This window comes from Perna viridis, chromosome 10, assembly GCF_037379345.1.
Source record: "Perna viridis isolate PV_CMFRI_1.1 ecotype Kerala chromosome 10, ASM3737934v1, whole genome shotgun sequence".
Taxonomy (NCBI): domain Eukaryota; kingdom Metazoa; phylum Mollusca; class Bivalvia; order Mytilida; family Mytilidae; genus Perna; species Perna viridis.
The window spans coordinates 13,043,689-13,115,777 of NC_142454.1; the positions used below are offsets into that span (position 1 = coordinate 13,043,689).

General features: G+C 33.7%; 6 protein-coding genes across 8 annotated transcripts; 3 read left to right on the forward strand and 3 right to left on the reverse strand.

The window, feature by feature from the left end:
- The first annotated feature begins 778 nt into the window (after positions 1-778).
- Positions 779-11,142, forward strand: LOC148604582 (histone PARylation factor 1-like). Its single transcript, XM_088547934.1, has 7 exons — positions 779-907; positions 3,042-3,198; positions 3,537-3,749; positions 5,738-5,936; positions 7,458-7,556; positions 7,936-8,177; positions 10,721-11,142. The coding sequence occupies exons 1-7, from the start codon at positions 806-808 to the stop codon at positions 11,023-11,025; spliced, it is 1,317 nt and encodes a 438-aa protein (XP_088404060.1). The 5' UTR covers positions 779-805; the 3' UTR covers positions 11,026-11,142.
- A 507-nt stretch (positions 11,143-11,649) lies between these two features.
- LOC148604583 (alpha-N-acetylgalactosaminidase-like) lies at positions 11,650-17,086 on the reverse strand. 3 transcript variants are annotated; one of them, XM_088547932.1, is made up of 8 exons: positions 16,907-17,086; positions 15,829-15,981; positions 15,367-15,541; positions 14,685-14,859; positions 14,084-14,178; positions 13,637-13,798; positions 12,858-13,055; positions 11,650-12,599 (listed from the first exon to the last, which is right to left on the reverse strand). In XM_088547932.1, exons 1-8 carry the CDS (start codon positions 16,999-17,001, stop codon positions 12,333-12,335), a joined length of 1,320 nt encoding a protein of 439 aa, XP_088404058.1. In that variant the 5' UTR covers positions 17,002-17,086; the 3' UTR covers positions 11,650-12,332. The 3 variants fall into 3 exon arrangements, with proteins under 3 accessions (XP_088404058.1, XP_088404057.1, XP_088404059.1); XM_088547931.1 differs by having other exon boundaries at positions 15,829-15,984; XM_088547933.1 differs by having other exon boundaries at positions 15,829-15,997; positions 16,907-17,082.
- A 3,203-nt stretch (positions 17,087-20,289) lies between these two features.
- Positions 20,290-25,220, reverse strand: LOC148604584 (uncharacterized). Its single transcript, XM_088547935.1, has 5 exons — positions 25,005-25,220; positions 24,435-24,615; positions 23,800-23,897; positions 22,059-22,236; positions 20,290-20,423 (listed from the first exon to the last, which is right to left on the reverse strand). Exons 1-5 carry the CDS (start codon positions 25,069-25,071, stop codon positions 20,378-20,380), a joined length of 570 nt encoding a protein of 189 aa, XP_088404061.1. The 5' UTR covers positions 25,072-25,220; the 3' UTR covers positions 20,290-20,377.
- A 181-nt stretch (positions 25,221-25,401) lies between these two features.
- LOC148604585 (uncharacterized) lies at positions 25,402-32,485 on the reverse strand. Its single transcript, XM_088550204.1, has 9 exons — positions 32,413-32,485; positions 32,101-32,269; positions 31,153-31,256; positions 30,817-30,942; positions 30,295-30,480; positions 29,261-29,376; positions 28,517-28,649; positions 27,018-27,147; positions 25,402-26,570 (listed from the first exon to the last, which is right to left on the reverse strand). Exons 1-9 carry the CDS (start codon positions 32,483-32,485, stop codon positions 26,450-26,452), a joined length of 1,158 nt encoding a protein of 385 aa, XP_088406330.1. The 3' UTR covers positions 25,402-26,449.
- Positions 32,486-33,666: 1,181 nt separating this feature from the next.
- Positions 33,667-49,427, forward strand: LOC148604586 (phosphatidylinositol-3,5-bisphosphate 3-phosphatase MTMR2-like). Its single transcript, XM_088549305.1, has 17 exons — positions 33,667-33,967; positions 34,842-34,920; positions 35,497-35,591; positions 36,012-36,122; positions 36,556-36,657; positions 37,094-37,177; positions 39,183-39,257; positions 40,480-40,554; positions 41,680-41,868; positions 42,239-42,330; positions 43,056-43,149; positions 43,889-43,987; positions 44,501-44,608; positions 45,351-45,443; positions 46,041-46,154; positions 46,738-46,917; positions 48,000-49,427. The coding sequence occupies exons 1-17, from the start codon at positions 33,752-33,754 to the stop codon at positions 48,162-48,164; spliced, it is 1,971 nt and encodes a 656-aa protein (XP_088405431.1). The 5' UTR covers positions 33,667-33,751; the 3' UTR covers positions 48,165-49,427.
- A 7,249-nt stretch (positions 49,428-56,676) lies between these two features.
- Positions 56,677-59,131, forward strand: LOC148604587 (uncharacterized). Its single transcript, XM_088549676.1, has one exon. The coding sequence runs from the start codon at positions 56,834-56,836 to the stop codon at positions 57,749-57,751; it is 918 nt and encodes a 305-aa protein (XP_088405802.1). The 5' UTR covers positions 56,677-56,833; the 3' UTR covers positions 57,752-59,131.
- The last annotated feature ends 12,958 nt before the right edge of the window (positions 59,132-72,089 follow it).

The following is a 72,089-nucleotide window of genomic DNA, read 5'->3' on the forward strand; positions in this document are numbered from 1 at the left end:
CACAAGAGATCATGGCGAGGTAAAAAAATTGGTCCCGGTAACACCTTCCCCTTTGAAAAAGATGTTTCACTTTCTTAAGTTTTAAATGTGATAATTCCATATACAAATATAGTGTCATTATTATTTTTTTTTCAATTCGATCTGATCCAGGTTCAATGTTTAAATTCGATTTTAATATAGAATATGCTACATATGTCGTACTTTTGTAATATAGAATTGATCTTTGTTTTATGTCTCGAAGACGTTTTTTTAAGTTTCGTGTAATTTTGTCTCAATGACTTTCATTCATTAATGACATATTTACAAATTATATTTCTATGAGTTAATTTACTTGTTTTTGGTTTTGTTTTGTTAATACTTTTTTAATTATAGAAATCATAAATCATAAATCATGAATCTTTTTAATTCAATGTTGGTATTGTAATATAAATAAATATTTTCTGTCATAGCAAATATCATATCTCCGCAACCTTTACTTTTTTGTCATTCAAACACAAAAATACAACCTGGGTACTTTTTATGTCTCCCCGGACGCATTTCATTTTGCCTGGCGCTCTCGGATGCGTCTGGGCGCTTTTTAGTAAGACCCCAACAAATAGGGATAGTTTATTGTTTGTCTTTTTAAAAAATAAAAAGTAATATAACTTTACAGCTTGATTTGAAGTAAAAACATCATCCCAAAAGAGTAAATATGATGTAGAAAATTGACTGATGGAAGACATTCAATTTCTTTGAAAGACTAATTATCTACCTGTATAAAAGAAATTGCTTGCTCCCTTGAACTCTTCCATTCAGAAGATAAAAAATGGCTGATGACAAACCACTTTGCAAATTCGGAGGAAATTGTTATCGAAAGAATCCACAGCATTTACAGAATTACAGACACCCTAAACGAAAGCATGAATCAGTTAGCAGTTTTATTATTTTTAACACTAATCTTCTTATCGACTTAAATAGTACTAGCTAAAAATTTAAGATTGGCCATTCCCGCCAAAAAATTGCTTTTCTGTCGAAAATCATATTTTGGTCCATAAAAATCCTTCATTTACTTACAGAATAACGAAAGGTGTGTAACAGAAGGAACTGTTCACCATTAATCCGGATACCGAAACCAAATGGCAATCCCATACAATCACTGAAAGGAACAACCCTGTTTTATTGAAAATGAAATACCATTTTCCAAATTTGAATGATATAAATCCAGGTGGGAAGGCAAGATGCCAATTGCCCTTTCGGGCTGTAGATGGCCCTTTAATTTAAAGCCAAATAAATATAAGTGTGGTTCTAGTTGCACAACCGATCATACACTTTTTTTACTGCCAAATGGGAAAATTTAAATAAAAAATCAACCAACCTTACATGTACCTACTCCTGGTAATCCAGATTTTGTTCATGACTTCTCCAGACCAGACTTGTATTTACGATAGTAAACAACAATGACTGAGCGCTTGCTTGTAGCTGCAACTAAATCCTTGGGGAACACCTTTGTGTATATCTAGGAAAGTACTACATTTAGAACCCTTTTCTACCAGTGAGATAGCTTTGTAACAATTTTTCAGTTTGTTTTGACTCAACAAAATTTTCTAGCTTCAACTGTAAAAGGTAAAGGGGAAGACCGTCAAAAGCTTTTGATTGATCCACCAAAATTACAGCTACATACTGGTTTTTGTCCAGCAGATTTCTCGAATCCTCAACAATTTTGACAAGAGTGCATACCTGTCAACTTACACAATTTAATTGTGTTTTCAAGATTTTGACCATTTGTCCCGCTAATTCGATTTTTCAGGTCAAATTTGTCCTAAAACCTGATTTTGTCAAAATTACCTGAAATAAACTTCGAATTTAAACCCCTAAATTCGTGTTTCAATCTTATTTCTTTGAATTGAAGAGTCATAAATCTGACAAAAGGTGTTAATTGCTGTCTAAACAGGTAAGGGTACATTTTATGACCGGTAAATAATCTCTGTGGAGCAATCAGCTGATTGGAGTTTGACAATCAGAAATTGAATACCGATGGATCGACAATGTACCACTATTTTATGAACAGCCAATCATTTTCTAAAGATTACTTTCTACTCCACAAGTGACTTAACAAATACTGCCAATTTGGCAGGTCTAAAATTTGTAGAACAATGTAAACAAAATATTAAAATTATCATTGTTTCTACAAAAAGAGTTACCTCCCCTGCTGTTTTCACATTTCCTGTAATTTAAAAAAAATAGCAGATATACATTTAATATTTGGTACATTGCTTAACCATGACAAGTTACAGATCAATGTTGAATTGTGATCTGGTCCATTGTTTTTTTTACTTACTTATGACCCTTGCACTTTGGAAATTTGTGCAGACTCAAACAGCTTACCACACTTTCAGTCTTTATGAAATAGATTTCTGACTTGTCTGACCAACATCCAAATTTGACCTTTTCTCCTAAACTTCCAAAATTTATGTCTGACCGACTGAATTTTTGTCTGACATGTCTTTTGGTCAGTCAGTATGTCATAATGACTGTACTTTTTTTCGTAAACAAATTATGCATGAACTTTGCATTCTGGTCTCTACAACATAATTTTTTCATTCTGGATCATTGGATGCAATACTCTCAGAATGTTTGTTAGATCTGGAACTGGATTAAAATGGACTGTGATCATGTACAGTGTATTTCTTAAAAGAATGAAAATATAATTAATTTATCCTTTAGCTTAAATCGGCTTTTATACATTTTAAAAACAAACTTTTCCAGTTTCTTTGTTGCATTGCTAATTGTGTGACAGGTCAACAATGTGACTATCATATTTGATTGAAGAATTGTAGGTTAAGGGCAGAAAAATAAAATTATTGATTCCTGCTACCAGCAAGAATAAAATTTAGTAAGTACATGTAGGTAGAGAAATTATTATTTTTCAGACACATTTTAAATCGAATTAATGTGGAAACCAGCTATATTTTAAAGGTGTTTAAACCTATATGACCAAACTGCTCAGAAAAGGGTAGCAGGAAACACATTATTTTTTTGCCTTTCATTGTTTTAATTTTTAGGGAGATGATAAGCCTGGAAACAAGGCTGCTAAAGGAAGTCCTCCTGAAAAGAAACATAAAACTATAACTGATTTTTTTGGTGGTAAAAAAAATTTTAAATCTGAAAATGGTGAAAATGAGAAAGCTGATAAAGAACCGAAAGCATCTAGCTCAAAAGGTACTATATTGTATATGTTATGCTTGCTTTGAAATAACTGGTACATACCATATTGCAGAAAAGTTGTGCAATGTTTTTTCTGTTGCTTTTCAATCTTAAACTTACACATTCTTATTAATCTGATGGGTTTAAAAATTATGAAAAATACATTCATTTTATTTCAATGCACCATGAACAAAACTGTACTTTTAAATCAAAATAGGAAATAATCATTTTATCAGCTTAATTTTCTCAGTGTCCAATACAATAGGTCATAGTCATGTCAAAGTCTCGTAACTTTTTCAGTAATTCTTAAACCATGGATATAAACCCTAATGTTAGACTTGCTGTTATTTCAGAGACTGTTCATCAAGATGCTACTACAGAACCACCACCAGACCAAACCAGATCTGACGAGGAGGTAGATGATGTAGAAGACAGTGATGAGGAACCTGTATTATCTCCTAATAATATTGGGGATAATATCAAACAGAAATTCCTTGTAGAGATGCCTGAGGATTTTTTCCATTTTTGGGAATTCTGTTGTCATTTAGATAAAAAGAAACCACAAGGTTAATCCTTCTTATCTTCTGTATAATTATGTCTCCCACCCCCCCCCCCCACTTTGGGCAGCGTAACTGTTCTCAGACTACTGAACCGAATTTTACAAAACATGGTATGTAGCAAGAACATCATATGATGTTTTGCATATTACCAGGAAATTATGATTCCCTGATTTTTGAAGGAGTTATTCACCTTTGAACATAGAAATTTGCCAAAAATCCTCATAAATAACCTTTTCAGTGCAACTCCTGAAACTATTGAACCTAATTTTAGCAAGAACATAATATGTAATTGTGCATACTATCAGGAAATTTTTATCCCCTAATTTTTGTAGGAGTTCTGCCGTTTGAACTTAAAAAATTGCCAAAAATCCGTAAATTACCTTGTCAGCACAATTCCTCTGAAACTGTTGAACCAAAAATGCTCAGAATAGTTTGCAGGATGGGGAAGACAAATGTTTCTGCAGACAAAAACAAACTTTAATATCATATTGTGATCCTGTTGAGATTTTGTCTTGTACATGTGATATTAAAAAGAATCACAGTGTGGGAAACCATTTTTTCCCCAACTTCCCCAGCTAGTGGAATATTGATCTTGCTAGCCAAACAGAAATTCAACTAGCCAATTTTTTTATTTTTTTTCTGTACTATTGTCTGTTTTCTCTTGGATTTGACTATTTTCTGCCTTTCTTTTTCTGTCTTCTACTATCTTTTCATTTGTTTTTAAATTTATCAAAAACTTTTCCATTTTCGAATATTCTCTCCTATTGAAGTCTTTCATGTACTTTACAGTAACAAAATAAGTACTCCATTCCTGAACTCATATTTTAAAAATAAAATAATATTTCAACAGATTCATCATGAAACAAGAAAATGTTTATCATTTGCTTCTTGTTCATTTTTATTTTGACAATAAACAACTAATTTGCAAGGTAACGAATCTTAAATTAACAAGATAATTTCGTTTTAATATTAATACTAGATCGGGACCATCGCGTAGGTTTTGGCACATCTTGTTTTCCGGAAATTAAAATGGCAAATCGTAAACAATGCTATACAAGTCAATAAAATTGTGCATATCATGCCAAAATTCACTTGACATATTCAAGCTAAATTTCTTAAAATGTAGGGAACATTTTTTTAATGTATGATGTTAAGGGATGTTTTACTAAATAACCTGTTGGCTGGTTAACTTTCCACGGAACTTGCCAATCAAATGACGGTCGCCAAACTGACAAGTGTAGGCTAATGAGAACTTGCCAAAATACACATCTACTCGTATTTGGCGAGCTGTGGTTTCCCACACTGAATCAGCTCTTTTCTCTTCTGTCTGGAAAAAAAGAACCAAACTTCAGTGAAGTTGTAATTAAATTTTAAAGAATAAAGTAATTTTGTATCTGTTTAGGAGACAATTAAACATGATCATGGTAAGAAATAATTACCAATGGTTGAATAATTATTTTCTGTAATTGATTGAAATTGACAAAAGCCTCATGAAAAATGAAAATGATTGGGTGACTATTACGAATAGGATTAATTTTTTTTTAATGATGATTTGTTAGTGTTGCCTCTTTTACATGTCTTTTGTTGAACATTATAATGTATACCACTGCCTAATCATCCGTGTGTCTCTTATAAACTCCAATACTCTGAAGAAATCTATGATATGTTTGCCATGATGTCAGAATGCTTCCTTTGTCTTGTCATTGCTTTCCAAATTTTTGTTAACCAGTATATTTTGTAAAACTGAATATGCCTTCCATTAAGGAGACATGGCCTATTATGTGGTATAGTGAAGCTAGCTGTTTATTTACTGGTAATGAGTTTCATTTCTCTATTGTATAAATGCCTTATCAGACTCACTAGGCTACAGATAGGTTGGACCATTTTTTAATTGAGTTCTCCTTTCTCTATTGTATAAATGCCTTATCCGACTCAATAGGCTACAGATTGATTGGACTATTTTTTAAATGAGTTCTCCTTTCTCTATTGTATAGATGCCTTATCAGACTCACTAGGCTACAGCTTGGTTGGACCATTTGATATCATGTCAGGGAAACATAAAGGTGTAAAGAAAAACAAACATGGCAGAAGACCTAACTACCTCTTACATTGGAGATATTATTATGATCCTCCTGAATTTATGACAGTCATCAGGGGAGATAATAAGTCTCAGTTCCATCTTGGATATTTCAGGTATGTTGTCCTATAATTGTTGAATGCTAAGAAAATACAGATATGTACACATGTTAGTCAAGTAACTGCATTATGTTTTATAAAATCAAATCTGTGTTATAGCTGGTTTACCTATGTCTATTTGATCCTCGTGTCCAAAAAATAATTTTAGTGAAGTCAACTAGAAGTCCAACTTTTGAATACAGTTAATACCAATAATTTTTTTTTTCATCAAACTTTATGGCTATAGACACTCCAATTTTAATATATTATAACTTTGTTGATCTTTTGAAATCAAAGTATGGAGCCAATATCTGAGAGTATCTGGTGCTCATAAGTATTACATGTGTACCGCATGAACTATCATATACATAACGGAAGACATTACCCAAGGGAATTAAAAAACTAAAATTGGTTTCTTTTTTCTGCAGGCTTTTTAAGTATCAGTCTCTTTAAGAATCAGGCCATCAGGGAAATATGGTGTGAAAAAAACCCATCATTTTGATAGTGTAATTTGACTGTTTGCACCATCAGAATCAAGAAAAATGGACAAGATTTTCACTGTCATGCTGGACCATTGAGTTACAATTTCATTGAAATGCACTGAATATCAACAACACTGTCAAAAACCTCATTTTTCTAAGATTCTGTTGAAAAATTTCTGTACAGAGCCAGTGAGATCAAATAATTGTCTTTTCAAATAGAGAAAGTATCCTTGAGTGATATTACATTTTCAGATCAGTGGGGTTTTGACATGCATGTTTCTGATTTTTCCAATGTTGCCTGATTCTTACAAACACATACACTTAATAAACCAGTAGTCAAGGGCTGGTGACAATGCTGATAGGCCTGTAATATCTATATAAAAAAATCCATTCAATAAGATTAGGGTATGCGGATCTGAAAGTTTATGGTGAGGATTGTTCACCCTTCATCTATTTGAATGTTGGATCATTACCAGTAATTATTACCATATCAACATGATCATTAAAGTACCTTACTTGGGGGTTAAACACTAACACTAGTTTGGTCTGCTGATCGGAGACTGGTGTAAATATTAGCACAAGACCAAGTTTGTTTGTTTAAATACTCTTACTTAATCATAAACGCCAATGAAGTGATTTTGGTGCAGGGTAGGATTTTTTCTTCAGATACTATAGAAAGTGCACAAAGACAGTTAGTGTCAAACTCTGGCTTTTTTGTTTTTTTGTTTTTTGTTTTTTTTATCAATTAATATACATTTGGGACTGAAAATAGAAAAAAATTCTCCCAACCTCAAAATGGGCCTGAGAGGCTAGAAAATACTTATAATGTACAAATTACTGTGAAAGAATTATTGTTCTTGGGGATTGATTTTCATAATCTTCTCAACTCTGGGTTCACTCAAAGCACAGATTCAAATACCCAATGAAATGTAAATGTAAAATCCAAGTCTAATGCAGTCCACATATTTTTAAATTACTTCCCCTGTAATAATTAAGTTCAACCTAAAATATGATTATTTGTCAGATAGTTGTTCACCATATGACATTATTTTGTCAGAGATGACCCCTCATCGATGCCTTGTATGGTAGCAGCAAATTCGGCAGCAGATTCCTGTGTGTTCTGTTCAAAGGGAGATAATCTTTTTGCAGCAATTAAGTACGTACATGAATGTTTTGTGCTGTGGTTTTCTTAATAGTGTTCTTTATAGAATAAGATTTAAGAAATGTTATTTTGTAATTGATGAAATGTTTATGTGTAACTCCAATATTTAGATGGACGACAGATATGCAGTGGTTTCTTATTACCTATATATCACTTTCATGATAAATAATGTTCTTGATTGGTTAAAGGAGCATTAAACTTGTACTGAACAAACATGTGAGAACAATCAGACACACAAATCCTGTTTTATGCATTAATATTCAGTGTATTCCAATTCTTAAAATTTTAGCTCTGCATGAATTTAACTTGACGATACATTTATATACTGTACTGTTTAAATTTCACTTTATGAATTTCTTTTTTTTTATTTCAGAATCTGTATAGATGAACAGCTAAAGGACAAAAGCACAAGCAATTCTGTGAAGGAAGAGTTGAAAAAAGTACAAGATGAGGTTGTAACTTGGGCCAAAAAGAAAAATTACTCATTAGATCTAAAATCTAAAAAGATGAAGGACAGAGATAAGTTGGTAAACTGTAAAACATTCCATGGTGCTGGTATTGTGGTCCCTGTTGATGATAACGGCGTAGGTTATAGACCAGTCCCAGAGACACCTGGTAGGTTTTGGGGGATGAAAGGAGAGAACAATGTAATGTTCAGGTCTCACTAACAACTTCTAACATTTCCATTACTTTACATGCTGAAAAAATATTTTACAAAGTTTCACTGAATTCCCTGGCCAATGACATCTTAAAGGTGCATACCATTGCAAAGCTTAAAAATAAGCTTTTCAAAATCATCATGCTTCTAGAGCAATGATTGTAGAAGTTTTTTGCAAAAAATTATTTGAATGGCTAATGCTGAAAATCCATATTTTAACCTTTTCTCACAGGCGCTTGTTTCTGTTTAAGTTGGGGAAACACTATCACACAGACTATCAATGCCCAAGTAGAAAAGGTGGCTATCTGCAAATAATGACGCTCTCAGAAAAATACACTGTGCAACCTATTAATTTTCTTTACTCATGACAAATGATATATCGTTGCAAAGCAAAATGGCTAGTCTTCACTATAAACTAGGTTTTGATTACCTTGATACTCTCCCTCCTACTATATAGATTCTTTTTATCAATGAATTTATGCTCTAGTTCACATACTCTTTTCTAAATATAACAACTTCCTGTTAGAACCACACTATATTTTAAGCTTCTCTCTGATTGGCTAGAATAAGTCTAATTGCCTAATTTGGACCAAAATCGACAAAAAAACATAGATAAGTAGAATTTGCAAAATAAGTTGAGGGTCAGACTTGTGCATTTATATCGTAGGTGTCAGCGGAGATCTGGGTTGAGTGGTTTGTTTTTCATGGCATATTATTCCTACAATATTTCTTTGTATAGTATTTCTGAATTAAATTAATATTTGTATTTTTGTTAAAGTGTACTTTGTCCGTGAGTTCAATTATTTTTATTGAATGGCGTGTCAATTGCTCTGAAGCCTTAGATCATCAAGTGTTTGAAGTCGTAAACATGTCAAGCAAGGGCACCCAGGTGTGAAACTAACTGGAATCAGTTTGATGAATAGGTCATAATTATAAGCAGTAATTAATAAATAATATTACCTGGTATTTCGAAATACAATAAAAAAAAATAAAATTGTTACCTTTAAATTTGGTGTCAATTAGCCATTTAAATAACACTTTAATTGATTACAATTTGAGCCACGTGTGAATGTGTAAAGACATACCGTAAATGGGTATAAATTTGCATATGGGAGGACCGACAACTCGGAACACTCCATAATGTCTTGCCAGTAAAAAAGAGTTTTGTTAAAGTATCTTCTGGAATTTGTATATATGTTTTAACGTTTTTATTAAATCTTCATATTCATTCATAAAGGATAGCGGGACTTAACAGTAATCTTCCAGTTTGATCACCAATTTGGCTGTTTGAGTGACGGCTTTCATTGATTGCAGTTTACCCAAAATTTTGAATGAAAGCAAACAAAAATTAACTAAATAAATCTAATGAAATGCATTGTTGATGAACATTTTTTCATGAAAAATCCTTATATAAGTCAAAGTGGAAGATAAGTCGAGGCTGGCCATTTCTTGAAAAAAATATTGACCATAGTCTGGAAAATAAGGAACATAAGTCAATAATATTCATACATTTGGTAGTAAATTACAAATTTGATTTAAAAAAAAAAATCTGTTTTATTTTGATTACTTTTTATCAATATAAACTAGAATTATGTACTGACAATACATAGTTATAGGTTCACTGTGTTTTTGTGTACTTCATAGAAGGGTAGCCATTAGACCTGGAAGTGATGAGACCTAATGAAAATTTCAAATTATTTTTAAATTCATAATAGTATTTGTTTGTTTTTAAATTATTAGGCATGTTGTAGCAAAGCATATAGGTATAATCAACACATTATTATGATAACAAAAATTTTCTTTCTGAAATAGAGATTCAGATATATTTGTAACTTTTTGTCTTCGAGAAGTGAGTGTGCCATTCTCAGTTAATCTAAAACCTTCAGTAATTACCCGAACAAAAGTTCAGTTAATTATCACAAGCCTATTTTTTTACTAGCTACTTTAATATGGAATCATCAGTGTACATTACAAGACTGAAATTTATAGCTTTTTTACTGTAAAGGGAGGTAATTCATATAATTTGAGAAACTTGTTTTGGAGATTTTGATGTCTTTTTATATCATTTACATCTGCTCATTAAAGATTTGTTATGAAAATTTTTACCTTGTAATCATTTTTGAATCCCACTGCTAATAAAGTTTGAGGAGTATATAGGAGTCACTCAGTCTATCTGTCCATCTGCTAATGTAATGTGAAGTCCAAACTCTCCAAAATTGTAAAAATGCAGTAAATGTGACATGATTTTTTATCATAACGAGATGGAGAAACATATATTTTCAGTTTTAGAACATTTTTTTTTCCACTTAAAGCAGAATTCTACTGTTTCCAAAAAAAAATGTTTTTGATTTTACCATTAATTTCTGAGTACAAGTATAATAAGATTTGTTTATTCTTTTCATTTGTGAACCTAAGTCAAGTATGCAACCATCTATAAGTTATGTCATGGTTCATTTAGCCAGCCTTGAGCCAATTTTATAATTGTATTTTTCAAACTCAGGTGATTTGAAGAAGATGATGAAAGCAGTGGTTAACAGCAAAACTGACAAAGAAAAGGATGAAGCAATGGATGCAATTCAAGAACTAATCACTTTGGTTCAGTTTGCTAATGATGAATGTGACTATGGCGAAGGTCTAGAACTTGGTTTAGATCTGTTTTGTTATGGTAGTGAGGTTTTCCATCCTATGATTGAGTGTTTACTGCCTCTAGCATACCAGCTTCTCGGGAGGATAGAATATGAACAGATTAGCAAAGCACATTTAAAATGTCGACAGAAAGGGAGTGATTTGAGTCAGCTAGAGTAGTGTCAATGTGTGCCACATTCATTTGTATATTTATTGTCATTGCATCATTTTATAGTGCCAGTGTCAGATTTTGATCATTTCTAATGATGTCATTCAATATAGTAGATTTTTTAACAACTAGTTCATTTTTTTTTCTTACATTTTTGGGCACTATACAAAGATGCCAACTCCTACAATTTGTTCATAACCTTTACAAATTTCTGGTAGAATATATGGTCTTACGGTCAAGTCTTATATTTATGAATTTCCAATAGTTTCGTGGTCGAGTCATTCCTGGTTTAGAAAACATATTCTGATCGTCTACACACTTTGCAGATACCATTGAAATAAGCATTATGGGAATTTGGATCATGTAGTGTGTTTGGGTTTCATTGTCATTAAAGTAAATCTGATTGTTTCCAAGTAGTAAGACAAATTCGAGACGTCTATTTTAATGAAGATTACTGACAAAAGTGCAAAATTGAAAAACTCTTTTTTGTTTTGTTTTACTGATTGTAACAAATAGGGGTTGGCATCTATGGAGCATATGTAACATGGCAAACCATTTTAAAAAAAGCAAATGGTGAAACATAATGATATTACTTCCTTACAGAAACTTAATACTATACATACAGAAAACATAACAACAGTATAGATATTTTATATCCAACATATAAATGACAAATATATAAACAGATGGTTGGATAAGCATGTACAACAAAATGTTAAGAGTATCCAAAAGTACATTTTTAGTATAGTTTTTTTATAAGAACCAGGCAGGAAGTGATTTATGGTAGAAAAAGTAATTTCATGGTAGATTTGGATCAAGATAAGTACAATAATAGTAAACCTGATGCTGTATTAGGAATTGATATACAAGGCATAAATGATTATAACATCGAATGCAATATGAAGGGGACATAAATCTAAAAATTGCAATAAAATTAACATAATATTTGACCTTAGATATCGCTTACCAATTCATTTTCAAGAATAGAATGGACATTTTCTGTAGCAGAATTGTAAGAGGAACAAATTAAAAGCTTAAAAAGTTTGGGATATATTTCTTCTCAGTGAACTACTTTTTATGGGACCTACTTGATTTTTAGAAATAGTCAATGATATATACGACTTCTCTAAGTTTCACATTTTTGCTACACTTACACATTCAATCCAATTTTCAAAATATCTTCGTTATATCTGTCTGCTATTCGTCAAACATGCAATGATTGGTAGAAATGCCATTACATGACAAACTAATTACAATATCTGAGCACAGGAAATTAACCATTAAATAGTATATAAAGTAAGTTCAGATTATACTAAATCTACACTGGTTTTGCTGTAAACATGAATATTCCACTAGGGTTTATTTTGTATGTTAAAATTGATATTGGCTTAAAGAGTCCCAAATTTTGCCCATCAAAAACTTCAGTCAGTTGGTATGTAGCTTGGTCCAGTCCATACATTTTCAGTGGGTAGGACAGTTCAATATAATTACCACCAGCATTTGGGTAATTAGTGGGATGATAAACAACAGCTACAGCCATACACCCCTTAGGTAGAATTGGTTTGGTCCATACCTGTACTGGTCCCTAAGAAACATTAAAATGTTTTTGTTATTCCTTCAGACTCCGTGCAAATGAATGGATTTTATTTTTTTTAAAAACGAGGCTCTACAAAATTAATAAATTACCTGTTAATGAAAGTAAAATGTGTTCCTGAAGTAATATTAAAATATGGTTGTAATTTGTTTAAGGAAATGATTTTTTGTCTGATGAAAACAACTTTAAATTACACTGATATAAATTTTTTTCTATTTCATCAATGTCAATGAATAAATCTAAGCTCACCAGCTTAAAAGCTAATGCCTGTATTCCTAAAGGATCCTGGTTGATAGCTAGAAGTCGCTTGTTTAGTATAAGATCCCTGGAACTTTTCCTGATGTTTCTCAGATCATTTGACAGTAGGAGGGGAGCTGCTACCATACACCACACCCCCATTTGTACCCTTTCTTGGTCATGACTTAATCCAAAATTACCAATAATTATCTGCAATGTACCAGAACAGGTGTTTTTTTTATTACTAAAAATAGTAAGGAATAAGGCACATGCATCAATGTCTTTCTATTGATATATTACACCACAGTATAAAGAACAGCAGTTTGGGAGCAGAGTAAATCCAGAATTTTTGAAAAGGAGGGGTGCCAGCCAGCGTTTCTCAGAAAGATGGGGCTGTTAGGACATAATTTTGCACATGAAAATAAAAAGTTTTCCAATAAAAAGGAGGGGTGCCAACCACCTGCACCCCCTGGATCTGCCACTAGGGAGTCTATGGCTATTATTTGTTGTTTTTTGTCCCCAGTTTGCACATAATTGACAATTTTCCTATCAAGTGGCTGGGTCTGACATAAAAAAAATCCTCCTGCTGGATATGAAATTGAAATAATAGTATAATTATTTTTACTCCATTAAGTTCAAATATTGCATCTACTGGCTATAATAAGAATTACTTTGTTCATCAGCAAGGAATGTTTTATTGAATATATTACAGTATAACTTCTTGTTGATTACCTTAGTGGGTATTAATTCACTACACTATACAGTCAATGGATACATCTGTCCAAACTAACCTCATCAGGATCATTCCAGCCTCCAGGTCCAGCAAAGGTAGACATGTTGTATGGGTCCTTGGCCCAGTAATCAATAATACCCAAGACACTGTCAAAAGAATCCTGTATATCATCATAATTCCTCCACATATTGCAGGTCTTACGAATAGCATTGAAGTCAGGCTGAGAATAGTCAAAATAAAATACATGTCATTCACTTTTTTCCTTATTTAAATTTATTTTTTAAAAAAAAAAAACCGAAAGAAATTCTGCCACACATTTTTTGTGTATTAATTAATGAAAAAAAAGTATATAAAATTTGACGTTAACATCATGTCCGTTTTCATGTATATTATAGACCAAAGATTGTGTTTCACTTCGAATTAACTAGAGAAAGGTCACAAGTACACCTGCGCATCATAAAAGTAGAAAAAATCCTTAATGAGAAAATATTCAGCGTTATTTTACCTTAATCTTTGAAACTAGGTTGTCCAGAGGCCAGGCACAAGCAAATACCATAGGTCTCTTTGTCATATTTAAATAGAACTGCATCGCTGGATAGCCTATTAAACATGGTAAGTTTTCATTTCCATTCAAGAAAAAATAGAACTAGAAATAGAATAGTTCAAATCTCGAAAACTTAAATGAAGCAATATTTTGTTCACCCACTAGTTACACTACTATCATTCTACGCTTTTAATAAGTCTTCTAATACTATTGTGTACATAAAAAAAGCCTCATCACAAAACAGAACATAAGCTAATTATAGGATCAAACTGATTTATAAGAATCTCCTTCAAAGCAGATTTTTTTTCCGACGCAGTCGGTATAGTTTCGCTTTTTACTCTTTGACCTTAAAGACGCGCTTCCATGGAAACGCAAGTCACCTGATCACGATTCTGTTTCCCGGTTGGCCAAATACTGAAAACTATCGAAAATTGACATCACGTGCCATGTGTTATTTCCTGAATAAAATGTAGAAAACTATAAGTAAAAAAGAGCAAATTTTACTGCGTCGCTTTCCTTTTTTTTTAAGATAGTACTTGTTAGATTAGTATACTACGCTCACCATACTGCATGTCGTGATGGTCTGCGTGGCAATGGTCAAACTTGACAAAATCCACACCCCATTCTGCAAATGTCTGTGCATCTGTTTCCATGTAAAATTCGCTGCCAGGATAACCTGCACAAGTTTTTGATCCAAAGTCTTCGTAAATGCCAAACTTCAGCCCTTTAGAATGTACCTATTTGAAAAATCTTAATTTGAGTCGTTTTAATGTGTGGATACATGTATTACATTTATTACTAACAATACATTTGAATTAATAATTATATATTGCTTAAATTTTTCTTGCCTTTCAACCCTCCTATTTTTCACAAAGAAACTGGTGATACCAGATATAAATCCCAATAAGAAGAAGAGTGTTCGCTGTTGCAGGTTCTACAGAAATCGACAATCTGTACATAACATGAAGCATATATACGACAAAAAAAGCTCCTCCCACTATATAACTACATGTATATACAATTTGCTCAAGAATCTTTGGTTGTGTTACCACATGCTTAGTCTTTCGCAGTGGCAGGCCCAAAGATTCAACAATAGGTTCCATTTTTTTTTCATGAAAAAAGTGAAAGAGAAAAAAACAAGGCATTGCATTCACTTGTTCTCAATTTCCGCCAATCAGCCAATGTTTTAAATTGAATTCCGTATGTTCGAACACCGATCCGTCTCAGTTTTATAGATAACTTACATAGTCAGCCAGAGCTTTCATTCCACTGGGGAATCTTTTCTGATCTCCCTGAAGCTTGCCGTCAGAAGTCCGGGTTAAAGCTGGCCAACAATCGTCAATGATGATATACTCATAGCCAGCATCTCTATAACCTCCTGACACCATCTCATTAGCCATCTCTCTTATTAGTACCTCACTGTAAAATTTAAATAACGTCATTAGTCATAAGCTTTTTCTTCGGTGTAATATTGATCTCCAAAATTAAGTGAAGAATTTTTATCAATTAAAATGTTATCTTTATTTCACAAAACAATCCGACCAGCTATGACATGACTACTACTAGGGGAAAACAAGTTTATGAACAATTACTCCGTCCATATATAAAATGGATTTTATATGATGACCCACTCAGAATTTTGAACGCTTTTGTCCATACACTGATGATTTGGATTGATCAAACAGAAAAACAAATTGGACACTAACCTGATGCAGTCTTTAGGGTACATTTCACAGTCCACATTGCAGCGAAATCTTTCCCATGTTAGCCAGCCTAACGGTGGTGTCCGGGCCAAGCCATTGTCTAACGCCCGTACAGCACTTACTAGAACTAACAGTGATACGGAAAGCATACTGTGTCTACTTAAAGAAAACCCTAGACGATTATAAAGGTTATTGTCAATCACCTATATAATAAATACTATTATACAACATATGTCAATGAAGAGTGTTCTGCCGTTGCACGTGGGAACATTTCTTGTAATCCAAGAGTTCTGCTCCTAAACTGCTCATTTGATTTTGATGGAAATTAGAGAGTATTGTGAGACCACGACGGAAGAAAATACATGTTAGAAGTCCACAAGCAGAGCTAGATGATTTCAATTTTGACATGATTATGTTTCATGAGCAATTCTTCCCAAAAAAAAACTGCAGGATTATTAAAAAGCAAGACAGCATAACTATGAAGATGCGTAAATTTTTTTAATTATTTTTATTTTGTTTTGTTTTTTTGTTTTGTTTTTGTTTTTGGTTTTTTTTTTTTGTTTAATTTTTTTTTTTTTTTTTTTTTTTTTTGGGGGGGGGGGGTACCTGCAAGAGGAGGTAGTCCAGCATAAAGGTTTTGTGTATCTCCAGTCCTAAGTAAATTGGTAAATTTCTAGATTAAAGGATATCACAGCCCTTTTTTCAACTATTTTGTGGTTCAAAGGCGGATCCAAGGAAGGGAGCCTTAGATCGGAAATATTTAGTTTATACAGGAAATCACAGAGCCGGTCCCCTCTTTTGAGAATCTCTGGATCCGCCTCCTTTTTATTTCAATTCCATGTGATAATGACCACAACAAGGTAATACCCACTTGATACTTCAGTGATAACACAATTGCTTATGAAGAAGGCATAAACGATAAATTGACCGCCCTTTAAAAATGATTCCCTACAACATTGATATTGCTCAGGCTTGCGGTTCGAGTCATTATTAACGTTTGTCTGTTGGACAGTCCGCTTATCACAATAATGCCCTCTACGCCGTGCCTATACGTAAGCATCTTTTGTATACTTTAACTTACCTATAGAAAGCTGCCTCTAGTTGAAGTTGTGCTAATGGTATACATCTATGCTCTCTGAGGAATGTGAACGGTGTGGTGAAGGGATGGTTGTACATGCAATGGAGAGGACCACTGTATGTTTACAAAAATATACACATACAGGAAGCTACCCTTAAATAGATCTATCGATCCATGTTTTAATGCTTCAGTAATCCATGTCACTGCAGGCAACGTGCCACTCGATAAAAAATATATTTCCTTGTAGGATGGCATAGTTTTAGGATACGATTATATTTATTTTCTTCACTTCGAAACTCGCTTTTTCATATTTGGTGTTCTAAGAACTGTTGGTAGTAGTGATCTATGTATACGTGCAACAATCGTCGAATAGTCTTGATATATATGGATTTATGGCAAGCCAAAGTGGACAAAAATGAGCATTTTCTAATATTAAAAAAAGAATTTTTAATATTACAAATTCATTTTCTAATATTACAAATTAGATTTCTAATATCATAAAACACTTTTTAATATAAAAATTCGATTGAATTTTAATATTAAAAAAACGATTTTTTAATATAAGAAATTGATTTTCTAACATTAGAAAATGGTTTGCCGTATCCAGTTGCGATTTTTTAATATTAGAAAATCATTTTGTAATATTAAAAATGTGACTGATTTTCTAATATTACAAATTCATTTTCCAATATTACAAATTCAATTTCTAATATTGCAAATTCAATTTGTATTATTACAAAATATGTGATATTTTATAATATTACTAAATCAGGAATTTGTAATATTAGAAAATGAATTTCTAATATTAAAAAATCTTTTCTAATATTAAAAAATGATTTTGTAATATTAGAAATTCATTTTCTGATATTACAAAATATTGATTTTTGTCCACTTCGGCTTGCCATATGGATTTTTAAACAAAATGTCTGAAGAGACAAACGATGAAACTATTAAATACTACATAAAGGAACAGATAATTGAGGTCAAACTAATTTATCCATGGACCATGTGCATCAGAAACAAAGTGGCCTCTCTTGTACAGTTTTCGAGGCCTCATTTGTTTTACTTTCGTACTATCGTTAAAGAGATATACCACAAGGCATAAAAATCACTAGTTTAAACATATTTATTTGCACAATATCAGCAACGGGATTGGACATAAGTTATATAACCTTATCGAGGTCCTCCCGGTATAAACGATGGTTATAGTGGTATACATAATGACGACAATTACATATACATAAACTACAACAAAAATCAGATCAGTCCTTGACCATGATAGACGTACAATATTTACAAGGTGACTGGAGAGTGAGAAGTGTTGTTGTTTTTATCACGAAAACCGGTTCGTATTTTTTATATATGAATGAATAAATGAGAAAATATAAACATTTTGACTTACAGTTAAATTTTCATCACCAGCTAATATCAATTCAATCGAAATGTTCGTCTATGAATTGTGTGATTTTCGCATTCCATAAAAAAATAAATGGAATCTTCAACAGGGTGGCCACAGCTACAGGACGGATCGTTAATTATATTGACGCGATGAAGATAATGAACTACATATATTTCTCAGTCTGGTATGAATTATATTTATCTTTCTCATCCCATAATTATAATAAATGGGAGGTTTTGAAATAGGTTATTTGATTCGCTCTTTGAAAATGCCTAAACTTCTGGAATGTATTACGTCAGAATTGAGTAAGTTCCAATCTCTGATTGTGTTAAAAAAAGAATGATTTACTAGTGCTAGCCACAGCGTAGTCATCATTGTTTGGCAGGTTATATTGTGTTACTTCTATTATTAATGTGGGTAATATATCAATATCAATAAGATATTCTAGGGCAGTATTATTATGAATAGAATAGAAAAGTTTGAGACGTCGATGTTTTCGCCTATAAACTAACCGTTCCCAACCGGTTTCAAAGTAAAGAGATTCCCTGCTAGCAAACATGGGCAAACCTGTTACTATACCACCAGCTTCTAGTTGTAATTTTTCTAAAATATCATATTCTAATTCTGTACAACAATCCCAAACCTCACACGCATACTCCATTACAGGTCGAATAAACGTCAAATATATACTAGCCAAACTATTTTTACTCAACACATGTTTAAGCTTCTTAAGCACGCATGATTTTCTTCTAACAGACTGAGCAATATTAAGAATATGCGCGTGAAATTGCTGTCATTGCTGTCAAAAGTAACGCCTAGCTGCTTATGCGATGAAACAAATTGCACTCATTCATATTTAAATAATAAACTAATATCATCTACATCATTATTAATAGTAAACAATGTTGTTGTCTTCTGAGAATTGAATTTCACCAAACATTTACGAGACCACAAATTTAACGTTTCTAAATCGAAATTCAAAATATCTTCGATAGTATAAGGATGTTGGGAGGAATATGAGAGGGATGTGTCGTCTATAAACAGCCTTGCAAGACTTAAAAGTTCGTCTGCTATATCATTGACATAAATTAGGAACAACAAGTGCCCTAAAACTGATCCCTGAGGAACTCCTGCCCTGCATTGACGTGTAAAGTTGATGTTCCAGAGTTTCCTATGAAAACACATTGCTTTCTATTAATTAAATAACTCTCAAACCATCTGTGTAAAAATCACTGAATCGATCTGTCGTTATTTTATATTTTTCGAAATCATTGGACTAAATATACTAAATTACCCTTTGGTGTTTCGGGTTTTAAGATAAGACTAAAGTCGTAAGGAGGAAGACCCAAGGAAAGGGACACAACGCTTACAAATCATTGGAATGTTTGCATTCAGCATTTTACATCAATTTCATGTAAGCATCAAAGTAACTTGGATTGATTTTATTCTGTTTCAAATGAAAAGCTTGATAGGCTTTGGTGAAATTGAATATGATACAAACATCACTGATTTCAAGAGTTACCCTAGGTCAGCTGACATACAAAATCTGCCGTTCCAAAAATAAAACGATAATGGTACTTATACAAGAAAAAAACACATAAAAAAACTTGGTACCCTTTAACGGCCCAATTAAGTCGTGAAATGATTGCAACCCTAGGATGAATTTCAATTTGATCATTTCATAAGACCCTCCTGTGCTGATCAAAACAATGTGTAGCTTCTCTAGATGCTACACTGGTCTCACTGCCTGACAAAGTGCACTGTCATACGAATTTGTTGTTTCAATGATAAAATAAAAAAAATATTATATAAAAGACTTCTTATTGTGTGCCTGAAATTGCCTATGTACATGTATCTGTGCATAAGTTGATAGGCATCCGATCCTTGTACAGAATGCTCATGTATTTTTGCTGGTTTCGTTCCGGTTGATGTTTTGTTCGCACTAGAGTGTTTTGATGCCTTTTTTTTTCAAAAACTGTTAGTACAATTCAAATTTTAAATTTTAGTTTTTATTAACAGTTGCATATTGTCTATGTAGTGAATAAAAGACTTTAAATGTCTAAATAAGTCTACATCTAAAAGTTCCTTCTTTCCATCTCATGTCGCAGAAGGTCCAGTAACCTGAAAATATAAACTTATGTATAAAATCAATGTTTCTGTATACTTTTGATAAGTGAGGTGAACATTGAGAATCGACAACATATTTTATTACACTGTACTTTTATCCAACTAAATCCACACAAAGAACTAAAAGGAAATGAGACATACGTTTGGAGCAACAAGCCACTGCTTTTTATGTCCATTGAATGCGGGTAATCTGTGGATGTATTACAATTGAAATGTGACTTATGTTATCAGTACCATTCTGTGAAAGAATTAGGAAATTGGCTGCACATCATTATTTCAATTTGATCTTTTGTACTAAAATACATTCAATATACCTAGAAAACAACAGAAAAGCATTTTTTTTTAAATTTCATCCTGAAGCATCTGTGACATAGATATTTTTGACTACTCATGTAGGAAAAAAGTGTGAGAAATTTTCCCCACCATTTTTCCATAGTGCATTTCAACTGAATTTGACCTATCAATATCTGAAAAAGGCATGCAAACTTTACTAACACTTTGATGGTAATTTCTGAAGATTCTGAGGTATAAAAACTTGGTTTATGCAATAAAATCTCTGCGGTTTGTTCTTCATGTGCCATACCTTACACACATATTGCCTGCATTCTTAGACACATATATACTCAAAATGCAACATTAACACTGCTTCAAAAGCTTTTTCACTTAAGGATTGTATTAAATTTTTGACCAGATTATGCAAATCCGTATGATTTAATTTCAAATCGACTTGAAAATTAAGATTTAGTTTGGAATTATTTGAATTGCGGATTGCGGACCGATCGATGTTAATGACGTCAACGTACCAAGTTACACTGTGTTAGTCTTTGGAAAATAACCTTTCATGCCCAGAATAGAGATAAATTATACAGGTATAGAAGTAAACCGTCTGCTTCATTTCGACCAGCTCCAAAACGACCTACCAAACACGTTTTTTGATCTATAAATTCGCAGTTCAGAGACAAATTAAATAGGAAATTTGCTTCAAAAGAGAACGATTACTTTTCATTTGGGTGGTAATTTCCCTTTCTTTATGACAATATTTCATTTGATCTTTCCCCAGGTGGTGGAATGGGGTACCCCTGGCGTGTTACATGCTGGGGTTGTCAGGCCATAATACGGAAAACCTGACCGCGAACCATAGTGGTGCACCGTGTTGGGAAAGATGCCACGTTCCTCGCACGTTAAAGAACCCTGCTGTGGTATTCGATAGGAGTAGGAACCTTTGCGCTCCGCCACAGGAGGCTAAATTGCCCGACCTTACCCATCCCCCTTTTTCCAGTGGCAATCAAAATTTGTCGACCCTATTATCCTTGTGACCCATCCTTTCTTTTTTTCATTTCATGTTCATTTTATCATCCATTTCATGTTCATTGTCTGAATATAGCTGAAATATTGCTGCTCGGACGTTAAACTCCAACAAACAGCAACAGCATTTGCTCTTTCATATAATGGCTATTTAAAAAAGTGTAGCAAGCAAAACCACATCAACATCTTTCGAAAACTTCACTATCTAATAGTCAACATAACGTTGATCAGCCTTGTGGTTCCTAAATAGTCATCATGAATAAAATCAAATTATATTTACTGATCTTTTCTTTACATTAATAAACAACGTATCTCTAGTTATACCTATTGATTCGCTGTTCCTTTGCAGTTTCTCTCAATGGCATTTTACTCTTTGGAACAACCTCAGAGATTGGTTGAAGATTATATTTCTGTTCATCTGGAGCATCACATACAAATTGTTCGTTAGGAACACCCGTTAGAGCTGTTCCGTACAAATAGTCCTGAAGTAGTGGATCCTTTTCTGTAATCAGATTGGAAATCAAACGTAAAGCTAACATCTACATTAAAACTAGTCTTGTGCTTGCATTGTACCAGCTTTTTTCTTGTTGCTAATTATTTTGGTTTTGTTGTTTTGTTTTATTTTTGTACTATAGGAAAATGTTTTACTTCTGATTTCTGATCTGTTAACAAAATGCACACCTATTGAAATTAACTGATTAGTCAGAGTTTGTGTGTGTGTGTGTGTGTGTGTGTGTTTCACAGGTAACTAGACTTCAGCAAGGTTCGACTTTCAAAATTATCTTTATCATATTCTGACTGTCATCATTTTGTTAATACTTACAACGATAGTTTTTACTTGTCATGACTGTTATTGTATTAAACCTAACAACGACAGTTCCTACTTATCCTAGCTGTAATGTGCTAAAACTACCAACGATATTTCTTACTTGTCATGGCTGTCATTGTGTTATTACTTACAACGATAGTTCTCACTTGTTACGACTGTCATTGTGTTATCACTTACAACGATAGTTCTCACATGTTCCGATAGTCACTGTGTTATTACTTAAAACGACAGTTCTTACTTGTCACGATTGTCCTTGTGTTATTACTTACGATAGTTCTTACTTTTCATGGTTGTCATTGTGTTAAAATTAACAACGACAGTTTCTAGTTGTTCTGACCAGTCATTATGTAATTACTTACAACGACAGTTTTTACTTGTCATGACTGTCATTGTGTTGAAACTTTCAACGATAAATCTTACTTGTCATCACAATCATTGTGTGAATACTTACAAAGATAGTTACTACTTGTCCTGACTGTTATTTTGTAAATAGGTATTACTTGTCATGACTCTCACTGTGTTAATATGTATATATCTAATTATAACGATAGTTCTTACTTATCGTTAATAGTTAAATAGTTATTACTTGTCATGACTGTTATTTTGTTAATAGGTATTACTTGTCACGACTCTCACTGTGTTAATATGTATATACCTACCTATAACGATAGTTCTTACTTGTCGTTAATAGTTAAATAGTTATTACTTGTCACGACTGTTATTTTGTTAATAGGTATTACTTGTCATGACTCTCACTGTGTTAATATGTATATACCTACTTATAACGATAGTTCTTACTTGTCGTTAATAGTTAAATAGTTATTACTTGTCTTGACTGTCGTTTTGTTAATAGTTAAATACTTATTACTTGTCATGACTGTCATTATGTTAATATATATATATGCATACTTACAACGATAGTTCTTACTTGTCCTGACAGTTATTTTGTTCTTACTTGTCATGATTGTCATTGTGTTAAAACTTACAACGATAGTTCTAAATTTCCTACTTTTTCCAGTCATTGTGTTCTTATCTTACTTTTCATGACTGTCATTGTATTATTTCTTACAACTATGGGTATTACTTGTCATGGTTGTTATTGTGTTATTACTTTCTACGATAGTTCTTACTTGTCCTGACTGTCATTGAGTTAACACTTACAACGGTAGATCTTACTTTTAATGTCTGTTAACAATGGGTTTTACTTGTCCTGACAGTCATTGTAATATTACTTACTGGTATCGATGGCGTAGTGTTTAAAGAATCCGTTTTCCTCCTCCAGACACATGTAGAGAACTGGGCGCACGTTAAAGATCCTAACAGACTCGACAGCCCTAGAGATTATAATAATGAAACTGAAGACAGGGAGACTTGAGTAAATGGTAATCAGTGGCGTAACCAGGATCAAATCGATGTTGAAACCTTTCGTAGCAAATAAAAGGGGGATTTGTTTTAAGTTGGTATCTATTTCAAGCATGTTGAAGCCTAGGCCTCTTGAAATACAATGTAGCTACGCCACTGGAATATCGGTAACCTAGATTATTAAGATTCACAAGTCTTATTTTAGAAACGAGGAAGACAATCTTCTGTGCAGAGGATATATTCGCTATTTCAAATCTTTACACCTCTACTTTACAGGATGTAAAAAAAATCACAGGACATGCCGGTTATTCTTCTTTAACACACTTGTATGCCGCGATGGTACTTTAAAACATAGTTTGCCAAAATTTCGTTATTTAGTGAACTCAATAGTTTTCAACATTGACATCCGATCGGGCATTTGAATTCGTGGTTTGATCGAACCACAACAACCACGGAAATCGATAACCAATGAAATATTATTGGGAAAAAATGGATCGATAATAGCTTACCTTAACAAATACTTTGTTATTGAATTCTGCGTTGATGAACTGACACATACAAAATCAGAACTACTAAGATTTGGAACTGTTAGGTTGAAGCCCGTCATTCTGTCCTCTGTAAAAGTCAGCTCTCTTCCATCAGTTCCTTTCCATCTCCCTTGTAATGTACTGTCAAATTGACAATTACCCTCTAGAAAAAATATGGTTTTAATTTTTGTTTTTTTTTTTGTTTTTGTTTTTTTTGTTTTTTAAAGAAAAATCAAATTTTAAATAGCATTAACATCTAAGTTTCCAAGTGAAAAAATATATTCTTCCTTGATCTTAAGCGATTAATCGCTAGCTGCAAAAAGAACTTTCGAATGAAAAATCATTGAAGAATTAATTAGACGACTCTCGAATGCATTTACCATGTGTGATGTTTTAATGGACTTTATCTTTGCAACAGTCTCTGAGGTCATATATTTGTATTGACGTACGTTCCATCTTGTAAAGAATGATTTTGAATTAAAGAATATTTGTTTGGTTTAATTTTAATTTTCACTGTATAATACAAAACAACATTTAATAAATAATACTAACCTACAGTTGAAAAAAAGTTCTGCGCCACAAAAATAGAAATAACAGAGACCCAAAGTTGACGTGCCATCTTGCTCCTTGTTTCTCGTCTGTGCTCGGTTTTTACTTATACCTTCAACTCCAAGTATATATACCGATTGAGCACCTACCAGAATCCCGAAAAACGTGCAAAAAACACCCCCGTATCCGAGGCTTTTATATGTTTGAAATTAATTTGATAATTATCTAGATTTATTTTCATATCGACATTTACACCCCACAAATCAAATTTTGCCATCATACTAACCTAACTTTAAATAAATTGTAAGAACAGAGTAATCTTTGTTTTAACTTAACAGTACAGATGCTAACTTTGTATAACCGAACCCGAAAACATATTTATAAAGTGCGTAAAAAACTTAGTGATATAAATCGACCCTTTCTTTCACTTTAATATTTGTTTTTGTGTATCTGGGGACCGGATTTCGTTGAACAATTAATGACGGTACATTTCGATGGTATTAAGTTAATATCTTATTTAATGGTCAGATTACATGCATGTTTTACGTTTGTTGTTGAAACTCACTATACTATTTACGAACATTATCGTTTGATAAATAGTTAATCATAAACTACTAGGTAGTCCATATACAATCCAAACACTAGCAATATATATATGGTATAGGTACGTGATCCTAATGTAGAAAAGGCCATTAAACTAACTATATTTTCTTGTTCTACTTTTGTTATATTTTTCGCTACGATCGTCCGTTATGTATTCAGAAATTTCTGCTGAGGTAAATGTATACGGAAAACCTTCATATTAAGGTAACAAAATGCGGTTAATTTCAAATAAAGAATTATTACGTCGTGAATTCCAATACAGAACGATATCAAGTCAACAAATTTTGCTGGACACTTCATACGCTCAATTCAGCAGATATGAGCCTGCTCAAGCAGTGCTAGAGGTTGTCTGACAACAAAATCCCGACCACTTACATTGTAGGAGTAATATAAGCCATATCAAACCAAGCTGATATGTTCAACAAAGATATGGTTCGATTTCATACAATCAGCGGTCTATTGGAGTTTTAAATCGTAAAATTACAAAATTTTTATAGAATACTTTACGAAAGAAGAAGAAAATACATTACACTAAACTTGCCTTTTTAATTATCACATTACCAGCAACCATACACGACTTTCATGAATAGACCACACCGGAAAGCTTATTTAAATATCACAGTAGAATAGAATGTTTTAATGTAATGTACAGAATTACAAAGAAAATGTCACAACTGATTTGCAATTCCTTTTAAAAGTTTGGATTAAATTTCAACTTTAACTCATGTTTGTGGCGTGTTTATGGCTGCGATCTGGAAGCTTAGATCTGAAGCGCCTTAGCTCCACAGTAAAGAATGTACACTTTTGTTACGAAGACCGTGTTTCCATGACATGACAGGCACTTATTATATCACTTTTCTTAGCTTAGCAGTTTGAATCCTTGGGAAGTCACGTCCAGACACATGCAGTTCAACGTCATCTTTACTCATGACCTGATGCTTTTGTCGACAGAATATCACCTCTTTTCTGTAAATGAAAATTGATTTATACTACACATTCACTTCCGTAACATTCTCCTGAACTTTCACTATAGTTGGTGAATAATTATTTTGATTTTCAAAATCTTTTAAAAAAGGAACACTGTGTCTCTCAAAGTACGTGCAAGATATATTTCGAACACGATCTCAATGAAATGCTCTATTCTGATACCAAATTTATCTTTCTTTAAAGATGAAAAAACCTTAAAAAAGGAAAACAAAACCGAAATATAGCTAAGTAAAAAAACATAATGCTTTCTACTGATTTGATGAATTCATAACGTTTTTATTGAAATACGGCAATGTTAGATGAGTAATTATTTGTGCCGCTTTGGATTAAACATTTCTCGGACGTTCGATAATAAACTTCTAAAATTATACTAAAAAGTACTTGTCGTATCTGTACCTCAGGGAGCACAAAAAGAAGGATACTTACAAAGTCCTGTCACTCTTCTTCAAATAGAAGTACACGACGATACCACAGATAACAGCAGCTATGACAAGCAGTATCAACACTACTATCAGGAATATATAGCGGGCATAGTTATAGTCCGTTACTGACTTGACTGAAATCAGAGAATATATAGCGGGCATAGTTATAGTTTGTTATCGACTTGACTGAAATCAGAGAATATATAGCGGGCATAGTAATAGTTTGTTATCGACTTGACTGAAATCAGAGAATATATAGCGGGCATAGTTATAGTCCGTTACTGACTTGACTGAAATCAGAGTGTATATAGCGGGCATAGTTATAGTCCGTTACTGACTTGACTGAAATCATAGAATATATAGAGCACACATATATAGTCCATTACTGACATTCCTGAAATTTGAGAAAGTATAGCGGGCATAGTTATAGGCCGTCACTGACTTGACTGAAATCGGAGAAAGTTACAGTCTGTTACAGACTTCAAAATCACGAAAAGCCATAAAGGGCATCAATTCACAATCACAACAGTTACGTTCTGATATAAAGTGAACGATTCTAAAGAAAGAAATCAATACCAACCAAGGATGGTTCCATTAGATATTAAGGACGGGATCAAAGACTAACTTTAAAGAATTTGGATGCGCGACCAGTCAACGCTTATACACGCCGATGTAACATAAAAATGAAACATTTAATTCTAATTATAATTATTTCATTTGAAACGTTTCTCTTATTTTTACTTCACCAAGGAGTTCGTTATGGCGAAAACAGTTCCGTTATTTTTATTACAGAGATAATATGCAATATACAGGGGTAAACAGTAGTCCGCTAAATATGGGCATGACCAGTATAAACAGTTAGAAGTGTGTTTCATCGACTCGTGAAACATCATTTTCAAAGCCAGTTACCAAATGACATTAGCGTATTTTAATGATACAAACAGTAAACATAATTAATGTTGACGTATACTCCTAAACAGTTAGAGTGTGGAAACGCTCTCGGAACCACGTGGGGTCTGGGAGTAGGCAAGAGCGTCAACAGAGCAGCCCAGCCGCTAGTAGGACATACTCTGAGTTCTTAGGTCAGGTATCCCAAAGGCTGGGCTTCGCTACATCCAACTTTTAACAGACATCTACTAACACAATCCCCGAAAGGGGCGGTGGTGTGAGGTCCGTAAGGATAGTCAAGACCGTAAAAACCACCAATCGGATATGAGATAAAACAAAGTAAGAAAACAGAAAAACTATCAAAAAAGTATGATGCCAATGAGAACAAAACAAACACACAGAAAATTAACATTGAAATAATTCGAACTACATTCGAAAGTTGTTCGGATTCCACATTAGGAGCAGAGATAAGATAATCAGCTAGAAATCTATAGTCACGACAAGCTGGAGAGGAACAAACTATATTTAGAGACAAGTAATTCTGTGACTGTCAGTTAATGATTTCTGTAATAAATTGAGACAAAAAAAACAAAGTGAAACTAGAAACATACATACCACATGTGTCACTTTGTGATGAATACACCAGTTTGATACCTGGTGTCTGCACATACGTGTCGTTCTGGTCAGTATCACTACAAAACTTAGGAGTAACTGTAGCATACACAGCACTGCCGGACAACTTTAGTGCCTTTATTAAGGTATGATACAGCATTGTTATACATTCTAAGTTGATGTGATTTTTTAATTCAGGCAATTCTAAGTCAGATTTGATCAACAGAATTCACAAAATGCTTATTGCAAAATAATATAACCACTTTAATCCATTGAGAAGAGGGTTCTTAATGTAACAACTACATATGTAATTTTCATCAAATGCACTTGAAGATCGTATAATCACTCCGTAATGCACGTGGCCAATATTCAGAAATTGTTGAAACCATTTCAAAAAGAAAATCATAATCGACATACTTAAGTTTTAAGATAGAATTTTGAAATTTCTTTAATAGATATATGGCACAAAAAGATGTAACATATGTAAGAACATTTTCCAGTTCTTCTCCATAGTATGATTTAACTGAAATATCTATACACATCTGCATAAGCTAAATACAATGTATTGGAAATATTTGTGTTTAAAAGACACACACCGTTTATTGTTTGCATGTGCATGCTTCTTAAGATGGACAATACTTATCTTTTTTACTAAGAAAGTTCTCAATAGGAAACTCAGATAGTCTCGTTATACATATACAAACTTATTTGATTAAGAAATACAATATAGGTGTATTAAGTACTTACATAACAGACAATTCTAAAGGTACTGGTACCGTCCACTGTATTGTCATGGTTCCAGGTGTGTAGGTAAGTTAGACTTCCGCTTGTTGTATGGTATAAGCATGTTAAAGAACCTCCAGCTGAAAAAAATATTAAACTTGTGTCTTACAATTAATCAACAGACCAAAATACATTATGGATACGTTGCAGTTTTTTTTATCATTAAGCACCAGACTAGAGGCACATGATGGACCTGTGTATACGTTTTTTACCATTAAATACCAGACCAGAGGCACATGGAAACGTGTAAGTTTTTCACCATCAAACACCGGACCAGAAGCACATGATGGAAACGTGTTAGTTTCTTACCATTAAACACCAGACCAGTAGAGTGTGCTTTATCATAGAAACTCTGGAATCACTCCTTCACTGCTGCGAGTATATAAAGACCAAACAATAATTTATTGTCTTTTGTACACACTCATTATATTGTTAGTAGCTTTGTCTGCTTGTACTATAGAAAAAAAATGTCATGAAGGTCTAACAAAGTCTTCTTAACATGGCTATCGCTCGGAGAAAAACAATGCGACATAAATGGCCAGGCCGTGGTAAAACACTAATAAAATGGAGTTTCCATGATCTATTTCTTAATCAACCACCAGTGTAAGTTAAAGCTATTTTGCTACATGAAAGTAATAGATGTTCCGTGTCTTCCCATGAAATACCATACTAGAAGCACATGTGTTTGATGCGTAAGTAAGACATTTTGCGTTTTAAATTACCAAACTAAGTGCACATGGTTGATACGCAAGTGAATGATTTTTTGTCTAACCATTAAACACCAGACTAGAGGCACATGACTGGTACGTATTAGAAATGATTTGTGTCTAACCAGGAAACACCAGACTACAGGCATATGACTGGTATTTGTAAGTTTCTTGTTATCAAAACCCAGAATAGATGCACATGATGGATACGCATAAGTTTCTAACCATTTAACACCATACTAGTGGCGCATGGTGGATACATATATATATATATATATATATATTTCTTACCATTAAACACCAGACTAGAGGCACATGACTGATACGTGTAAGTTAAAGCTGTTTTGTTGTAACATCCATTAACATTGTTACCATCACATGGTGTTGCCCCAGTATAGTCTGTTATGAGGAGGTTGTTGTACGTGGCAAGGAACTCTGTTGGACAGGTTGCTCGCAACAGGTCCGTCGAGGTAGCAGCTATGATTATGATAATGAACACTAGTTGCATTAGTGTCATGGTGTTGTGTTTAAGACATTTTTAAAAATATTTACTCGAAACAGAAGACGGTCAAACCGAAGAATTCTCTAGCGTTTTGTCAAAATACTTATTTTTTTTGCCACAAAACATATAGTTTAATATATTTCAGGATTGAACTTTGCAACAACAATATCCAGAAACAAACGAACTTTGAACAGAAAAATACATATAAATGTCACTCAGTCATAAGACGGACTATACAAGATCTGTACTTTTTTGGTACAATCCAGGCATGACTGGAATTATTTTTTAAGTTAATTGGTATATAAACTTACCAGCTTCCTTTACTAGAGTAACAAATGTGCCTGCCTCGTATGGTTTGGTTCTATCACAAGCGTCGGACATAGAAATAACTGTTCCCTCCAGTACACCATATACATAGTCGTTTATATTGCTCAACTCTGTCATTATTAAAGAAATATGACAATATCGTTATTAAAACTAGAAAATTTTGATTTATTTTGAATTACGGGTGTTGCTTTAAGAATTGGTAATTTAACTCTACCGAATACACTAATTTAAAGGCAGCCAAAAGAAGACGAGAAAAAGTTAAAAACGTAGCTGTTAAATCTGATTTCTAAGACTATTTAATTCCTACTAAATATACTTACTTGACCCTATATAATATAGGTACTTGTATTGGGAAACCCTTAAAATCTGTAGGCAAATATAGGCTCTGATGTTACTATTCAGTGTAAAGACATATTTGTCAGCCCTGTAAAGAACAAGTTTAATGAGAACCTATTAGAATAAAGGAATGGGTTATGCAATTCACTTCTTCTTTTGTTCTATTTCGTTCTTTCTAGTTTCTATAAAAGGTGTCTGTCAAATATATGATGGTTTTATATATTTCATGCCCATACACAGGATTTTCCAAAAGGTGGGGGGTGGTTGTAGTGCAAACTTCATAGTTCATACAAAATGGCGACTTTAGTAGTATCAGTTGAACGACGAATTCAATAGTGCTTGTCGGTTTTCAAAGGGAGTGCAACCGAATTCCCGAATCCCCTGTGTACAGACCTGAATTTAAAACTGTTCTTTCTTTAATCTTTGATCGATAAGACCTTGTTGTTTACTTATAATGTTATCCCTACTCCCTGTGGTCATTGGTGTTTTTCCTCATGTATACGTCTTTTCCCAACATCTTTGTTTATTTAATAACTATGACAAAACCAATATTTATTGTTTCTAGTCACAAGTTTGGAAACCACATCTTAACCCATCATGTACATCTCTATCTATGTATTGTGTTCTACACTCTACATCATTTACATGTCTATCTATCTATCTATCTATCTATCTATCTATCTATCTATCTATCTATCTATCTATCTATCTATCTATCTATCTATCTATCTATCTATCTATCGTGTTCTACACTCTACATTGTATAACTCTTATTGCTCCCTGTGGGCTCCTAATTTGGAATGTTATGTTATAGAGACAGTATCCCGTTGATCCGGAGCTGATCCGGAGTTACGACACAGAATATGGAAATTTATTTAAATTTTTAATTTACCATTTAGAACTTTGTTCAAATGAACCTGCCATCGACTTACTTCAATAAATAGAAGTCTCCTTCTTTTTCTGTACAGTTGAAATTTAGTTCACTGACTGTTGCAGACATTTGTATTGGGTATCCGGTGATTTCTGAACCGGTAAAGTTCAAGTAACCCTTGTGTGAACTGTACCACATCCCCCGAAGCTCGTCTGGAAACGTGCATGTCCCTAGTGATGAATAGTGTCGACAGTGTTAAAAAATTGTTATTAATTTTTACGCATTTGCATTTATCCTATTCACCGAATAAATGAAAGACATACAAACAGTGCTTTGGAAGTTGCATAATTTGATTTCAATTTCGTGAGTGTACATGTATACGTGTAAGTCCCCACTTTTGGACTTCCTATTTCAAATGAAAACTGCGTTGGATTAAGTACCGTCATACTGGCCATACACACTAGAACCGTTTGACGAAAAAAGATGGAACTATTGGATTTTTTTGTTGTCCACTCGGTGTTTCTTGGAGATTTATAGAGCGAGTTAAGTGCCGAATGGGTCTTCCTCTCCGGTAGAAATGTCATTTATGCATTTGTTTACAATCATTCATTAAAATAGATAATTCAATGAATGAAAATATGAAAAGAATGACATAAAGGAGTTAAATGTCAATTTTAGTTCGCTTTACCTGAACATTGAATATTGTGGACGGTTAGAATTAAAATAAAAATCCATATTGCTTTTCCCACAGAAGGTGACATTATATGAATAACTCATGTTCAAATGAAATATATGCATAGATTTAAGTGTTGGGATTAATCTACTAAGGATTAACCGTAAGTAATGGTCGTTGTTCTAACAAACATTCATAATCCTTATTAGGACCTTGGCATGGCACGAAGGCTGTCTGGTTTGTCGAGGAGCGAGAGCTTTGCACCCATTGACTACGCTGTATAATAAATACTAGGATAATAGCCAATGTACTAGTTGAATTGTGTCAAATTCTCATATATGGTTGCAGAGGCGGATCCAGAGAATCTCAAAAGAGGAGGTCCGGCTCATTTCCTTTATAGTCAACTAAATTTTCCGACCTAAATGGGGTGGCGCCCCCTGCCCCCTGGGTTTCGCCTATGGGTTGTTTATATTAAATCTTTAAATCTTTTTTTTTATTAAGATGCATTAATTCAAATAAATACTGCTGTGTAATAATAATAATAATAATAATAATAATAATAATAATAATAATAATAAAGCTCTGTCTCCTTGTCATGAAAAAAAAAGAAGAGAAAATGATCTATTGCATTATTGAATATCTTCATTTCCGATTATAAAGTGTTTTTTTTTATAAGAAATAATAGTAATCAAATAGCAATCGCACGAAGACACAACAACAAGCAAAAATTTCTTTTGAGATGACTCATTATTTCGTAGCGCTTTTATTATGTTTGTCTTGAAGTGTAAATGGTCAACAATTTTCAGAAATATCAGTATTTCCATGAAGCTCTTTTTAGTGCACGAATTCTTATTCCCTTATACGTTCTCCCAAATAATTTGATAAATAATGGTATGTCAAAGCAGGGATTACGTTCCCAGTCAAAGTGTACTTTGAGACTGTTCTGAACTCTTCAATCTAAAGGTGTGTAGACAGCAGCGCCACCTGTATGAAACTTCCTGTTTTAGAAAATGAAAATTCTTCACTTTACTAACATTGAATGATTCCCCAAATGGAAGGCACAAAAGCTAAAGAAAGTGCGGACACCGGAACTGTTCGGTCGAATGAAGCAAGTCACGAATCAGTTTCAGAGAGATCTACATCTTACCCTCAAGAAACGTCAAGCAACAGTTCAAAGGAATCTGACTCGCCCTCAAAATCTCTGTGTTCTTCATCTTCCACTTCATCAGAAAATATGCACGGCATAGAAATGAAAGTATGGGATATGTACTGTATACAGTTGTGCTGTAAAACAATTTTATATGTCTTCTGTATTGGTCATTCAATCTATATTCTGTAAGTGTCTTGCTTGATACTGGTTTGTCTTGCCTGTTGTTTTTACTCAATACCTCAAAGAAGTGAAAACCAGACGGAAAAACCAAAGACCAGGTGTTATATCTGAAAACCTCAATAATATTTTTTTGTGTGGTGTAATTGCTTCTAGTTTATTTAATTACAAAAAATACCAGTTAATTATACTTTATTGCAAATGTTGATATGCCGTACACGTTTCAAGGAGTAACCTCTTATCAGCAGCATTAAAATCAAATATGTAGGAAGATCATAATCAAAGTATTAAATGTATACAAGAAGCACTCATAATAAAAACTATTGAAAGAGCAAGCCAAACCATCATGGAGAGGTTCTACCATATACAATGCAAGGAATGAAGCCTCAGTGTTTTACATACTTTAAAATTTGGAATACTGCAAGATTTCATAAATAGGGTAGATGAAATATGATATTATTCGGGTCAGACAAGTCTGAAATTGCATGTACACTAGTGTACATTAAGTAAGATTTTCCATGAAAATAACTGTATGCATATTCCAATGAAAATCTATAAAAATCAATATGGTATCCAAAAGACATGCGCCTAATTTAAAAGTACTGTTGCCAGAGGAGTCTCTCTTCTTTGTTTAAATTTGTTTGCAAAATCGTATAAAGTGTTTTTGGTGGAAATTACATTTAGGTATATCATTTTTTAGATTTTTAGATCAATGATTATATTGTAGCCAATGTCAAGTCAACTTTGCTTTTTCGTGAATTTGATCTCTTGTGATTTTTAAATATTCACATTTATGTTATAGATTCTTCGTGACAGTGCTAAGGTATCACAGTCAGATGAACCTCCTCTACTTCCCGGGGAACAAATTCAAGGTCCTCCAGGTATATTATATTATGAGGAAGGCAATGGCCTTGAGTTCAAGTGAATTCCATAGAAAAACTTTCAGGTCCTCTTCTCAACAAATTAAACTTCATGCCATTTATCATTTTGCCAAATTTTTTAGGTATTTGTCATCAGTAATAAGTTGGAGACATCAAAAGGCATTCCAAATATTAGTAAAATTATCAATAAAACTGGTTCCGGTTTGGCATAGATTTCAGGGTTTTCTCAAGATCCTACCAACCAGAAGTATGCTTTTTTTAACCCAGACATCTTTTAAATGTTTTGTCTGACCTGCATCTTTACTATTTCTGAAGCTTTAATGTATCCCAATGTACCAGTAGTGTTTTTCTTGGACTAAAGTTTCTCAAGTGTCAGTATGATGAATTTTTAGACGAATTTCTATACAATGAAAAGACCAAGCTTTGCTGGCTTATCAATAAAAATTTCTTTGGATGTAATCAGTGTTACTTAAGATACAGATTAAATCAAGGTTTTTCAAGAGGAAATTTGGAAATTAAGAATGCACTTACAAATTTATTCGGTCATTGAGTTTACTAGTGATGTTTGTATTGTAGGTCGGGATGTTACATACCTTTGCCCCTACAATGGTCCTATTAAAGGCACCCTCACTGTGACCAATTACAAGCTGTATTTTAAAAGTAGTGAAAGAGTAAGTTTTTCTTTATTTTTGATAAACTAAATATGATAAATATACATTTAGTTTTATATTGCAAAAGCACTAAATTTCCAATTCTTTCATTGTAATAAAAGTGACTTCAAATAAGGGTGATGTTCTTATAAAAAACTTTTAAAAGAGGATGGTTCATTTTCCATTCTCTTCTTACACTTTCTTTTTGTCTTACATGTAAATATTGCATACAGTTTGATATTCATACGTGACTTTGTTAGACATTTACAAGAATATAAGCCATGAAATGAGAAGAAAATTCTCTTGTGGGTATCATGTGAAACAACTTTCTCAAAACAGTTGGGAGATGTTGAATTAAGCAGAAATTTGAGAAATTGAATTTTAAGCTTGTTCCAGCTAACACAGTCTCATTTTATGATGGTTTCATCCCTTCTTTTTTAGGACTCCTTATTTATCTTAGATGTTCCATTAGGTGTAATTAGCAAGATAGAAAAAATAGGTGGTGCTACAAGCAGGGGAGAAAACTCTTATGGTATTGATTTAATTTGTAAGGTAAGTGATGTTGTGAATAGTATTTTAAATAAAGTATGGTAATTTCATGCAACACCATTGCTTTTTTTTGCTGCACTATTCAACCATTTTTGCAGACATTATCGTTATGTCAGTTTCTGTTCATTCATAAACATTTGATATGACTCAAAGAAGTTTTTAGGAACTTTTTGTTTGACTAAGTGAAAGCAAGGACTCCAATTTTTTCCATTTGTTTCTTTTTTGTTTTGTTTTAAAGATACAGGACTATAAATAAGAATGGGGTAAGGGTATATCATATAATTAAGCACAACTGATTATGATACTTACATTTATAGCAAGAGTCCTGAAGATATTAATTTAATTATACATGTTTTTGATAACACATTCTTGCTTAAATATGCTTCCTAATGTTTGCCTTCCTATTGAATTTTATAATTTACCTTTATTTCTGCAGGATGTAAGAAACCTAAGATTTGCCCACAAGCAAGAGAACCATTCAAGAAGACAGGTTTTTGAGAAAATTCAACAGTTTGCTTTTCCGATTACAAATAAACAGGTATGTATGTCAGTAAACAGGGTAAAAAACCTGTTTTATAACATCAAAGGCCATTTGACTTGTAAATATAGAAATGTCCTCACATATACAGGACAAGGTCATTTTATCCTCTTTTATGTTAAAGGTGCCTTAAGTAAATGGATATCAATATTTGTATTTAGTCAAAATTTTATTATTTTTGAATTGACACTGTTGTAAATGTGGTAATTTTCCTTATATTCATGGTCACTAATCAACAACAAAAATAACCCCCAGGAAAAATTTCTTTGTTTTATTTTTTAATACGATAAGACATCTGACCCCAAATTTTACACCCACATGAGCAGACCAATTGCTAAAATAACACCCTATGATATTTTCATGTTTACAGTATTTTCTGATAGAGTTCCAAATTATAATCTAGTAATTCCTTATTAATTTTGGAGTTATTTTGCAGCAAATATTTGCATTTGAATTTAAAGAAGACTACGGAGAGAATGGTTGGGATGTTTATGATCCTGTAGCTGAATATAAAAGACAGGTAGGCATATTGCATGGGCTGCTCTGGCTTCCAAAATTCGCCAGCTGCCATATTTTGTCACCAGTTTTCAGAAATTAGAGCCAAAGGGTGCCAAAAAAAAAATTACACTTTTTTTAAAAAAGACAGTATTAAGTTCACTGATAAATTATCTTCGTCAATTGGTCATAATAACCTCCCCATTCATGACATACATGTACCCAAGATTCACTCTTGATGCATGTATAAAGCACGTTTTCAGCTGTAGTCTGTCACTTTCATATCCATAAAATAATAAAGGACTACTCCAGAAACAGGTATTTTACTTCTATCAAAGACTTTATATTACTATTCTCATACAGTCACTGTTTTTAAAACATGTTCACCTTTGTCCTTTATGGTCTAATTTATCTAATACAATATAATTTATTTTTTTTACTATTATTATTTTTAACAAACCTGATTCTTTTTTTTTTCAAGTGATAAAATTTCTATCAAACTACATTTTGTACCATGGACCATTAATTTTGTCCCTATTTAATTATCTTGATATCTGAATAGCATTTCCTTAATTAGATTTCGGAAATCCCCATTCTATTTGTTTACTGATTTTCCAGCCAAAAAAGTCACATGGCAAAAGTGTAAACAAATTTCATCCATTTTCTTTAAACAATTCTTTCATTTGGAAGTATTTTGACACTTCCTGGTGAGATAATTATTGTTAATTGGATTTAATTTCTGTTTCTGAATGTATTACATGGTTAAATAGGGCTGTGAAACTAGTGTGTAGCCATGTGCACATGGCCTTAATTGTGTTTACCTTTGACCAGATGATGAGAGCTTTGATTGGCACAATAATATATTTACATTTGATAGACACCTCCCATGAGGATATTGTCAGTCACGGTCGCCTGGTCTAATTACCTTTAATTGCCTTAAGCTGTAAATTGGTCAAAGTCAGTTAACTCTGACCAGGTGTCAACACAAATGTTGAATTAAAGAATATCCGTTGTTGATAAACTTCCCGTCAATTTTAATATACAAAACCTAGGCGCCAAGAAAATCACCAACTGGCTATTTTTGTCGCCAGGTAAAATAAAAAATCGCTGTGACATTGACGAAGCCCAGCGCGACCCCTGATATTGGGGAAATACATGTATAATACAGGATCTTAAAACAATGATATGAGGCAATTGTAACCTGTAATATGTCAAAGTCCTTATCCAGAGAAAATGTATTAAGAGCTATAGCATTGTTAAACAAAATCTTAGTTGAAATTCTTTAATGTCTGATCTTGTATTGCATTTTTTTCCAACTGTCAAAATGCAAACAATTCATGAACTAAAGTAGCAATCCAGCTAAGAATCATGTAAAATGTGATTCATGGGTGAAAAGCCTACATATTTTTCTTTTTGTTATTTTGTTTCAATTGCCATAGCAAACAGAAATGAACTTGTGGTTTTTCATATAACCCATGTTCTTAGGAGATAAAAGTTATATAGAATGCACTGTAGATGTCAAAATTAAGGGAGATAACTCTGTAAATGACACTCAAATACAATAGAATCTGTTGGATTTTCAATTTTGATTATCTTCTAAGAGCAGACATTAGAATGAGTAATTACACATGTCATAATATAGACCCATAAATCAACTGAATTACAAATATAAAAATATGTAGCCTTTTTTGGGGGTGTATCACATTTTACAGATATTGTATGATTCTTACAAAGACTACTACTGAAATGCAGGTTTCTATATTTGGGCAGGAGATTGGTTTTCTTCATTTCCTGTTAGGCTGTAATCAGAGTCTCCATGATTCTAAGGTTGTTGGTCAAATTCTTATAGGTAATAATTGTAAGGACTCAGTCTTTTATAAGTATTGCTTGCTGTATGATCTATAGTAAAGTTATTATGTGCTGCTTTTAATGTCCACATTTAGTTACAGCTCAGTTAAATGATATGTAAAATAACAAAACTGGAAAAAAAGTTGAAATGAATTTTTGACCTACGGTAATCTCATTTACAGGGTTTACCGAATGATAGTTGGACCATAAACAGAATAAATGAGAAGTATGAATTATGTGAAACCTATCCAGCTATAGTAAGTAATTATTTGATTTCCTTGTAGTTTATTCAGATAAATGACATTGGTTGAATAAAATCTGTTTTATATAATTAAAAGAATCTAATCTACCATGCTAAAGGCATAAGGCGAAACTTAGTGTAAACAATATTTTGCACTCAACAGGAGTTCAAGTTAGTTGTAATTTTTTAAGTTTATGGGATCCCTAATTTCAAACATAGAACTTAAAAATTTCATTTATATAACTCCTGTTCCTTTAACCTTTCTCATTGACATTTTATTGAGGGCTTTGGATTTTGCTCAGGTGGCCCATTGATTTTAAACTTGAAATCCAGGATCTTTCACTTCCAGTTTGTACCACTTCTCAAGCATCATCTAACAACATTTTTTACTGTATAGAGATGGATAGTATTAACTTTTGGTTCATACTTTGGTATTATATCCTTATTTGAGTTGTTTTTGTCTGAATTATAATTATACCCCCAAAAACAAATTCTCATAAGTGCATATCCTCTTAACCACTGAAGGGATTTTAATGAAAATTAATAGGAAAGTTGGGCATCATATGTAGATGTACCTGTAGGAATATAGTTACGGTGGGGGATTCCAAAGGGAGATAATCCAACTTAAGGGTTTAATATGGTAAAACATTGGAAGCCGACCTTCTCCTAAACCACTCCAGGGATTTTGGTGAAGGTTTGGCATCTTATGTAGCTGTGCATGAAGGAATATAAATACTATTATGAGATTCCAAAGGGAGATAATCCAACTTAAGGATTTTACATGTTAAAATCTCGTAAGTGCAACTCCTTAAAACCACTCTAGGGATTTTGATGAAACTTTATAGGAGGGTTGGGCATCATATGCAGGTATGCACAAAGGGATATTGCTACCGTCTGAGGACAGCAAAGGGAGAAAGTTGAAATTACCAGTTATGCATTCAACTGTATTTGAAGGAGTGTTTTCTTTTCATGAGCTTGCTTACAGTATTTCTAGTTTTGTAACTAACTTACACAGGCAAAACTGCAAGATATGTTTTCACATGTTAAAAAATATTTGGAAAAATATGTTTAGGACAAGTATAGTAAATATATGTTTTTCCAAGAATTAGTTAATACAAAAAGTTCACTAACAGCTTAAATGATTCATTGTAGGTTTTGAGGGCAGTCCTAAACATATAGAAAACATGAAAAACTTCAGTTGCCATTTTTTCTGTGTTATTGATATGATATCTTTACAGATAGCAACACCAATACAAGCAACAGATGATGACATTAGACAGGTTGCCAGTTTTAGAAGCAGGGGAAGGTTACCAGTAAGTAGTTAATCCTTTTTTCTCCCTCAAAATGGTAAATGAACAAGAAATTTAAACAATAGCTATAGACAACATATATTTACTTCAATACCTTTATGGGGAAAAATGGGTATATAGGAGTTTTGGTTGTTCTGTTTTGTTTAACAATGTACTTGTATCTTTACATTTAAAATTTTTTTCTGTGCATCTGTTAACATGTAATTTTACATAAAATTGTACAGTGTATAGAGAAATTAAAGGGAAAGACCACCTTTGTATTAAGTTCGGCTCTTTTAATAAATCATACCCACGTGAACAAAAATAAATAACCTTTAATGCAAAATGCGGTTTTATAAAATGCTCAAGGCTATGCAAAGTTCTAAATCCTTGAAATATAAGTGGATAGCCATCAAGCAGAACTCTCCTATCTGAAGGAAGATCATAGTCAGACTTTATTGATTTTTATCGATAGCTTCTGATTGGCTCGTGACTCACTAAGTCGGTTTGGTACTGATACAAGTACTGCAAATAATATGTATACAAAGAATATGTCGTAAATATTTCTATGACCCTGTTCATCTAATCACCAAAACATGTTGTCTTGTCCAGCTTACGATTGCGGGAATAATAAAAGAAAATATTCTTGAAGTTTTTTGGCCGGCAACGCGAGCATTCTTTGGTCCATTTGGAAGTAGATTTTCCTCTGATACTAGTATTCTGGCTGCAAACCATTGTTCGTCAATGATGTCTGACATTAATTTACATGTTGTGCCTCAATCTCTTCTTCTGTTTATTTTGGGTTGAAACTATAGAGGAAAAGTCCCAAATTTACAATTTATTTGGACATCGTAATCAATTACCTATTTACTTTCACAATTGACTTCGTGACGTCACAACTCAATCGATCATGGTGGCGCCCATAGATGCAGGAAATTCAAATTCCCTAATTATAAATTGCAATTAACTAGTTCAGAAAAGGAATTAATTTTGTTTCAATTTAGTTTTCATGAACATATAAAAGATTAGTTTCGATTTTTATGACTTGCACAATAACATAATCTTCTCCTTCAAGAGCATATATTAAACATTTAAAGTATAATTAACTGAATGATCTCTAATTCAACATAAATGTAATTTTTTGTATAGATTTTATCTTGGATACATCCTGAAAGTCAAGCAACCATTACCAGGTCTAGTCAACCACTAGTGGGTGTGGCTAACAGACGGAATAAAGAAGATGAGGCTTACATCAAACTGATAATGGAAGTCAACGCCCAGTCACATAAATTATACATTATGGATGCCAGACCTAGTGTTAATGCTTTAGCTAACATGGTAATGTCTAAAATGTAGATGAGCTGTTAAGTCAGGGTTTTAAGCCATGTCAAGAATTAACTTTTTTTTTATGTCTCAAAAAATTTAGAAGAATTCGTAGATAAGAAAAATGAAAATATGTCAATAAAAGCAAGTTAAATTAACCTTTTTCATTTTTATTTGAATTTTACTTGTTAGCTTTACTTTGAACAATAAATTGTGCTTTGAACTACATTTATGCCTATTAATGTCAAATTTTTAAGAGATATAAGTAGTGAGGTTAAGTACTCATTGTCTTAATATACATAGTCTTAAATGTAGTTTGATAGAAACTATTTGTGTGAATTAATTCAAAGAAAGAAATATTCTAATGCCCAGATTGTTTTTACAGGCCAAAGGAGGGGGTTATGAGAGGGAGGAATCTTACCAGAATGCTGAAATCCTTTTCTTAGATATACACAACATACATGTTATGAAAGATAGGTAATACACGTAGTAGTACAATGAATAATACACATTCATGTAGTGATATAGTGAATAACTAAAATATGTTTACAGATATGATCTTACTAACATTCAAAGAAAGTGTAATCATATTTTGTTCTTCTTCTGTACAAGTTGTGCATTTTTGTAACACTCATTTTCTCAATTTTTTTGAAGTTCATGCATTGTCAATTATTTACTGTTTGCTGGCCTGTTTAAGTAGCACTCCAGAATCGTGCAAAATGTGATACATGGTTTGAAAGCCTACATATTTTTATTTTTGATATTTTGTTTAAAATGCTTTAGTAAACAGAAAATAACGAGGATTTTCTTAGAACCCATATTCATAAGAGATATGAATAATATAGAATATACTTTAGAATTCAAAATTAAAAGAGATAACTCTGTAAATGACACTTAAATACAGTAGACACCATTTTCAATGTGGATTATCTCCTAAGAGCAGAAAGATTGGAGTGAATGAGTATACATTTCATCATATAGACCCACAAAACAACTCCATTACAAAAATAAAAATGTGTAGCCTTTTTTTTGGTGTATCACACATCACAAACTTTGCACGATTCTTATAGAGACTGCTACTAAATTACTTTCTTCCTTTAGAGTTTGTCTATGATTTAGATTTAGTAAGATGCCTTAGTAGTTTTACATTTGCTAATAAAACAATTGTTTATTTTTATTCTATGTACTGTTGTATTTTATAGTTTAAGGAAGTTACGGGATGTGGTATTTCCCACAATAGATGATGCTCACTGGCTGTCCAATATAGAGAACACACACTGGCTTGATCATATCAAGGTACATTCACAATTAATTAATGATAAATATGTGGTTGTGCATCATTCTTTCCTGCAGAGCCTTAAATGTGAATAATACACTCTCAAGTCAAAGTTTGTTTTCATCCTGCTTTCTGCTAGATCTGACAGTATGCTGCTCAATAGGTAGGAACATATTAAAAGAATCTTTCTCCCAATGATGTCTCAAGGTTATTCACTTTAAAACTTGGTAAAGAAAAGAAAATGAACAGTTCATTGACAAAAAAATTAATGAATGAACTACATGTGACCATTTATCATGTCACCTTTTAAGAAATTAAGAATAACTATACTGGGGGTCGCACTGTATCATGGTAGTTAGTGGTTTTCAAGCCTGAGGAAAAACAGCCCTCTGGAAAGTGAAACTCTGTTTTATCTGAAGTGAGTACACAATATATTCTTTCATTGCAGTAAACTTATTGCAGCATCTCTAAAATCTCGGTAATTGCTTGCAAAAATGTAAAGTGAATTTATCTGCTTAAAAAGATGTTCCCATTGTATCACTGTATTGAAAAGAAAAACAATTTTCCAAAATCACTTCTATAAAAAATCTTAATAAATATGTGGTACCAGGGTTTACACTTGGATCCTAGTTCAAACACAGCAAATACTGAATATATTCATTGTTCGATGTTCTTGTTCTAGCAATAGTGTGATACAGTGGGAACAGTATACTGCAACGAGAACCCAACATTAACATATTATTATATTTTGCTTTACAGCAAATTCTTGCAGGTGCCTTGAGGGTGGCTGATAAAGTAGAATGTCAGAAAACTTCAGTATTAGTCCACTGTAGTGATGGATGGGACAGAACTGCACAGGTAGATTTATTTCACTTTTACATATTGACTTTAAATGTAGTATTTTAAATTCAAACCTGACTTTTTTGTCCCTGAAAACGTTTATGTAGTAGTAAAGGACTGACAATCCTGTCCACTTACAGATCAGAGGAGTCTGGTTATAACTTGTACTGAGCAGAATTAGATTAGTATGCACAGGAAAACATTTAAATTATTATCTCCAGTGCAGAGGACACTTACCCTACCAGTGCACCTGCTCCATATCCCAGTTTTTAGTGGAGTCTGAGTTGCTCATTTGCTTTTGTTACTTTGTATGTATGATTATAGTTACTTAATGTTCTTTGTAGTGTATGTCTGTTTTCCATGTCTGGTCTTTGTCCCTGAATTACATTCTTTTGATTACAACTATAACCTTGGTTCCCTTGATTATTCTTTGTTGACATCTGATTATGTCTTCCTTCATGCATTGATGACCTATTTAAAATATTGTGATATATAGAAAAAGGACCAAGTGATTTTTTACAATTATTTCAGCTAACCTGTTTGGCCATGTTGATGTTAGATCCTTACTACAGAACAATAAAGGGGTTTGAAGTACTTATTGAAAAAGAATGGCTAAGTCTTGGTCATAAGTTTGCTCAGGTAAGTTGACAGGTTGTATTCTAAGCAGAGAAGTAGTATAATCTAGTATAGAGCCTAACTATTTTTTTGTGTTGGTTTTTGTTTTCTACAAATGTTTTATATGAGCACTCAGAAATATAATTATCTCATATATTTACTAGTGATATTCTTTCATTGATTTTATAGAACTTTTTTGTCCAGGTTATTGCCCACTTTAAATGCATGAAGCTGATAAAAGCATCTACTGTGAAAGTACTTTAAGTCATTGATACCAATTTTCGTAGGTAATAGAAGAAGCACAAGTTTGTAGATTCTTGAATTTGTGGTTTTGAGGTTTTCAGTAAACACGTCAATGGGAATCTTAATTCTGTTGGGAACCAAATGACATGTTTGGTCTACCCACGAACACCATGAAGATTGGTGCCCCACAAATAATAGTAGTTTCACAGTAATAGTTTTTATATGTCAGGACTTAAATATGTTTCCTGTTGTATTGATGGAAGTGAAAGGCTTAATGACAAAAAAAAAAAAATCTTCTCAACAGAAGATATGGCCCTCACGAAGTTATATTAAATACAGTTAAGTTTTTCTACACAACATACCAGTAACAATCAGTGATCTGTGACATAGCTTGTATGTATGCTCAGATGCTCAAGCATCCACATCATTTTAACAAAAAAAACCCCCAAAAAATAGATTATTGATTTAAGCATCCACTTATAAGTACCTAGCTATGCCACTGACTATTTCATCTTTCCCTCAGAGATATGGCCATGGTGAAGACAAACATTCAGATGCAGACAGATCTCCAGTATTTCTACAGTTTATAGACTGTGTTTGGCAGATGACAAGACAGGTAAATAGCTACTGATCATTCAGGATAAAGAATTTAAATCGTATTTTACCTTCAAGAAATAGACTTCTTCAGTGGTTTCCAGGTAGCATACTTGCCAAAAATTTGCGTCTAGGCTAAGTCGTACCAATAACTTTAAGATTGGTACTTAATGCCCTGCAAAGCATGAGGCATAAAAGAGATAGAGTGATGACTGGTTGACTCAGAGTCAAAATAATATCTGACTTACCATTGATTTTTTTTTAAACCAATTGCATCATGTCTGAGAAAATATCTCACAAAATACAATCTTGGATTAATTGTACATTTTTTCTGAAATATGATATATTGAGAACACTTTGTATCATAATTTTGGCACTTAAATGTAAAATGGGGAAAATAATAAGGCTTCATTCCAAGAAAAAAACTTCTTGTACTTGAAGAATAAAAAAAATAGTGTTCTTGAGTTATCATCTGTTGTGTGAACTGATGGATAGACAGCAGTGTACCATGGGTCACAACATCATAAGTTTGCTTATTAATGATAAAATCACCATTGAGTACATAGATGCTCAGGGTTGCCTTGAATGAAAATGTAAAATGTCATTTTTTTTTTCATAGTTCCCCAATGCTTTTGAGTTTAACGAGCACATGTTGATAACAATCTTAGACCATCTGTACAGCTGTTTGTTTGGTACTTTCCTGTTTAACTGTGAGCAAGCTAGAGCCACTGAGGTAGAATTAACGTTTGTCTTCACATCTTTAAGATACTCACATATAATTTGTGCATTTACTACAATGATTGGGATTAGAATTTTGAGAATGAACCATTTTAAATGTTCAGAATTTCACTTGGCCATTCTTTATTATTCTAAAATCATTTGATTTTAAAGGGACGTTTTCAGCAGGAATGTCATAAACAGTCCCCCCTCTAATTCCAGTCACTGTTACTATTGTCATTTTGTACACAGAGTTAAATACTATTTCAATTTTTTTGTGACAATGTCTTTAAATTAATTGAATTTATTGATGTTAAGTTGACTATTTGGGCTTGCATTACACACAGATTATTTCTTAAAAATTTGAATACACGTCGAGTTGCCCTTTGGATAGCAGACTATAATACCATTAGCCTAGGATATAATACCATTAGCCTAGGAATGCATTCTCTATGATATTGGTCGTATATTTAAGATTTATTCACTTTTTTCATTAGAACATTGATTTTTGTGTCTAAAAAAATCAAAACCATAATTTTATGAAGTTATTAAGTATTTTCATAACATGTAGTAATATTTGCCCAAAATATTTATTGCAGAAATTAAAAGAGAAAACTGTCTCCCTGTGGTCCTATGTGAACTGTCAGTTGGAGGAGTTCACTAACCCTTTGTATGCCTCATACATCCATAAGCATGTCCTGTTTCCAGTGGCTAGTACAAGGAGATTGGAGTTATGGACAGCATACTATTGTCGCTGGAACCCTAGAATGAGACCACAGGTAAAGCTTGTAGTCTGTTATTAATAGTCCAAGGTCTTAAATATCTTACCTTGGAAACATTTGTATGGATAACTGATCTATTAGGTTGAATAAAACTTTTCAGTAAGAGGAAAAATTAACTTACTTCATGTTTCATTTAAATGGAACACGAAATAAGACGCTATTGAAAGGTAATTTATTGTTTCTCAGACCATTTTTAATGAAAATCAACGAGGGAGGAAGGCAATTCTTTTTGTTCAAAGATGAGGTTGTTATAAAGGGTGCACTATACAGTTACATTAAGGTGCACTGTTTTGCACACCAAGTTTCCCCTGTCAAATTTTGTAAAACTTAAAATTAAAAGTTGAAATTTGGTAGATATATTGTTTAAATGTAGTAAAGCATTTATACATAGATGTAATATATGTAATGGTTAACATGTGTAATTTAAATGAAGAATGGTATCTAGAACGTTTCAGTCCCCTTCCGTATTAGGTTCCTTCCTCAGCATCAGATGGCTGATTTTCAAAATACCTTATTTCGCACGAACTTTTGGAACTAAAATTGTGAGAGAATGAATCCAAAATGGTCGTATTATTTTTATCCTTTTTCCACCTACTCCATGCATGCTTTCATCCTGTGGTAGTGTCTAAGTGCCGAATATTTTATAAAACATAGTATTTGGCTGTTAGTTTTGGAAAGGCAGCCCTGATTCGTACTAAAACTTAGTAATATTTTTTTCAGTATGTTACCATGGCTACTGGATTTTATAACAATCACTAAATTATAAATGACTTGAACCTCCACACACCAAGGATTTCAAAAATATGCACTCTTTTATGACAAAACACTAGAAATTTCTGTGTGAACTGCCTTAAAACAGCTTTATTTAAACAAAAATGAGACAAAATTTTCAGAAATGACCTAACTGTATTGTGCTACCAAAGCCAGAAAAATTATGGGAGAGGTGCTTTTTGTTCTTGCTCTATTGACATGTTGATTTGTTCCTATTCTGTATAACTAGTAATGAGTAAATTGCTGTTCTGACTGAATACATTTATTTGTTTGTTTCTTTAGTTTTACAATTTTTCTTTTCCTTTCAGGAACCTATTCATCACAGAAATAGAGAACTATTAATATTAAAACAGCAGCTCACCAAAAAGGTAGAAGAGTTACAGAAAGAACTAGAACAAAAGAATCTCAGAGGCAGGGGGCCATCTGATGAGGCGAGACCTATACCAAGGATATCAGCTCCTGTCAATGTATAGTCATGCATTTCAGGGTCCCATTTCTTCTGTGGTGCTATTCACATATGAGTCAGTAAAAACTCATACCTTTAGGCCAACTAGAAATAATTTTTATATTATCAGGCCCCCTGCCTCTTCTCTTTTAAAAGGAAGCATATGACTAAGAGAAAAACAAAGGATATCCCATGTCATTTTTGTTGTCTTTATAAACAAAGTAAAAATTACCCGCATATTTTTTTCAGGCCATAAAAGATAGAGACAAATGACTCCCTATTTATTATCATGTAAAACAAAACTTAAAAAAAACCTCACAAGTTGACTTTAAATGACCTTGAAACAATAGAAGTAAGAACAGCAGGATTTCAAGTTAAAGGTGGTCAGAGTTCCATGACCCTTTATTTCTGGCCTTGAACCTTTAAAATTTCTTTACCTAGGTCCTGGTCCTTCAACTCTTTTGATTAACACTTTTAATTTGCACTTTTGCTTTTCCTCAAGTGGACTTTACAAAAGTCCAGGGCCTTCCACTATTGAAAATGAACCCCTGAACAGTCAGTTATCTTCAATTAGCTTGTGCTAAGATTTCGTGAGCCTGTTTGTTATGTAAGGGCTCATTTAGACTTCCAGTGTAGTTTTATGGCAAAGTTTATATTTGAAGAATTTCAGAAACAAATATGCATTAGTAGTGACATTCGTATTTAGCAGTAATCTTAACTACATGGCACTTCGATTCACTTAATTAAAGGGTTTGTGCAATATAGCCCAGAACTATGTGAAATGTATTTTATTGTTCATGTACATGTATATAGGTTTTGTATTTATCTTTTGATAATGTTCATGTATGTTTTTACATTACCTGTGAGACAGTGAGTTATTTTATAACTGCAATTGTTAGATTATGGACCATGTTTGTTACATTTTAAGTTACACATTCTTAACAAGTCTATTATCTGACTATGTTATATCACATAATGACATTTATTAGGAACAAACCAATCATTCTTTTGGAATTGAGCTGTTTAGACAGTCTTGCAGCATTTATTTTATGTATTAGCATAGAAACAAGTTCATATTTGAAACTATGACCTACCAAAAAATCTGGTTTCAAATGTAAATTTTGGATGCATTATGCTATTTACATTGAAGTATTTTAACTTTAATTAATCAATTTAGATATAAAAGTATGAAGCCAATTCACCTGAAATATTCACCTTAAGAGAAGTAGGAGTGCAATTGTTGATGAGGGTTAATGATTTATTTAAAGAAATAATAAATATGATTGACATACTCATATTTTATCATTATGCCACAGCGTAGACCTATGTTCATTTAAGTAGCAGTCCTTACAAGAAAGAAGACAGGAAGTGATTCATGCATGTCAAATAACCCATAAAATCCAATTTTATTTGTAATTTAGAAACAGAACACATAACCAGCCTTATGTTGTCATTTGGTTATTGCACTTTCAAGATAAAAGTTACATAGATTGTGTATGGAATTGGAACGTTGCAAGAGTTATCGTTCTTGATTTGGTTTAGTTAGGTTGATTTTAGTGGGAGATGAATGTATAGTTTTCTCAAACATAGGAATCTGAATATGAGAAAGACTATTTGTAAGTGAAAATACTGCATATGTAAACTGAAAAAGCATTGTATAAATGGTGGCTTTTCTACACCAAGAACCACCGCCACCACCGGCTGTGTCTTCATTTCATATGGACTAGTAAAGATCAATATACAAACAAGCAGGACCATTATTTATGATGGCCAAACAACATTTGTTTTGCTGAAATGCATTCCACACATACAATTTATGTACATTTTATATTGCAGATCTTGACTAGGGGAACAGAACCCCTAAGGTTCCCCACAAATTCCCCTCTGACTACAGACAAGCTTGTACATCTTAAAGAAGTTGAGGTCCTGGATTTAAAAATGATACATCAATTGTATTTAAAGTTTAATCAAAAACTGACCTAACTTTTGCTACATGTATTTTTTTCTAATCTGCAGAAGCTGCTAAAATAAATAACCACCTGACTCGTGAGGTCCACTTGATATTGTCCACTCCGATACACATTTTAAATCCCCCGTTCCTCTTATTGACAAGTTGTGGAACCGCAACCCTTTTAGTCTTTTTTATGTTTTCTTTTTGCAAACCATGTATAGGGTCCATAACCGCTAGGTTCTGCATCTATCTATTGACCAACTAAATGAACCTTAAATTGATTCCAATTCTCAGTTAAAAAAATCATGGTATTTTCATAAACTAAATACAAATGTACTAGTCAAAATTATTACTGCTCACGCCCCAATCTCATTCAATGTTAAGAGATAGAAGTATTTCTACAAGTTCCAGGTTCAATGAAATTAATTCGACAATAAAAGAATCTGTCCAAAAAAAAAATTGGTGTATAACCACCTGCCTGGTTCTTACACGGACATCTACAAATGTATTAATAATGCCTTTTGTAGTTCCTCCCAGCACATTCGTAGGCAGGGGGAATACGACCAACTCCGCCTTTCCCCGAATCAAAAACAAAAGAAAAAGGTGAAAAGGATCTTACAATTGGTGAAGCACTAGGAAAATTGGGGATAATTTGTTAATTTACTCCCCTCCAAACCACAGGGGCTTGCTCCCACTATCAAATATGCAGTTCGACTAGTATATAAACACGTAGGTAACAAACCCGAGTGCTACTAACCTCCGAAATATACCCTTAGTGTTGTATCTAGTATCTTGTCATAGAAATTTTGTTGTTCAGATAACCTTAAATTGAGAAAAACTGTACGTAATATCTTGTGTGTACTATCAGAAAGAAGGGCATTTGAATACATGAAAATGTGGAAGGAATATCGAAGTCATGGTTACAAGGTTAGTTAGGAAGGGCTCTTACGTATGAAATAATATCTTATTAGTTCCATGCAAATTGATATATGCCAGCACATGCTGACGGAAACGAGAGACTTGGTTAAAATTCGAATTTAAAATTGCAATGGCGAATTACAGAATATTAAAATGCCAGAGGATGTTCTTCTACAATTAAGTGTTTACTGCTTGTTCACTTTTGACAAACCAAAAAAACAAAACAAAACAAAACAATTTAGTTTCATTCATGCTATTTACAATAATAATAATAAAAAAACCAAAAAAATAGTTTCATTGATTCATGATATTTACGATCGAAGGTATAACAACATCTTCATCTATTTGAAGTAGAAGCGGCGGATTTTCAGATTTCCGGTTTTTGCCCTGATATTGCCATTTCGTATACGGACTTTCCTTTTGTGTGTAGCGTACTGGTAGATTTTATCAGTTCGGTAATTTTGTTACATGTATACCCTTCATATGATATCTCTGACTGATTTCCTTTGAAAAAGTAGAGGGAATGTTATGTGGTGTTTGAACCGGAGGGTATGCCGATTCCACTCCTTTGGAAAATGTTCGTTGATTTGTGCCAACAATTGGCAAACTTGAGCGAGTATAACAGCCTGCAACCTCCAACATCTCTGAATACGCACCAGTAATGAGAAGTCCTGAGTCATCCTGCGCTTTTCTGTCTATGGTTATCATTTTTGTGTATGAATCAGGCAATAGGTGGCACATGATTTTTCTCAGTTTGGTCTTTTTGCCACAAATATATTCAAAACTAATTAAATTAATTCTGAAGCATTTGTGATGTAGATATTTTTTGACTGCTTATTTAGGGAAAAAGGCGGGATAATTTTCCCTCCATTTTTCCGCAGTGCATTTCAACTAAATTTGACCTTTCAGTATCTTAAAAAAACCTTTGATGGTTAATTATGGATGTTATGAGGTAAAATACTTCGGTAATGCAATGATATCTCTGCGTTGTTTTCTTCGTGTGGCACACGTTATACACATTTTGCCTTATTCCTAGACAGAGAAGTAATTAATATACGTGTAATTAGTAGAACAATGGGTATCAGAAATTTCCTTCTTTCAGTACAACCGCTCAGAGGTCTTTTAAAGTTTTCACCAAAGCGTGCAAACATGACATTGGACTTAAACGAACATAAATTATCGTATCAAACGAACTCGTGTTAGCTTGTATTAAAACTTCTTGAAGCGCTATTTCTTACGTATTTACAGTGTATTTATTCTTACTGGCGTAATGACCAGGTCTGTATTTGACGCAACCCAAACATCATTTAATGGTATATAGAACACCATAAATAACACAACAGCAAACAGTGACTGTTTATGACCACTTCAAATTCAAGTTTAATTTTAGTGATAAACATTTCTTACTGAATTATGAAGATTCTTTCGATTTTTAGGGGATAATTCAAAAGTGCATTCGCTGAAAAGATTCCATGACATTTTTAAAGATTAAGTTGTGGGTTGTAATTTATAGAACTAAGGTTATATTGATATTATTGCATGCCTAGTATATCTGAACTTTCTCCGACCAAGTAACACCCACGAACTTTTAGTATGTTTTACAGCTCCTTGTGTGCTTTATTTGTATTTAAATATGAAATATAAACAACATCACAGCTATAAAATTCCGGTCGAACTTTTGACACAAGGATCATAGACTCTCGTTGAGGAGGCACAATAGGTTTTGAAATGGATTATCTCCTGATTAGCCGAAGGCTTGTGTTAGTCTTATTGTTTTCATCTTCCGTGAGTGACTACAATGGATACATGATTACAATAGATGCTGCCACCACCCAAACGTTCACATCAGATACGACAACGTATACTACTAATACTGACACCACCAGTTCTGGGACAACCGATAACAGCGTTACGTCTGCTCAAACAACGAGGCGTGCTTCTGAAATCACTACTGAACAAACCACAGAAGGCCAACATGATGCTTCGACAGTCACAATAAACAATATAGACCGGACGGCTAGTACCCAAGCATCACAAACATCGACATCTCAAGTCGTACTAACAACTACAGATCTACCTGTTTCGGCGGCAACGCAATCTGGTGTGTCTACCACGTCATTGCCACAAACTGGTAATCAAGTGGCACCAGCAGCGCCATCTGATGGGAACATTGCCATAACGTCAATAGTGCTTATTGGTTTGGCCATTTTAGTGTTACTCATTGTCGTTTTTGTTTCCAGAACAGAAAGCAAATTAAGTGGAATCGAAAAAACGAGAAAACTTTCAATTTTCGATGCCAGTCGCAGATCTGACACCAGTATACTTGTAAAGGAGACGATGACACAATTCTGAAAAGGATACATTCATTAAATTTGGTTAAACTGCTAGACGCTTTTTAATTTATATATTTGAGCGTCATTTTTCGGGTGCAATGGAAAAAAAATAATAATGACATTAAGGAACTAAGCGAAGTTAGTATAAAAATACTTACACATGTATAGTAATAATTTTGCATGGAATGTATCATGCCTGACGTTGCTTCTATTCTACTTGATCTTTGCTGGAATAAAATTTGTCTTAAGATATGTGAGTATGAAATGGAAAAATATTATACTTATCGATCAGCAGTACATCTTTCACGCTCTCCGTCATACCATGTCGGTTTATAAGTATAGTAGAGCCGATGATCACAATTTATAACTTCCGTGAAATAAAGAGAAACCGATGAAAATGTGTTGACTTGTGCACGAATATGGTTTGTACGAATTTTTACTACTATGTTTTAGAAATAAAAAAAAGGCAACCGGACTAAAGGATTTTCGTGTTAATTGTGTGTATTTAAACATATTGCAAACATATTGCCCAGAGTTTTGATTCTGTAATGAATTTAGTCCCCCGAATGTATGACATATATAGCACTAACAAGTGAGGAATTATTTTCTATAGTTTGAAATTCATATTTCCCTTCTTCTTCTTTTTTTTTTGGGGGGGGGAGGGGGGGCTTTCATTTAAAGTTTCATTAAAATTAAACTTAAAAACGTTTTACGAAGATCGCTTACATACTGTGACGGTCCATCTGTCGTAGAGCTTCTCGCAATGTTGATGTGGTTGATATATACCTGGTATCCGTTGTTCGTTGTACATAATTCATATACTGCTGTAATGACTGATAAGCATTAACAACGGTGGTGTTGTATCTGCTTCTTTCTCAAATGTTTCCTGTATTTATTCACCGAAATAGTTTCTTCAGCCGTAATTTAGGAACAGATGTGTACGTTTGTGTGAGCGGGTGGTTACTTAATGCGTAAAACCATTAGAATATTTGATATCAACTTTGATTTTGACAAATTATTCTCTATATGATTATGTCTTTTTTTCATATTAACAATTTTTCAATAAATAAAAATTCCCTTATAGCTCAGGGTAATTGAATTTTTACATCTCTCACACCGAGGAGATATACGAGTAATGCATACTCCCGTTTTTAGCTCACATGTCCCCTTTGGCTATTTTCCATCACTATGTTTCCGTCGTCCATCGTCGTTAATTTTAACATCTACTCTGAAACTGCTACACAGATTGTAACCAAACTTTGCATGAATGTTCTGTAGAACATCTTTAACAATTTGTGCGTTGGAATCTTTTTATCTTACGAAAAACATGGCTGCAATTTCTAAAAATGTCACAGTGTTCAAATTGTAGAATTTTGCACATAACTCAAAAACAGTTGGGTTTAACTAAAATCTGACAGGGAAAAATTGTTCAGCATGATGAATTGAACCTTTGCTGAATTGTTCATAAAGATCCGTTGACGGATGAATGATTTATGGGTCCTTAAATTGATTTTTATTCCGAATTTTACATTAATCTTCTCCTGTTATACTGCAATATAACCAATCATGGCATGATTGCTAATGAACAGTCCTTCACTAAACGAACCTATGTTCAAACGTAACGTACCATGTAAAGTCCCGAATTGCACCTGTGGACATGCCCAAACAACTTCTCATTTTTTTCTCTTTTTTAAGAGCGTCAAACTGACTGAGAGATAAAACCGGATGGATAACTAAGATGCTCTATTGATTTAACGATTCTTGTGACTATAGTACAGTAGGATAAAGAGTTCGGCTTTAGAAAGATAAACAGACTATTTTTGACCAGGTGAGAAATTCAGGCTCTCCATGCAGGGCCCAAAGTGAAAAAAAGATACATTAAACTACATTCCGCGTGTATTATTTTTAGCTCAATTGGCCTACGACCAGGTGAGCTATTGCCGTCACTTGGCATCCGTCGTCGTATGTCGTCGTCATATGCCGTCGTTAACAATTTCTTCAAACACCTTCTCTGAAATTGAATAGATTTTTATGTAACTTAAGATGATTGTTCCTTAGAGTATCCTACACAAAATGACCGTTTGGATTTTCCATTAGTTAAAAAACATGGCCACCGTTACTAAAAATAGAACATATGGGTCAGACTAAAATTAGAATATAAGGGTCAGAGAGTAGTTTTATTGCATATACCTCCAAAATAGTTAGATATAGCTAATATCTTTCAATTGCTGAAATGATCCCTATTATAAGGCCTACAAAAGTTTCTCGGGATCAAAGTTGTCAGAATACTTCATGTTCAGCCAATATCCTGAAAACTATAATAGATAGAATGAAACTTTCAATTGATGAAATGATCATTCTGATAAGTACTACCAAAGTCTTCATGTAGTCAAAATTGGTGGACAACTCCTTGTTAGAGTTATTGCCCTTGAAAGGCAAAAAATTAACCAAGTGAGCGATTCAGGCTCCTGTGAGCCTCTTGTTTATTTTTATATTTATCCTTTCAAAAATGTATCTTTTTTAAGTCGCTAATATTGTAAGCAGCTTCTTGCACTCGTTATTTCAGTACTTAATATTCGCATATGAACCAAGATTTTAGCGGAAGTCATCCGATTTTAAAGCATATCACATTTGTACCAATTCTGATGTTGAAAGTCAGCCCAAATCAGAAACAGTGAATATTTGACGATTAGCGACTTTGAAGATTTTGAACAGTCTTTGATTTACTTTGAATCGCTATATATTTGTCTTTGTAAAGAGGTGGGTGGCTTCAAAAATTCCTCTCTACATGCCTCTCTTTTTTTAAAAAGATAAAACACAAAAAATTTAATATTATCAGCAAACACTATTTGCACTTCTTTGTCTGTATTTTATATTCGGCATTATATATATGACCTGCGACATTGTAGTTAGTTTGATTTACAGCCCAATATCGTGTCTTAGTCATGAACTTACACAAGATTATGTTTGGATTTAGGTATCAATCGGTACGAATTTCAAAATCAATAGTTTGACATGCAGAAAATACATGTCCAACTAAACATTGATTTAGTACAAATACTGATTAAATACCTTCCCCATTCCAGCTGATACTAGGTGATATGAATTGAAAGGTTATCTGAATGTGGCCGATTGAGAGGCGTTGGGAAGGGAAACATACATGAACATATGCGTTAAATTTTTTAATATAGCCCATTAAGAATCACAAGTTTGGTAAAAAGTGCAAATTTATGATCAAATAACGAATGGCAATGTTATGGCATCCGTAACTGTTTCAAAATGACCCCATCCAAACCTGTGTCATTGAACCCACCCCCATTGATATTGTATGTATTCATTAAGTTCGAGTGATTGTTCAGAGTTATAGAGACAGTATAGGAGAAGGGGTTTTCACAGAAAACAAAAGTTAGAAGTGTCGTTGGAAGGATAGTTTACGGATCTCTTCTAGCTTAAAACAGACAACTACATGAAAAAGCAGTACTTATATTAATTATCATGGATATAAGAATTAAATTGTTGATTTTGTTGTGTGTGGTATGTTGTGGACGCTCGACCACGGCAACTAATTCGTCGTCAGCATCGACAGATTCCATGAAAAGTTCAACAACTCCAACGAAAACGTCAACTGCAGCAACAACATCCCCAAAAACGACAGTGTCACAAACTACCACTGAAACACCAACAACTATAAAGACAGAGTCATCAACAGCTATAAAGACAGAGTCATCAACAGGATCGATTTCAACAGAGTCATCACAAACTTCGTCTACAGCGAATCTGACAAATGTTGCATCCACCACAGTTACCACAAGTACGAATTTACCAACACAAACCTGGTCTACACAGAAACCTGCAAATGATGTTACAACCACCACAGTTACCATAAGTACGAGGAAAACTACCCAGTCTTCCAATAAAGTGACTACGACTTCTACGGGTACTTCAGACAAATCAAAATACACACCGGAAGATAAACAAAGAATAAATGGACTTGTGTCAGCGGCCATATGTGTCGGTAGTTTAATTCTTATTGGGTTAGCTTTCTTATCTAGTTTTGTCGATCGCCCGACGGAAAAACTTTCGAAAGACATTCAAGAACGATTTAAGAGGGATGCGTCTAGGAAGAGGAAAGAATCTCACGCCAGAATGGAAACAGCCGAAGACCGAAACGTTAGCTTTGACAATCAGAAAGACAATAAAGGAACTGCATACCATCGCCCAAACGGTAAACAACCGATTACAACAAGTGATATAGAACTTCAACCATCAACATCAGCTAAATCCACCGATGTTGGCGAGAATAAGCTCTTTGAGATTAAAAGTAAAGAACTACCTGGCGAAATGCCCGGACAGGGATCGCCTGGTAAATTTATGAGTACACACCAACCACAAAATACAAGCATACAAGGATAGTTAATACAGAATGTAAGATAGTTCGAAAGTGTCATGTAGGCTAGAAACCACTAATTCCACTTCCCATAGGCTTCTATGCTAATTTCACAATATTCAATGGCTTCTCTGGACTTTACCTTAACTCTTACCTGCAGAGGACTGTATATCAGCATAATTCTACATATGTCAGCACACAATCCTCAGAATGGCATGTGGGGTTAGCAGACTTGCAGTGCAGTACTGGACACCGGAAGTGAAGGGTCTATAAATAGCATGGAAAATCCCAGTGTTTTCTCATGATAGGGGTATATTTAGAAATCATTATGGAGATTAGGCTTCACATCACAAGAAGCAAAATGCACCAATAAAATGTACAGAAATGTTTTTCCTTCCAGAAACTGTTTATTTTTTTTTTAAATAAGATGAGAACTTTCTTCACAGCACTATGAGGAACAGGGGTAATTTCTGCGTATGACTATTTTTGCGTACGTTCCAAATGCTCATTGGTTGAATTGGTGGTTTGTAACCTGTATCACTATTTGAAGTTATGTTTATAACCCTTCCACTTAAAGTATTTCAATTACACATATCACACTCTTCATTTGTACTCCTTGTACATTTTGTAATTCTTGTTCTAGGGACATATTCATGTACATTCTAATTAATCTACAAACGTGCATGTATATCTATCACTTCATTCAAAGAACAGTATAAATCATAGTTTGAGGTTTTCTTTGATACATGCGTACATTATGGCATTTTTATTATACATGTATTTTGCCATACAAATACTGGCGCTTTATTTTGACAATTTTGATGCATCCACCCTTTGACAAATTTGATTACATTATACCTCAGTCTACCCACACGTCATGTTATTGATTTGTAGTGGAAGAAGCTCGCTTTCAATTTTCATTATTTTCAATATTTGGGGCTTTTATCTCCGAAAAAGGAGAGGACAGACGCATTAGCATGTTACTTATTTATTTCCTAAGTAAAACAAAAGTATCAAAAGCAAGCCAGTAACTCTACCGACGAGAACTGTTTCACTCTCTTTTATAAAGCAATAGTTGGAAATGTATAAGAATGTACTAAACTTACATGACAAAACGCGTAATCAGAGGTATTTTTTTCATATGAATGACTCGATAAAAACAAGAAAATCCATACTTCTATACATCAACTGAATTGTTCAATTGCCCGTCATTACACACTTAATGATGTTGACTGATATTTTTTTCATGTTATTTACGTGTCTGTTACTGTATTACACGTATTTTTTAAAGCAATTTTATTACTTTGTTCTTGTTTATTTGATGTTTTTGTTATTGTCTTTAGAATCATTGATCTAAAACACCTCTTCCTAGGAGCTTTTTTTGTATAAAAAAGTTTTACAAGTTATTGTTTATTATGCCTACTTATTAATATAGTGATAAGGGTGTCCGTCGTAGAGGTGAACCTCTGATCTTTTACTCGTGCTACACCACCAAATTGAATTGAAACTTTCACAGAATCTTTCTTACATGATCCCATTGTGCACCTATTTTAGATTTTGACTTGAACTCACACAACAAAACACGGACTTTGTCATTTATAAATATGGGATCAACTTTGTGTACCCATTTTAGATTTTGATCTCCATCAATATGGAGGTCAAAAGATGCACGTTATCCATTGTTTTAGTTGACAATTTTGTTCAACATAACGGCAACTCTTCTCGAGCAGTTTAATATGTAGTAACAGAATAGAAACGTTTGATCGAAATGAGTTTTTCTTTTTTTAAATGTCCATGTATTATTTTTAGGGGGATATAGTTCACTGTGATTAGTGGTTGTCTTTATTTGTTCTTTAGTGTATTTTGGTAACATGTATTTGGTCGCCTTAAAAGTATTTTTATTTATGCATTGCCAATTTCTGTTATTTCGATTTAGGGTTCGATAGCCTTGCCTTTAGTTTTAGCAAGAGTAATATTTCATTGTGGTGGCTAAACGGGACCATTTTGTAACTGGCTACAGACCTTTTTGTTTTAACTGTGGGGTAGTGCCTAAGCATACATAATATTCTTTTCCCGTGTATTTGCAAAGCTGAAAAAATAGAGAAACACTTTGTAAATATTGTGTAACTTTAACGTGCACACAGTCACTGAAGTTTTAGTAAAGACAAGAAAACTATGATCAAAACTCCTTCGAGTTTAAAATATAGTGTACCTGCTTCTCTCAAAATATGTGGCTGTGATAAGTAGTTCCAGAGAAAATTTTAACGAGAAAGGTGCGTACGGAAGAGCATTGATCATGATTACTATACAAAGCGGTTGATATGAAATGTATGCACAAGTTAATGTTGACATGGAAACGAATTTGAAAGGCAGAACATAAAAGGAACAGGTAATGAAACATTTTTTACTGACATGACGATACATAACAAGTTAAAAATAACATTCTAAATCCACATTACTTGTAAACTCTACTAACAAACGGAGACTCGGTGTTATCATTACATGTGTTTGTCGTTTCAAAAAGCACAACAACGGTATAAAAACAACAAAGTCTATCATGGAAAAAAAATAACATGAAGACACATTTTATAACGAAGACAGACCGCTATGTTTTTACTTAAAGCTAAAATAAATCGTGGCCTTAATTATCAGCATTTACAATGATTATGATTTTTTTTTTATAAAAAAGAGTTGTTTTACAAAGAGAAAACTGATAGTATCATCGATTATTTCTTCTTTTTCTTCTTTTTGACTTTTTTCTTCTTTTTCTTCTTCGGCGATCTTTCATGTCCTGAATAATCTGGTTCCGTCAAGAATCCCATGTATCTACTGGACTCCTCCACCGGGGTTAGAGGTGACCCGAAAGCAGTAGGTGGATCTAACTGCGCGCGCATGCTTTCTGTTCCTATGAGGGTCAGATCATCAGAATCGTCTAAGTCAGTCCATTCTCTCATCATTGGGTTAACGACACTTGGTGTGATGATCTGTCCTCTCAACATTGAATTCTGTGTGACTTCTCTTTGGAATCTTGGGACCTTTTCTTGGGCCTCAATATCAGGCATATCGTTGCTTGTGTGGAATATTTTGCCTGCCTTCGTATTCCGAACTAGGTCTGGTCTTCTCTGTTCTGCAGGCATTTTCGTCTCTGCAGGGGCGACGCCCTGGTCGGGAATATGAGGCTCCACTTTCTTGTTATGTTTCCATATACAGAAAGCAATAATCAATACCAGAATGATGAAAATAAGTAGAACAGCAATAACTATCCCAGCACTGGCAGCTGCTGTCAAACCTGATGATGTCGTAGAGTCATCGTCTGAAAGCCAAAAAGAAGAGTGATTGGTATATAGTACATCATGCCTCTTTATGTCGACTGGTCCATGAATAATGCAAACAGAATCACAGTAAAGTTATTTACATTTGGCTTTTAAAATATATATTAAGGTAGCTATATATATCAAGTGCTGTTTGTTTTGGGTTATAACTAACGACAGATGTCTCATAGTAGTACATGACAGTAAAATTGCTAACAACACTCACAGTGAAAGAAAAAAAAAGACGTGTGAACAAAGAAAACGACACATCGAACAAAATCAAGTGTGATATTAACTTAATAGTGTATATTATTTACATACCGCAGCTACCTAAAAATAGGAAAAAAAGCAAGCATGAGAGATGTCACAGTGAGACATTCAAAACATCAAATGATAATCTGACATTTTTTAGTGGAATCCCATATCAAAATTTTGTGTAGTGCAAATTTTCCAAATTATCAGATTTGATCTCTCAAAAATTGATATTTTTCTGGCCGAAGATGAAAAATAAAGCCGTATAGTAAACAAAATCCTACAACATGACTGCATTGTTTGTTTTCTATGAAACAACAAAAATGTCTTTCTTAAGCAGTTTAAGGATCGACTTTCTTTGTAACCATTCATTCAGAAAGTGATTTCACTGTCAATTCAGATTTGATTTTTGACTTCTTTGTACAAAGTCCCCTGTATTGCCACGACAAAAGCGCAAATTCCTCCAATAGCAACGTGTAAGTGTCAAGCAGATGATTGTTTTATCAAATATTTGAAATTGTTAAAATAGCACAACTGGAGAGAAGTGGTGCTTTTTTCCTTTGCTTGGTAGGTATCCGACAAGCTATTTTTATATGTTCATACATTGCTATAAACCAACATTCTAATTATTTTGACGATGCTTACTGTCCTGGTGGAATATGATATAGCCTCCATCGTCACTAACCAATGTAGGAGTCTGTCCAGCATAGCAGCTCTTCGGATACTGTGTCCCGTAAATATTACCATCCGAATTGACATCTACTAGCTAAGGTTTAATATAATTTAAAAATATTATACATGTGTATAAAACTTAACCGCTAGTAAAGAAAAAAAATGAAAATGAAATTTTAATTTTGCGTCACTGTGGATTAATCAAATTTCAACCAGGAACTTAAATCACTGTAAATCATGAATTCTAATAAGCCACAATTTTCTCGAATTAGTTTTTGACACTTGCTTAATGTATTCATTCTGGATGAACGAATTTGCCAAGGACTGACATCGGTAAACCAATCACAACGGAAGTGTACGAGAGTCCCGCCTGACTTGTGCGCACAAGTTTTGAAATAATTCGTCCGCGCATGTTGCATGTTATTTTTTTTTAAATTCCTTCCATGGGACGTCGGGTCATCAGTAGACTTCCCATAACACATGATGTGCGTCTGCGTTAAAAGTTCAAACAATCACATTGTAACTGCAATCTGAACTACTCGGATTTTCCGCCACACATTTGTGTAATGAGAAACCCTGAGGAGTTCCAATAAATAATAACTAATAAATACATACGCCACTTTTGACTGAAAGATTTTGGGACGTTCATATTTTTACGCCCTGTCATTATTAACTTCTTTAACCTTTTGAATTGCTGTGGTCAGATATTTATATCTTACATAGCACGTGAATCTATATGTAGTTGAATCGTCCACTGTGGCATCTGTATTGTACAACATCACTTTATAGTATGTTCCAGATGATTCTGCGTACAAACAGTACAGCTCACCTCCACCTGTAAAACAAACGCAGGAAACAAACTCAGAATGTACTTTGGACATGTATAGGTTAGTCGAACGGCTCAGCAAAACAATTAAGGGTGCATTAGAAAATGTCTTTCGAATGAAAACATGAATACATACTTCGTACATGTGCCTTTTAAATAAATATATATTTATCAAACATGCCGCCCTGTTGTTTCAGTTGCACTATTTGTTTTTGTGTCACCCAATATTTTAATACAAATAGTCGACATAATCAATAAAAAAATCAACATTTGACGAACGTCCCTTTAATCTGAGTTTCCTATATAAATGTATTATCTTTATTTTCCGGTCACTGAGTACAAAAGTGTTTGCTGTCTCTGTCCTTTCAGTCCTATGCCTCTGAACAACTGTATATTCCAAACTACTTTTAAACAAAATTAGGATTTTTTCGAAAACCTACTTGAGTAAGCTTGTACAGTTGAACAGGATGTATAATTAAAAGTCATTTTCTTCGTGTCTGTGCATACATCCAAACTTCCGGTTCCGTTACACTCTCCCGGGGTCGTTATGTTTGACACGTACGACATCTGTCCTTGGAGGAAACTGGGACAATCCTTAGCAAATGACGATGGGTCTAAACCTAAAGATTTATAGATTTTGAGACTAGGTAGAGTGCAAAGTTATACGCTATAGAGGACATCGATAGATATGTCACTTATATAAGTTGGGGACATCCTAGGTTCAAGCAGAGCCGCGTGGTTATATATGCCAAAATTCCGGAAGACTTAACCAATATTCTCAGTGGTTATTTGGTAATATGTTAAATCACAACTATGAATACTTTGTTCTGTATTAGAGCGTCAAATAGACCGTCTTTTAATGAGAAAAGACAATTACCGAAGAAGTAAAAATTTTACCTTTAATTGTTTGCTTAGAAAGATTTTTTTTTAATTTTCCGTTTTTATTAAAAGCCAATGTTCACGTCAAAATAAAAGGGAAAATAAGAGCAATCAACATTTAGGAGCAAATAAGTAAAGCAGGGGAAACTGAACTTTAAGACAGTAAATATATTATTTTTACCAAACGAACTATCGGTAAGCTTACTTGGATCAAATAAAAAGTGGAAGTCTGTGTTAGACGTATCGTTACATACTAAGGAAGATGTCAGAGTAGTTCCAGGTGCTACATACATAAACCTTTCATTATCTGCTTGACTCAGCTGACCTAGAATGAACGAAGACAATAATTCTTTTTTTAATTTTTTGCGCCAAGTATCAACTTGCGTAAGTTCTTACTTTCATGCATATATTTCAGTCCAGATATCATTAGGAAGATTTCCATTCATCATACGCTTGAACAAATACTGGTATGTGTAAAAGTGGTTGGCTTGCATTTATTGTATGCTATTTTAATTATTATACATTACATTTGGCAGCAATATGACTAAATCTCTTTTTTAATAACTTACTAGTTTTAATTACATATTTGTACATCCCAGTTGTAACATATTGAAACTCAATACACAATGCAGCGACGGCCGTTGAGCTGAACAGACCAATAGAACTCGTCCTGTAACAGAAATGATGATAAGTATAAAACATACCGACATATCGCCCTGCAACAAAAATGATAATGAGCTTAAAACAGACCGACAGAACAAGTCCTGTAACAAAAATAATGATGAGCTTAAAACAGACCGACAGAGCAAGCCCTGTAACAAAAATGATGATGCGCTTAAAACAGACGGACAGAACAAGTCCTATAACAAAAATGATGATGAGCTTGAAACAGAACTCGCTCTGTAGCCGAAATGATGATGAGCTTAAAACAAATCGACAGAACAAGCCCTATAACAAAAATGATAATGAGTTTAAAACAGACCGACAGAACTCGTCCTGTATCAAAAATGATAATGAGCTTAAAACAGATCGACAGAACTCAACCTGTAACAAAAATGATGATGAGCTTAAAATGGACTAATTCAATACAACAACTTAAAAAAGAATAAATAAAATACATTTTGTAGAAGCAAAGACCGTTGAAAATAAAATGTCACGATACGAGTCCTTAGTGAAAAGAGTATCGCATATGATCTAAGCATGCGACAGGCTGCGAAAACTTACTGAGAAGATTTCAAGTATTCGATCTTATCGAAACATACAAAAGTCTACAAATACTAACTGAAGCCTTCTGCTCTAAGAATGCCAAAGACAACGAGTACTTACTGGAAAGAGTAATAATCTCCAGTCTGATCAAAACAAGTGAATGTTTGTCCTCCTTTGTTGTAAATGGCATAATTACTGAGGCCAGTAGATGTCAGTGTGATAGATCCTTTATCACTACTTGTCCATGTACCTATTAACGCTGTTGGAATAGTACATCCTGAAACTAAACGTTAACAAATTATTACTGTAGCTCGATTTGTAAATGAGAATATAAAGCAGACAATTAAGAGCAGATATAAACCTTTACAGATGTCATTAATCCATAAAAGTGATGTTTCAGTATAGTGAAAAATTCTTGGAGTTTGTTTGAAAAAAAAGTTTAAAAGTGGATGCCAAATTCGATCTGTGCTTCAATTAAAGAGAAAAGACACATTCTGACGAAATAAAAATTCATGCCATAATAGAGATAGGAATATCGTAATAACACTATTTTATAAAAGAGACTGTTGAGTTTTGCTTTTCCATTTTATAATGCTATAAAAGAAATACAAGTACTACAGATATATAAAATACAAGTACTACAGATATATAAAATATAAAGCAACTTGAAGAAATATTTAAAACTTACCATTCCATTTATAAAAGGCGGTTGTTATAAGAAACAAGAGAATCTTCATTTCCACCGGTCACATGATCATCTTGTAAAATTGACCGTCCTATGTTTTTATTCCAAAACCAAGAATATTGAAATACAACAATGCTAATTACGTTTCCATGTTTTGCGCAGAGATCAAACTCAATGAATTGTTTAAAGAACTTTGAAATCCAAAGAGGACCTCAAAAGGAACTCGTTACATTATATGTTTTAAACAATAGTTAGAGTTCAATTACTAGTGGTGAACGATACATTTGTTATCATTTGAATACTGAAATATCATAGTTTTGGCGGAATAGTACTCTTCTATGAAATGTAATCACAGTTCTGACCCCAAAAGGTACCCCACTATGAAACAAAAGAAAGTTTTGCAGTAGTATTGTGCCAAATTTAAACAGAGGGGTTTATAAGAATTGCCTAAACTGGATTAAATAACGGGATAAACTTAGTGCAATGTTGAAATTCCAATTTAGACGAGTTAAGTATAACAATTAATATAATCTGGATTAAATTAAGATAAGTTGTGTTTAAATTGTAGTAAACGAAGGAATCATAATATATTTTTGGTTTAAACGGTGTGTCGAATTTATCCAAAACATTCAAAAAGAGTGGGGAACAACTCTTTGCATTTAATCCCATTATTCATTTAAATATTTTAGGAGATGAAACGACATCTTACGGACTATTACGAACACCCATTCAATAATTTAAAGAGTTTTTAAATGCAACGTAAGGAGGTAGACTTTAGGTAAGGGACACAATTCTTACAAATCATTGGAACATTTTATACCATCAAAGTAACTTGAATTTATTTCATTCTGTTTAAAATGAAAGCTTGATAAGCTTTGGTGAAAATGAATATGATACAAACGTATCACTGATTTCAAAAGTTATGTTCCTTACCCTAGGTCTACCTCCTTAAACACCTCAGATGTAATGAATTGGAATTAGGGTTAGTGTTAACACAATAGAAAAGCTACCAGAACAGAGTGTTAGGGTTAGGGTTAGAGTCAAGGTTAGGGTTAGGGTGAGAATAACAGAAAATAAAGCAGAACAATACGAAAACAAAACACCAGAGACTTGGGATTAGAGATAGTGATGAGATAATAGAAAAACCACCACAGTAAAGATTAGGGTTAGAGTTAGGGTCAAGGGTTATGGTCAGGGTTAGGATAAGTGCTTGAACAATAGAGAAACAAACAGAACAAGGATCAGGGTTAGAGTTAGGGTCAAGGGTTATGGTCAGGGTTAGGATAAGTGCTTGAACAATAGAGAAACAAACATAACAAGGATCAGGGTTAGAGTTAGGGTCAAGGGTTATGGTCAGGGTTAGGATAAGTGCTTGAACAATAGAGAAACAAACAGAACAAGGATTAGGGTTAGAGTTAGGGTCAAGGGTTAGGATAAGTGTTTGAACAATAAAATGCAAACAGAACAATGGTTAAAGTTAGGGTAAGAGTCAGGGTTAGGATTAGTGTTAAAACAATAGAAAAATATCCACAGCAAAGATTAGGGTTAGAGTTAGGGTCAAGGGTTAGGAATAGACAATAGAAAAGCAAACATAGATTAAGGTTAGGGTAGGAGTCGGGGATAGGATTAGGGTAAGCCTTGCTCCAAGAGTTAGTTACATAAGGGAAAGCAGTCAGCACAATGATACGGAATAGATCTAAAGAACACATCATACATAGTCACATGGGTTAGGGTTGAGGAGGGTTTACATAGAACAGACATGACTGATGAAGATTACGGTTTGCAATAAAAAATTGTCCGAACAAAAGTGAAGACTAGACCTAAAAAACAAACGACAAATAGTCACAGTTTTAAGCCAGATAATGTGTTAGGATAGAGTTATGTTAAAGTTAGTGTTGAGCAAACATAAAAAAGGCCGGGCTGAAGAGAGTTAGGGTAAAAGTTAGGATAAGTGTTATAGTGAGGGTTATAAGTCACGGGTTAAGGTAAGATTTAGTGTTAGATCTCGGGTAAGTTCTTCGTCTTGAATACGGCTAGATCTTAGGTTAGGTCTTCACATGGTTAAACCTAAATCTATAGTTCGGTATAGGGTTATGTCTACACTTATAGATTAAGGGTAGGGTTGGGACAAGGTCTTAGCATTTGTCTAGGGATAAGGTTATATCTAGGGTTAGGATTAGGTCTAGCGATAGGTTAGGTTTCAGTAGAAGTTAGATCTAGACTTAGGTCTATGGCAAGGGTTTAGTTCATGGTAGAGTGTTGGTTTAGGCTTAGGGTTATGTTTAAGGTTGGGATCAGATGTTGATGTGTGTCCAGGGTTATGGTTAAGTTAGGGTTAGGTCTAGAGATAGGTCTAGGTTAGGTTTCGGTTAAAGTTAGATCTAGACGTAGGTCTTGTGTCTGGTGTTGGTCTTGATTGTCTAGCTTGAGGCCTTTGATTAAAGTTATATCTAGAGTTACTTATGGGGTAATGGTAAGATTCACGCACTTGTTTCGGTTCTGGGTTATGTTTAAAGTTAGTGTTTGGAATAGAGTTAAAGAGTTTGTATTAAGGTAAAAGATACTGTCATGATAAGGTTAGAGCTAAGGTTAGGGTCTGAATTTCAGATAAGGTCTAGTATCAAGAAAGTTGCTAGACTCAACCGTTAGATCTACGGTCAGGTGTATGGTAAGGGTTAAGTTTATGGTTATGTGTAGATTTAGGCCTAGGGTTATGTATAAGGTTGAGGTTCAGATATTGCTGTTTGTCTAGGATTATGGTTAAGTTTAGAGTTAGGTCTATGTTAGGGTTTGTTATGGGATTTAGGGTCAGGCCTCGTTACTTATTTAGATTAGGGGTTATGACTTGGATCATTGTTACGAAAACAATTAAAAAGTTAGTACGGGTCAAAGAACTAGGGTTAGGGTTAGAATTTCGGATAAGGTCCAGTGTCACGAAAGTTGTTTGAGTTAAACGTAAGATCTAGGTTCAGTTAGGCTTAGGGGTATGGTTAAGCAAAGGGTTAGGCTTAGGTTTCTGTTTAGGGTTGGTGTCAAGCCATGGTATTTGTCTAGGGTTAGGTTTAGGGCTATGGCCAACAAATGCGAGAAATAGTTTATCGATTAGGTTACGGTTGGAGAAGGAGATACACATGAGGGCGAATAAAGTTAGTTAAAAGGAAATGGTTAAGGGTAGAGTTGGGTTTGAATCTTCAGAATTGTGCTGGGTTACTTGCGTCTATCGCAAGTTGTATTGGTTAAGGCTTTGTGCTAGGCCTTTGTGTTATAAATGTAATTGTTAAGCAAGAACCTTCTAGTGTTAAACCTCTTTTCGGTGGCTACTGAAGCAGCTGTGCTTATATGTTAAGGGATATTTCTGCTGCTGCTGCTTCTGGTCGCACTCGGGGTCATCCTTCCTGCTGCTGCTTGTATATGGGGGTATTTTTGCTGCTGTTTCTGTTCATATTCTGAGTCATCCTTCCTGCTGCTGCTTGTATATGGAGGTATTTCTGCTGCTGGTGATCGTCCTCGGGGTCATCCGTCCTGCTGCTGCTTGTATATTGGAGGTATCTTTGCTGCTGCTTCTATCCGCTGTTGCTCGAATATAGGCGAAAGTCTGCTGCTTTTTGTTGTAGCTGCTAGTTTGTGTTTTATTCACGAGGCTAATTAAGGTTTTCCAGTAACTTGTGGTATTTTCGAGAGATGTTTTTTAAAGTAAAATGAATGTTTTCTCCTAGTTGCAGATATTCCTGCTTTGAAATAAAGGCTTCCTTTGTTTTCTGGGGTTTTGTTCATTTTGCTATGATGTTGCACTTTGTTATTCTTAATCAGTTTGTATGATATTAAGAAACAAGGAAGAATTATGTGTCCATATCTTTTATTACAAATAATATAAACAAAAAAGTTTATACATAGTCACAAGTATAGTCTACATCAAACTTGTTGTACAAGATGACTTCAATAAAAAATTATAACCAAAATTGAAGGGCTGGACCTAAAACAAGGACATAAAGTGCAAGATATCCTAATAAAGATGATATCGTAAAACTTTCAATTCAATTCAAAACACTTGTTTTTTCTCACATGAGAAGCCTTATTTCCCTGATAACGACCAAAGCCAAGGTTGATCAACTTGGATTTCCTCAGATGAAAGAGCGCCATGGAGCCGGTTATAACTGTCGTTTGGAGCTATCGAACATTGATCAAACTTGTGTGTCGTACAAAATAGTAAGCACAGTATGCCAAGAGAAAGACGGCAATCCAGAGAGTCCCTGTGACAACTATGAAAAAACTAAAGTAAATTTATAAGAAGAATATACAACAGAAGCCTTACGAAGTTGCGGTATCGAAAAGGCAGAAACATTGTTGTGCCATAAATTTAAATGATACAATTCTTTTCCCGTCCTGCAATGCTTGCACAGAAATAGAGTGAAATTTAACGATTATAGCCGATGACGGAAGGAACGTATCAATAGAGATGCCAAGATGCAAGTTACGCATGATCGATTCGCAGAACTCCAGAAGTGGCACTGTCCTTACTTATACATAGAAAGAACACCAAGATATCAAGCAAAACAATTAATCCATCAATTATCAAATACGAGAAAAACATTAAAATGTTCATTGGTGATCGAAGTAGTTGGGTCATATATGTGTACAAAAAATATTCCTGAAAGGGTCTTTATCCATGACAACAACTGGAGACCGAATACAAATACGGTTGTAATGTAACAGTGTTCTGTGGTTCACATTTGGACGAATGGTTTGTAATCGACCCTATCATAACATCTCTAAGTACTGATTTTGCGTTTATTTGCATTGTTCTGGATGGCAAGGTGAAACTCCGATGAATATTCATCTGGTTCTCGTGAACCAACCGGATGTGCCCCTTCAAGCTGTCTTTCCGACTCAATATTTTAGAACAGTGAGAACAAGGAAACCTTTGGTTTAGAGTAATATTGGATGTATTCACACACGAACACCATTTACTGGTTGAACGTTTGCCATGAATTTTGTCTTCATGTCGTTTTCTGTTACAATTGCATGCAAATTCCATTCCGCATATACGACAGGAATACGATGGAAGGTCGTGGAAAATTCTGTGATGTTGGATATAACTCTGTTTGTTTTCAAAGTTCTCTCCGCATATCTCACAAACGAATGACATTTCTGAAAAAGAAATCAGGGTGATCTCCCTTTTTTTATTAAAATACACAAGTATTAGTATACCAAGCGTCACAGAAAGATTTTTGTTCACTGTTTCTAAATGATGAAACGTATTTATATTCATAGAATTACATCGGGTATACAATACCTATTAGTCTAACAAGGACACTAAACCGAAACACTTAACCGGACGGTAAAAAAGATTATTAGCATAACAACAATAGCATAATTGATCGAACCTTACCTACGAGGGTCCCTGGTTGCAAGTAAGCAAGCTTACTTCGAGGTTTGGGTTAAACACAAATAAACACAAATAAACATTCAAATGAACCCACTCCTGCAAGAAACCAGGTGCCAAAAGCTAACTTCGAGATTAATGTCCTTAGCTTTTCTCTTCTATAAGTCTGCAAGAGAATGACGATTTCGACAATGTGCGGAGTGTTTATCCTCCCCGCGACCGCACGCGATTGGATCTCACACGTTTGAATTTCATAGGTCGCAATTAAAATCATTTGAATCCAAAAGACGACGCTAAGGGGGAGGCGGAATTCATCTTTAACTCGTCCGCGCCGGACTAATACACTTTGGCAAGGGGTGGAAAGGGTAAAAAAATCAGTGGTTAAAACTGTCAGAGTCCAAAGGGTCGGTGACCACTTACGATTATGGGTACCCAGATGTGTCTTGGAATAACATCAAAAACGTAGGACGATGAAATCGTAAATAAAATAGATAAAAATAAGTGTATATAGTTGTATAGTACAACTACACTTAAGAAAAGAAAAAGAGACTCCCTCCTTACAAAAAGAGGGTGGGGGAGTACAAAAACAGTCGGCGACAGCATAACAAACATATTTACCATCAGAGCCTCATAACACGGGTCAAAGTTTGGATGTAAGTAACTTGAAAACATACTATAGCAGGGAAAAGTTCATTCTCCTAATAAAGAACCCATCATATAATACTTAAGCAAAAAATGGGGCGAAGGAAACAAATCACGAATGAAAATATGGAGAGAAAAATAAAATTCCGTATACAGTTCAATGGTTTACCCCATAACGGGTCAAATCTAGTGCACGCCGCATGTAAACATTGAAAATATGAACAAGAAATCGGTTTACCCAAAAGAGCCTCATAACATGTTCAAAGCAAGTTTAGGTGTACCGACATGCAAATATCGAAAACACTATAGCAGTAAAAAGTTCAATCTCCTTATAATAACAAAAGACAAACATTAAGCGATCATATAAGTCTCAAACTTTAACAAAAAGGGCGTAGAAAACAAACGACAAATGAAAATATAGAGAGAAATTTAAAATTTGTCAATTGTTTACCCAATGGACCCCCATGACATCAGGTCAAGTACACGCGACATGTAAACATTGACAGTA

Coding starts and splice junctions, on each gene's coding strand:
- LOC148604582 (XM_088547934.1), top strand. CDS start 806: ATGGCTGATGACAAACCACTTTGCAAATTCGGAGGAAATTGTTATCGA. Junction 908..3,041: donor CTAAACGAAAGCATGAATCA/GTTAGCAGTTTT, acceptor TTTAATTTTTAG/GGAGATGATAAGCCTGGAAA. Junction 5,937..7,457: donor TTCCATCTTGGATATTTCAG/GTATGTTGTCCT, acceptor TTATTTTGTCAG/AGATGACCCCTCATCGATGC.
- LOC148604583 (XM_088547931.1), bottom strand. CDS start 17,001: ATGTACAACCATCCCTTCACCACACCGTTCACATTCCTCAGAGAGCAT. Junction 15,985..16,906: donor CTAGAGGCAGCTTTCTATAG/GTAAGTTAAAGT, acceptor GTTTTCTTTAAG/TAGACACAGTATGCTTTCCG. Junction 12,600..12,857: donor AGGCATTAGCTTTTAAGCTG/GTGAGCTTAGAT, acceptor AATGTTTCTTAG/GGACCAGTACAGGTATGGAC.
- LOC148604584 (XM_088547935.1), bottom strand. CDS start 25,071: ATGGCACGTCAACTTTGGGTCTCTGTTATTTCTATTTTTGTGGCGCAG. Junction 22,237..23,799: donor ACACTACGCCATCGATACCA/GTAAGTAATATT, acceptor ATCTGATTACAG/AAAAGGATCCACTACTTCAG. Junction 20,424..22,058: donor AAGGAACAGCGAATCAATAG/GTATAACTAGAG, acceptor TTATATTTTCAG/GTTACTGGACCTTCTGCGAC.
- LOC148604585 (XM_088550204.1), bottom strand. CDS start 32,485: ATGACGGTACTTAATCCAACGCAGTTTTCATTTGAAATAGGAAGTCCA. Junction 30,481..30,816: donor TACTCTAGTAAAGGAAGCTG/GTAAGTTTATAT, acceptor TCATAATCATAG/CTGCTACCTCGACGGACCTG. Junction 27,148..28,516: donor ATCACAAAGTGACACATGTG/GTATGTATGTTT, acceptor CTCTGATTTCAG/TCAAGTCAGTAACGGACTAT.
- LOC148604586 (XM_088549305.1), top strand. CDS start 33,752: ATGATTCCCCAAATGGAAGGCACAAAAGCTAAAGAAAGTGCGGACACC. Junction 42,331..43,055: donor ATACATGTTATGAAAGATAG/GTAATACACGTA, acceptor TGTATTTTATAG/TTTAAGGAAGTTACGGGATG. Junction 45,444..46,040: donor TTTGGCAGATGACAAGACAG/GTAAATAGCTAC, acceptor TTTTTTTCATAG/TTCCCCAATGCTTTTGAGTT.
- LOC148604587 (XM_088549676.1), top strand. CDS start 56,834: ATGGATATAAGAATTAAATTGTTGATTTTGTTGTGTGTGGTATGTTGT.